The following is a 62,969-nucleotide window of genomic DNA, read 5'->3' on the forward strand; positions in this document are numbered from 1 at the left end:
GTAATCGATCGCTCCACCAGATGGACCCGAGGCAACGCCGATGTCGGAGGCAACCACTAAAGCATGTGCCAAAGCACTCCTCGCCAGCTGGGTCAGTCGATTCGGAGTGCCAGACGAAATCACGACAGACGGCGGACCAGTTTTTCCTGTCGGAGTTGTGGACTGCCCATGGCCCGCCTAATGGGGATGTCGCTACATGCCACCACCGCCTACAACCCAGCAGCTAACGGCATGGTGGAGAGAGAGTCCACCGTCGATTAAGGCTTCCCTGATGGCGCGCTGCACCGACGAAAATTGGAAGAGCCAACTACCGTGGGTCCTCCTCAGCCTCAGGACTGCCCCGCGGGTGCGCAACGGCGAGGCATCACCCGCGGAGAAGGTATACAGGGAGCCATTAACAGTCCCTGGCGAGTTCTATTCCCGACCAATGCCGACGGCGCTGACGTCTCCATCGCCAGGCTTCGGGAATCCGCCGGGAGGTTCATCGCCCTGCGTCAAAACCTTCTCCGACAGAACCAAACGTTCCTCCCGAAGGCCCTATCATTGTGCAAAGCACGTCTTCGTCAGGACGACGCCCGCCGCCCGCCTCTAACAAGACCCTACCGTGGTCCCTTCCGCGTCCTACGACGCACTGACAAGGCGTATCTCTTATCAATCAATGGTCGCGAGGACTGGGTCACAATCGATCATCTGAAACCAGCCTTCATCATGGACGAGGACTCGCAGACGCGGATTCCACAGGGCGCCTCAATCTTATTCCTCGGAAAGGAGCGACTCCTTCGATCGCCAAACCTCCCGGCCGTAGCCAGCGGCCGCCCTCGGAAGGAACGGTCGAACCCCCCGAGGATCACCTCAGGGGAGGCATCCCGTCCCCCGGAAACTCCCGAGGATCTACCAAACAGCAACTGATATCGCGCACCTGGGGGCGCCTCCGCCGCCCAGCTCGCTTCCGCGAGTGACAACCCGAAGAACAAAGAAGTCAGCCAACAATTATACCTAATTATTGTCTTTAGGGGGGGAGTATTTGTAAGGACAACGCTTATCCATAATTTTCTCTGTATATAATTCATCATTCCCGTTGTTCTTACTTCCCTCCCTGAGAGCGTTCAGCGGGCTTTCCACCAGTGTAATAAAGCTTGTATAACCATATTTTGTGTACTTTTATATTTTGTATTTTATGTCTCTCAAGAAAACAAATCGGGTCTCGCCGACCCACTTTTACTCTCTCGCGGGTCGGTAACCACATTTCCGTCCGTATGCTGTATATTATATTTCCCTTGACTGTAATAAAAATCAGTACACTTCTACCTGCCTCTTTGTCCACCTCTCACAACTGTTTGAACTGTATATTTATGCAAATGTGCCATTACTTTGACTTTTTTTGTGGAACCATTGTTGAAGGACTTGCATTTATGCAGTTTTGATTATTAAGTTTAAATTTTAGTCATCCTACTGTACCTTATCAATGTTCAAACCCCTGGTCAAATAACGATCTAACTATCGGTTTATATCTATTTATCTATCTTTCTACGAAGTGTAAGGATGTTAGTGTGTGTGTTGGGGGCGGGTTGTGGGGGGGGGGGGAGATTATTGATGGGTGGGAATGGTCACAAAGTAATGGATTAGGCTTGCGCAAGAAGAGGTCAGTCATAAGTGATAACCAACAGACAGGTCAAATTAATATAAACACTTTTACATATCCTTAAAGTTTTTATGAGACAGGTAAAATTAGTATTACAATTTTACATATTCTTAAATCGCTTATGTTCTTGTTTATGAATTTTAGGCACTACAGATGCAAGTAACAGGTCGAGTGAGAGGTCTCAAAGGGCAGAGAAACGTGGAATTAAGAGATCCATAGAGGAAATCTTGTCTGCGGCTGATGGAAGTGAATCAGGCACTGACAAATATGAAAACAGTGGTTGGTGCAGTATCTTTGCCAAAATATCAGTGTTCTTTAAAATTAGAAAGTTAAATAATGATATTAGGATAAATAAGAAAAAAGACAAGACTTGCAGAAGTGAAAGTAAAAAACACATGAAAGTGATAAGGTAGTATGTAGAACAAGCAAACATAACTATGTTAACCTTTGTATGTACATAATTTGTATATAAACTGTGTAAATAAACTTTACAGCAATGTAATGGTTATATATTTATTCCCCTTTCAAAAATATGCTTCAGACATGATAAATATGCTGTCAGTTAATCTTGGATATCCAAATCAATCAAGAGAGAGGGAGAGGGAGCAGGCAGGAGAGGGAGGGAGAGGGAGCAGGCAGGAGAGGGAGGGAGAGAGCACAGGCAGGTGAGATGTGGATCAGCTGACGTCACTGGGCAGAGAGAGCGTAAAACGGGCCTCTGTCCCTCAATCTTCTCGTTCGCACGTAAATGCCTGTGTAGAACACTGAAAAACAAAATTTCGACATCTGTCTTCACAGTCTTGTTCCAAGAATCATTTCCACTCAGATCCCATACTTTGATGATCAGCGAGGAGCCGATTTGCAGGAGATATGATAATTAATCTGTTTTGCTCGCAAATGCTATAACAGGTTTAGAATTACTTCTTTCCATCTTACGAAAAATTAGGATCATATTTTCAGTGATACGATGTTGATTATGAAGTAACTGTAACTTTTTGTTTTCTTTATATGTTTAGTCATGTTGTTTCTGTCACAAAAGAAACGATAAGTCTGTGAAGATCCGTGGAATGTAATGGGAGTTCAGTGTAGTGAGTCGATCTGTCTTGTGAACTGTTGATTAATAAGGGATTTGATGGTCTCAATCAAACTATCCTATGCGGAATTCACCAATGAATGACTGTACTCAAAAAAAAAAAAAAAAAAAAACTAATGAGGTGGTCAGCTGGTTGTTTGTGCCTCTTGGTTTGCAAAGTGATATTGTATTAAACTTACCCTTTCTAATGCATCCTTAAGATTATCCATTTCAACATCTGTTTATCCATTTATTTAGTTTGTCTCAGATGGATCTCAAAGAGAAGCAATTGCCTGATGATTGATGGGCGGACACCAGTTTGGAGGTGAAGGAGAAAACATGATGCAGCAGAGGAGAATGCGGTAGACCTGACTGCTATTTGAGTGGCCATTTTTTTTCTAACAGGACGTTCCTGTATAATCTTGGCGATACCGTCGAAGGGTCTAAGTTGATTTGAATATAGAATTTAGGCCAAGCACTGGGACCTATGAGGTCATTCAGCGCTGAAATGGAAATTGACAGTAAAAGGTTTGAAAGGTGTAACAGGAGGAAAACCTCAAAGCAGTTGCGCTATGAATCAAGTGTTAGGAGAGGGTGGAAAGTAAGATGGAAGAAAGAGAGTATGAAAGAAGGTACAGTAAAAGTAACGGAAGTGGTTGCAGCTAGGGGCCTAAGGAAGGCACTCTGCGAAGAACCTTAAGTAATGCCTACAGTGCACCGCATGAGGTCCACTGACGGCACTACCCACCTATGGGGTCGAAGGGTCAAGGATCAGACAGTTTTTGTTGTTGGATGAAATCGACTGTTGCGTGATTCGCACTGAATAAAAACAAACGAGGGAATCATCCGAGTCATATTCAACACTTTCATTACCTGTTCATTTTATTCCAGATGCTTGCACTCAGTTGACCTTTAACGCAGGTGTAAAAAAAAAAAAAAAAAAAAAAAAAAAAAAAAAAAAAAAAAAAAAAAAAAAAAAAAAAAAAAAAAAGGATGAATAACAAGCAAGTGACACTTTCATTTTCCTTACATCTTGAGCACTTAACAGAACTGCTGGATAATTAGGAGTGATGCTTGGGAGCTTCATTATCAAGGCAGGTGAAGCATCGCCTCTTCATCTCGCGAGTAGGCACACTTTCTGTGCGGGCTTCTACTCTCCTGTTTCATATATTTTTCATTCTTTCAAGTTTACGGCAACTCGCCATCAACGCTCTCAAAATGAATTTATTTGCATATATTTACATATGAAGAGCACGTTTCCCTATTGTTATCATTTTAAGAAACTCGACCCTCCATATTCAAAGACAGCGTTTTCTTCACTCATCCACTGTATCTAACCCCACCCTAGCCCATAAAAAAAAAAATAATCCACAGAGACATACACAAATACTCAGGACCCAACAGAATCCCCGCTTTACAAATAGATTTTGTATAATTGATTGAAGAAATATCTCTGCCTCTAATTGTGTCACCAAGATCGTCTTAGATGTCATATCTGTAGTTTCCCAGAGGCGGATAGGTGCCTTGCAACCGCGTTTTCAAACCTTGGATGTGTGTTTTAATTGAGTGAACCAGCCTGTTTGATAGATTATTATGAAAGTGTATTTTTAAAATTAAAACTGTTCTCTCTTCTTCAGTGAAGTGGCAGATCTGTACTGAGTCAACATGCCCTCTGAATTTTGACTGAATACTTTTAGGGATATTTTCTGCTACTAGCTGTTGTCAAATTTATTCTTTGTAGATGGATTGTTACTTGAGCTTTTTTTTTTTTTTAATGTAATCTAGAATAATTAGCTACGTTTCATTATGACGGTTGTACACTAAACTGTTCTTTCTGTCTGGTGATGGTGAATTAAGCCATGGCCCTACAATTTAAATTCAAAACAATTTGATGAAATCTGTTTAGTTATTTGATGTCTTTGGACAATAACTGTTTGACTTTGCGCGTCATGGTTCAAAATATGACCTGTGCATATATGTTGTACGGCACTTGTTTTTGGAAATAAATCCAAGGCAAAGTATCTCATTCCAGAGTTCGACAAACGAATAACATTTATTACCGTGTAATCTGTTGCAGCAAAGTTTTGTTTCCTAGCAAATATTTTGTGTTCTGCTTTCAGTATTTGAATGTTTCCTCAGCACCAACACTAGTGAGTCTTTAGAGGATTAAGTGTTTATAGTCTATAGGCTATATTCTTGAGATGATGTCCGGCAACTTTTACTGCATTAATTTGTGGACTGAGTGACAAGCCACAACCCAAGTACTACATCCTGAGATCACGGACCCTATCATCTGTCTGGACCCAATTTTCGTTTATACACACTTGATTAACACCCAGACTCCTTAACTTATTTTCCTTACCGACTATCATAAGCTCAGTTTTTTTTATTTTCGTTCAATTTCAACGGCTTCAAAGTCATCTATTGTTTAATATTCGATAGAACTTCATTTAATCTTCTATTTGTATCCTCAATATTTGTAACAATGAAATAGAATTGTTCGTCATCGGCATATAACTTACATTCTATTCCAAGATGCTTAAATTCTATTCCAAGATAATGTTGTATATTAGACAAACTAATTGTATAGATGTAGAGTAGAACATGGTCAAATACACTTCCCTGAGGAACTCCTCTTGTCAAAGGTTCATACGATGACATGTCATTTCCAATCTGTGGGTACACAGTACACAGTGCGACCTATCTTTCAAATAGTCCTTCAAAAGCTCAAGTGCATCATCTACAACTACGATGGATTGGAGATCATCTAAGACTAAGGGTTAGTCGTGTACAACTGTGTGACTGCGAAAAAGGTAGCGCTAAGATCCAACTGCATCAAAATAATACCACAATTATCTATATCCATAATTTCGAATAGGTCATTTACCACTGAGCATAATGTTGTCTCAGTGGACTCTATGCAGCTTGGCAATCAGGAAAAACACCTGCGGTATTTAGGTAAGCATGATTGATTGTTCAAGCTTAGCATATCCCATCATTTTTTATATAATAGATATAAACACAACCCCATTGGCAAGCGAAGAGCGAATAACTGTCATTATTAAAAGCAGCCCATTTTTTCTTTTGTCATCATCATTGCTGAGGTGGAAAGATAAATTATTGAATGACATGAAGGAACAGGGTCTAAGAGAATAAGATGTATAGGATAGAGGAAGATGGAAAATGCTGACTAGAAACAGCGACCCCATTTAGAAATGGGAAAAGCAGAAGTCAAAGAAGATTGCAGAGGGAGAATCATTTACTCCGAGAAACACTACTTAATGACCGAGTCTACTTTCTACCGGTGGGTACCTAACTCCCACTGTCTCCCAGACGTGGAACGACGAAAACCAAAACAATGTCCTCCTCGCGGATACTCCTGTTTAAATCGCCTACAACTTTGGCCCTGGGTTTGTTGTCAAGACATTCGAAGCTATCATATAATGTAAGTTTATAAATATTCTTTTAGAATTTGAGTGGACACAGTTTTGGAACGTTATTCAACGAATGCCCATTATCCTGCCATCATAGCTAACCCATTACTAGGTATGTGTTTCAAGGTATAGTAGCTTATGACGTAACTGGGTAAGGTCACGTCTGATAAGGTGAATCGTATATTTCTTCTGACGTTCTTTATGGTAGTTGGTGTATTTTTGACTGTTGGTGTTACTGGGAACCATAAAACTAGCTTCTCATTTTTGTGTTACCCTCCCCAACTGCGTATCTCCTTAGACAAACGAAAATAGTGAGAATAAGCCAGCCAAGACCTAGAGGCTTTGGGTTATGAAAAATAGAGGGATTTCTACAGAATATTTCCGCCGATACGACATCCACTAGGGATTGGGGCATCAAATGTATTTTGCCGTGTTTAGTAGGCTGGCCCCTGGTGGGGGGTTAATTACAGTCGTCCGAATAAATTATACTTAAAATTCTTGTTCAGGAGGTAAAACTGCATAGAAAAACTGCAACTGCTATATTCTAGTATGTAGTACCTGATAGGTTTTTAGCTTTACAAATGTTTCTTTAAATTCTTGTTGAGCAAGCAAATTAACATAGGGAAACTTCAATTGCCAAATTCTACTTCACTGCGGAACGCCAGCTTAGAATTACCATAAACCACATACCTACCTACTAGCTAGGTTGGTTTTTTGATATTAGGCTAAGCCTTTCACCTCTAGCTTACATCTACCTATAGGTAAAAAACCGTAGGGTCCAGATGGACCATGTACGATCAGCTTGGACAATCCCAAAAAAAAGTACATTATAACGCCTCCTGACATCGGAGATGGGCATCAGTCGCGACTTGTTGTTGGTGAGAAACGGAGCTAAAGACCTCTACTCTCCTTTTGAAGTAAGTATTTCTCCAAGTTAGAAATTAGGACAAATTTTAGATTTAAACACGAGGTAGTGAAAACGGTGTCAAACGTAGTGCAAATCTCACCAAAACGCGTTCAACTTTTTTACTTACAACTTGAAGTATTTAGAAGACTGACGCCATCTCGAGTTTACGGAGTCGCTTGTATCAATAAACTAACCATTTCCTGTGATAAATCCGCACACCACTTGTACCCACAGACGCTGGGGGGTGGGGCACTTTCATCACAATCGGAAAACTTTTCCTCACCAAGTAAACAACTGTTTTGTAGAAGACGATGACAGAGGTGCACTTCGATCATTTTTTAAGTAAATAGTAAAACATCAATATTACATATTTATGATGATTAATTTGAACATATTTGTTATTGAAAAAGTAACTCGATTCTGACTCAAATTTAAGTAATTTCTTTTTTGGAATTAGAAGTTCTTTTAAGTCCTGTATTATGACGTCAGAAACATCTTGACTTTCGTACCTATTGTAAATAATTGCTTTACTCAACTTTCTTGCAGAACAGTTTACCAGTTATTCATGCAGATTATCAGCTTTTCATGTAATTGGTATAATCGTAATGCGCATATATCTTTATTATTTACTTTTTGGATATATGAAGATGTTTTACTGCCGGATTATCGCCGTAGTGTGACGCAATCGTTTTCGGTCCCTGCGCCTCTGTTTTCGCACCATAAGAAATTATGGGGCCGAATTTGCAATGACCAGAAAGTCGTTAAAAGAGGAAAGTTAGCATTGAGGGCATATGTTATGATTGAGAAAAATATAAATTTATTCAATAGCTAGCTTGTAAAAAATACTTGATTACAAAAAACTTGATTGACAAGTAAGCAGCATACCTACTATGTTTCAGAGACAGTGCAAGCACGTTTTTGGGCAATACCTATTTCTGTAACGAACACTCGTATCAGAACGAGATTTTGCTATAGTGCATTACACCCAGTGTCGTAATTTATAAGGGTATCGTGAATCACTGATCGTAAAGAATAACGACACTTGTCCTTGTACCAAGAGACAAAAACTCCATTATGCAGAAATGGTACGAACACGCGTGTTTGTAAAACTCCACCCCCCACCCACCCTCACCCCCCCCCCCCTCCACCGCCACCCCTTTCCTTCGTTCCTACGCCATTCATTCTCTCTCTCTCTCTCTCTCTATGTTGCCATTCGGTATGTGTTGACCTCCAAACTGGGTATAAGACTACACACAAAACGTTGAAATTGGTGAAATTAGGCTATGTATTGGAAGTATATATATATAAATATTAAAGCAATTTTATCATTATTGCATTACTATGACAACTAGAATTCATGGAAACAGTTTATAATAATGAAACGGCGTATGTGTGAAGCCTCCACTAATGTGGCAACGATGATTTTGCCATTCTTAGCATGCAAACATTAAAGGTTACATTTATTTCTGGTATACGGTTAATAAAGAAATTCAAAATACTAATATGTAGACTGAAATCAATGAAAAGTGCTAGCAAAAACAAAAAAGCAAAAAAAAAAATATGTATATAATTCATTTATCCGTAATCGTTCCTCTATGGTTTTCGGCAGCCAGATGTACAAAACGTTAGAAACATTTGATTGTATCTACTTTAGAAATATCTGTAATTTTTTTGGGTAATTTAATTGGTTGCAAAAAGGGATAATATACATGAATTAAATTAAATTTTTTAAATAAAGTAAATTTGAACTAAATGACGAGTAAAGTAAACAATTTAGGGAATAAAACTTTGCAGTTTCGTCGTCTGCTGTTCGTAACTGTGTTTGTGCGCGTCGCTTAGGAACCAGGAACAGCAACTGGTTTAAAGTGCAATGTGGAGTGAACTGAGACCAAAATGTGTATAATAACAATCAAATAAGCACTGTGGAGTTTCAGTTGTGATGGCAGTAAGGATAAAAACCACCGATTACAAGGTAAGAATGAATTCAGTTCAAACCATGACCCCGGGAATAAAAAGTTTCATACTTTCAGTAATATAGGCAACAAAATGTTGTTTTATTGTGCTGATTACAACTGCAATCTTGAGTAAGATCAATAAACGTTACATACATATGCTAACATTGTTCAAATGATTGCTGGGAAAGATGATTTTCGTCACTGATCAAAACCTGTACGTACATCCCACGGTAGCCGCCATATTGGATTTCAAAACTGCCTTGAAAACATATTTTACAAAGAGCATCACATGCTTATTTTAGTTCGTATGGGGCTTTCATATATCACATTATGTTGACGAAACTTCAATCTTTTGAATGGTATGCTTGGAGTTGTAATTGTATTCTTGTTTCACCATTTAAATATCGAGTGAATAAGACCTGAAAACCGTGATAAGGGTTGGTAGTCGCTGGTCGTTTTTTTCCCCCTATTTTTTTGGTCATATCTTACCATATGTATATTTTTTTGGTGAGACCAGTGGTTTTTGTTTTCTCCTTCCCTCAATAGCCAACAAGGTTAATTTAAGTCCTAGTGGTGTGTTGGGTATTTGGAATGCAGAATACAAACAGAAATGGCTGGCGAATAAACTATGCCAAATGCTACCTCACATGCACCATGTTATAGTAGAGCTTTTGGTTCAGACACGACCCCAAAGTGAGGGAAATGGTGGGGGTGTTTTTGGGGGGACATGTATTTAACCAATCATGTTGCAGTATTAACCCTACATTGTGATAGGACCGAGTGAAGAATTTAGGAGGATTCATACACTAAGTTACATATGTTCCTTATCCTCATTTGTTTCATAATCGTGTGATATAATTTCAGTCTTTTATTTCTATTCCGTTTCTTAAAGTTTTTGCTTAATATGTGCATTGACCTGTTCTCATTTCATAATTTTGCCTTGCACATCTTGCAATATTACCCTACAATGAAGGCCAAGCACCTGAAAAATACCTAAGGGGTGTGAGGATAAGAAGCTTTTAGGACGTTTTGATACCTTTCTGTCAGTGACGTCAAAGTGAGGGTTGTTTTAGGGGTATTTCATACATGATTTATACATGATTAGTACATGTCGCTCCCTTCTTTTTCCATTATTTTCGCCTGCGCTGTCTATTTTCGTTGCACCATTTTACAACGCATTGCTCACCCATAACAATTTCTTTGTTTATATGTTACCTTATTGTTAGTTTCATAGGACATTTACATTCATATTATATTTGATTTTATGCATTTACAAACATTTCAGTTTGGTAAATTACCATCTGTATTTCCTGATGATCTTTTATTTACTCTTCTTATGATAACATTTATGTTAACTTTCCTTTAATAATGGCTCTGCTCAGGTAACTCTTCGTCCTAGGTTAGGTGGGTTAGGTTAGTATAATAACCTTTATTTTAGGTTCCTTTAAAGGGGGGGGGAGTCAATGGTAGGCAAAGCCCTCCCGGGCAGGTAACACATTCTACGGGGTTAGTTAAGGGCGGGTTTTATGTTGGTATGGTAACCTTTATATCAGGTTTCCTTTAGGGAGGGGGTCGGCCCCTGGCCAGGTAACATGGTCCACTTGGTTAGGTTAGTATGGTAACTTTTATTTAAGGTTTCCTTTAAGCGAGGTTCCACGGGGCTAAGCCCCCCGGCCAGATAACACATCATACTAGGTTAGGTTAGTATGACAATCTTTAAATTAGTTTCCTAAATATATAATGTTGATAATAATAATAATAACTTTTTACTGGTAATAATATTTTATCATTTATTTCCCGATAGAACATACGGTTTCTATCCATTTCATAATTTATTCTCAAATAGTATACATATCTATATGCCTGTACATATAATTGTATGTATTGTATAGATAATATGTAAAATAGGTGCCCATCCCATAACATTTGTCTACACCGGTATTTCCTTTAAAATACGATCTATTTAATTTCATAGAAATTCTCTTTCCAGTATTTCATTACCAGTTTAGTTGACTCATAAGTATGATTATCACAAATATAATAGTACACAAGAGAATATTTTTGATAGTTAATCTCTCTCTCTCTCTCTCTCTCTCTCTCTCTCTCTCTCTCTCTCTCTCTCTCTCTCTCTCTCTCTCTCTCTCTCTCTCTCTCTCTCTCTCTCTCTCTCTCTCTCTCTCTCTCTCTCTCGTAACCTAGGCACACAATTGCATTTTATCTTTTAGGGTGTAGAAGTGAGAAAATACATTTAAAATATGCATGAGGTTAGCATAAATAAAAAAATTCATTTGCATAACAAAACAAAATAGAACTAGTTGTATCAAGTCAGATGTCTACCTAGCCCTCTTCACCCATCCAACACTGCATCCCCACCCCTTCCCAGCTAGGGAAGCTGCTCCCCAGCTCCACCCACCTTCCTAAACAACTCTGCACAGCCTTAATGCACCTTCTCTCCCATGGCCCACAGGCATCCAGAACCCCTCCCACCCCACACCTGTGTGAGCGTAGCTGTGTTACCAACATTTCCCCGGAGCTGCTTGGCATTGCCAACCATTTGAGAGTGGTTTTATCAAGTTTTTTAAATAACCATTTATCATATATCTTTGGGACCTTGGTCACTGGTTTGGGTGCGTTGGATAATGTTGAGTTCCAAATAATGGCGATCCAGATAATTGAAGGATTACCAAATCTTTGTCTAGGCCACAATGCCAGATAACTTGAAATTGAACATTATCAGGGTCACAACACCAGAGAACTTGAAATTGATCAGAAAATAAGTGCATTTGGAATCTCTTGACAATATATATTTGTTCCGACACGAATACAAACCCTCGGTCCTTTAACAATAGGAAGTAGCTAGCGGCAGCTGGGGAACGGTCGTAAGCTTCAACAACAAGGGGAGAACGGTAGTTAACTGCTTGTCCAACAGTGCGATGCTTTGTTTATATTGTGTTTTCTACTTATGGTTTGTTTGACTTGAAAATGAAACTGTAAGTACACTGTTTTTTCATTTTCATTACTTAATTATTTGAGCCAATATGGAGCTATCGCCGTAGATGCTGCGGTTTTGTTCTTGCTCTTTTCATGAAATTGATACCCTTGAATTATGTCTCGGTGCCGAGGGCGGGCGCGCTCGCGCCGAGAGTCATGTATTTTGGGCGAAAGTGTGTAATTGAAAATGTAAGTACTCTTTTTCATTATATTTTTGCCCTGTGCCCCCGTTTTTTTTTTCGTTGGCCGAAGGAGCGTGAATGCGCTCGGCACGAGCCTCTTATTTAGTATGAATAGAATGCAATGAAAGTGGATTCGCAATTGCAGTATTCTTTTTCATTTTCATTTATTTAATTGCATCAATTTTAATTTGGATCAATTTCCGCTCTTACCCCCCGGAATTGATCCTTACGATTTATTTTCTGTGAAAGTGAAATCGCAAGTGCAGTATTCTGTTTCATTTTCATATATATTTTATGATAGCATCATATTATTATTGGATCAAGTTTCCGCTCTTTACCCGGGGTGGAATTGATCCTTCCCCTTTAAGTTCTATGAAGTGAATCGCAAGTGCAGTATTCTGTTCATTTTCATATTACTTTTCACTGTTGTGCGGGGGTAGGGAAGCGAAGGTCTGCCAGGAAGTCGTCGGAAAGCTCCCGCGACTCCCTTGGTATCCGATTCTTCGTCTTCCTTCCTGCCCCCCCAGCTCAGCTTCCTCGTTGTATTTTGTATTTGGGGTCTTCCTTCCTTGCGTTCGGGTGGGCATGTCTGCCCCCCCGTGCGTGAGCGAACCCCTCTTACTAATCTGTCTGTGCTACTGCAGGTGCTACATCCGTGGGAGACGACCTTGGACAGGTATGGACCACTGCGGCGGCAGGGCGTGCCTAGCATACACGGGCTGCTGCAGCGTCTAGCGAGGTCTGGGGCGGTGACCCATGGAGCGGTCTCCACTACTACCTCCATGGCCGCTTATGCTGCATCCCCCCGCCTGGTCTACACTCCCCCATGCTGTGTCGGTGACGCCGTCTGCCGCTACTAGGGCCGGTCGCCGCCGTACCGAGGGGGGGTATGCCGCCGCCGCCTGTGTTCTTCGTGTTGCCTGCCCCAAGCTTCCACTGTTCCACGCAGCTCGCCCCATTGGACTGGCCGCCAGTACCCAGGTTCCTGCTGGCTGCCGATGATTCTACAAGGCGATGGCTGGGCCTGCCGTACCTGCCGCTGACGTGGTTCCCGCTGGCTGGCTTGGCTTGGCCCTTCTGGGTCCTAACCGCTGCCACCTGCTGTTCCTGCCGCTCCTGAGCTAGTTGCTGTACCTGTCGCTCCTGGTTCCTGCGGCCTTGTCCATGCTGGTCCTGCCCACGGTGTTGTCTTCCAAGTCCCAGGTCCTTCCGGACAGGTGCAGTCGGGCCGTGTTGCTTCGGCAATAGCCCCGGCTCCGGCCTGGATGGAGGACCTGACGACTGCGTGAGCTGACAAGGAAGAAGAAGAGGAAGGTGTCATCTTCGTCTTCATCGTCTGCTGCTGCCTCTTCCCCTTCCGGACTTCTAAGGCCCATAAGCCGTAGAAGAAGAAGGTTACCTCCCCCCTAAGAAGTCTCCTTCGGGAACTTCTAAGGGCCCGTCCCACCCCGGTGGGACGGGGGTCCTTCTGTTGGTCCTCCTGCTCCTTCGGAGCGGGGCCCGTCTCCCCTTCCGTAAGGAAGAGATAGACGGGGACCAGAGGAGTACTGGTTAGCACTGGTACTTCCTCGCCTGGTGCTAGCGGCGATGCCGCTACGCCAGGTTCCGGCTCTGTCTCTCGTTCGTGAGAGATCCCGAGTGTACGCTCTCCCTCGTGAGACCGTGCAGCCAAAGTTTCGGCGCCAGAGTTCGCTCGGCGCCAAGACCGTGGCACAGAGCAGAAGGCTGGTGAGAGCCGCTCAGGTGAACTCTCGCCAGGCCAGCGGCCGCTCTCGCAGCGACAGCTGGTAAACCCGGGTTCCCCCCCTAAGAAGGCTCTTTCGGGAACTTCTAAGGGCTCGTTCCACTCCCGTGGGACGGGGGGGGTTCTTCTGCTGCCGGTCCTCCTGCTCTTTAGGGAACAGGGCCCGTCTCCCCTAACGCAAGGAAGAAGAAGACGGGGACCAGAGGCGTTACCGACTACCACCGGATACTTCCTCGCCTGGTGTTTGCGGCGCTGCCGCTACGCCAGGTTTCGGCTCGGTCACTCGTTCGTGAGAAGTTCCGAGTATACGTTCTCCCGCAGGAGAGCGTATAGCCAAAATTTTGGCGCCAGAGTTCGCTCGGCGCCGGGACCATGGCACGGAGCAGAAGCTGGTGAGAGCCGCTCATGTGACTCTCGCCAGGCCAGCGGCCGCTCTCGCAGCGACCAGCTGGTAACCCTGGTAGACGTGACTGTCTCTGACCAGCCACGGGCTGAGGCTGGGAAGAGGTTCCCCCTCCCGATCGTTGGTGCCAGCCTCGGCTGGTACCAGCGGTATGAAGTGCCGCGAGGACACGCACGGTGTCACCGCGTAGTGGTCTCTGCAGGTCTCCGAGGGACACGCACCGGTGTCACCGCGATAGTGTCTATGCAGGGACCGGGCGGATAGGAGGACCAGTAGCAGCTCCTCTGCACACGAGATCAGGGCCGCTGTTTTTTCGGTCTAGCCGTTTCCCTGGGAAACGGCTCGACTAGGCCTGCAAGTTGGCGATCGCCTGCAGCCCTCCAAGCCCGCCCTGGTTCTGGTTCTGCCAGCCGAGCGTAAGAGGAGCGTCATGTCTTCCTCTCCCATGCCATGCAACTTCCTCGGTTTGCACCAGGAAAGAGTGGAGGCACAGCGGGGTGATCGTGAGGGGCATGCCCCGCACGATCCCGTCACGACGCCGTAAGTACCAGGTACGATCTTCGGGGCTGACCAGGACGTATGCGCAAGTGGCAGGAGGAATCCAAGAGGAGTCTATCGCAGTTCCTCCTCCTTGTTCGAGGGGCTTGACGGTCCTACTCTGCAAGATGCTATGACTTCCGAGATCCAGAGGAACTTTGTCGAGGTTATGGCGCTGATTCGTCAGCGCAACGACCTCGGGGAAGGATCGCCGCTCCCACCAGCCAGAGGCCCACGTCTCGGCTCGAGTCGTTTTGGGGCCCGAGAGGGAACCCAAACCGACGGTGGGTCTGCCGCGATTGGAGCTTGCCGATTCTGTCTTGAACCAGAGTCTCTCGTCTCCGGATAAGAAGGCTCTCTCAGTTCTGGCCGGTCGAACAAGCTACTTCCACCTCCTATACTGCGACAGCGGCGTTTCTACGTGTCCTCGGACACCGTATTTAAATAAAACCCCTTCGGTCCTCCTGAGAGGTTTCGATCTCGATGAGGACTGGAATGAGTCGGAGGACGGTATCGGCTCTCTCCTGTCAGGTGGCGATCAGCCCCACCCAGACGACGTTCACAGTGGCGGCAGACCCTTACCTACAGTGCGAATTCGTAACCCTCCTTGGGAAAACTTTTTCTCCTGACGATACGTTTTCCCAGACTCTGAGAGGCCAGGCTGTTTCTACTCTTCTCCAACTGCTAGTTCCACTGGGAAGGCGAGCGAGTATCCAATTCCTTCCCCATTCCCTCTTTCCTTACAGCTACGAGGGAAATGGGAGGGATCCTACAGAGATTTCTCTGTAGGATCCCACGTTGGGGACTGCACTACCGGGGGGACCTTCGGGTCCTACCTGACGTAAGCCCCGGTCGTTGAGGAGGGATCCTGCCCCATCCTCGATTTCTACGGGAATCGAGAGGACCACCAGCCGATATCGTTTGACGAATTCGGTGGGGGTTTCGCAGAGTGCTTAGAATTCTACGGAATTTCTAGCGCATTCAGTGTGTTCGAGTTTTTTACGATCTCCAAACACTTAGGCGAGACCACGGTCCAAAGTGAGCGAGACGAGAATCCCGATAATTGTTACACGATAATGTCGGAACCTCGCCTATGCTCGAATTCCTGGAATTTCTAGCATTGGGAAGAAGACTGCTGCTGAAAGAAGATTATCTCGCAGTAGGCGACCAACCTGGAATAGAGAAGAACGGACGGGAACATCCAGTTTGGCTTGAACTATCGTCTTAGTTTATTCTGTTCACCATTGAAGCTTTCCTTCGAGGAAGACTTCTCCTTCACTCTCTTTGATAGAGATCGAAGGTGGTCGATCTCCAATCCTTATTTTGTTTTCTTGAAGGAAAAGAATTTAGGATGGAGATCGTTGTTCAGAATCCTACAAATATACTACGTATATTAACCTCGCGACATGATTCTGCTAAGCAGTTGAATTGTCCGAGGGGTAGGCGCATATCCTAGTTACTCTACGGATTGCGACTTAGATGAGGAGTATTCTAATTGAACTGCAACTCGGGGTTGCCTGCAACCTCCCAGGAGTTTCCAGTTTCAATTTTATATGCTTATGGTTTTGTCACGAACAACACCATTTCAGCTTTTGTATTTACTGAAATTCGTTTCGCCTAAATATAATTGCTCGAGCATATCTTTTATGCTCGGTGGTTCTAGCCGAACGCATTCCTTCGTGGAAAGGATTACTTGGCAACTCAGGATGATGAATCAGCGACAGCTACTGCGTATTGAATTGCCTGAGGCAACTCGGGTACCAGCTGCCGCTTCGAGATGCATGGTTGGTTAAGTCTTTCTCCCCTGCTTTGATTGAATACCAACCGTATCTCTGCCCAACAATCATGACTTAAGTCTCTGATTAACGGGGATTCTCGCATACATGAATGACCATCTACTGCTGTGACGCTCTAATTCATCGCCTTCAGTATTGCGAGAATTTACAACAGAGATATCTCTTCGACTTTCATCTTTCTGTTTACCACACGGTAACAGAATTCTGTAATAGTCTCTTGCTGCATCGCACTGCGATAATGCGAATGATTTTTGCGGAATCTGAGTTTGTCCTCAAAATATCTCTTATTCGGAGGTGTGCAATTGTTCATTGTTCACCCCGGATTAGCAGATGTATTGAAAGACTCGCCTACTCCCACACCTGCCAGCTCTACTTCCAAACGTTCAGCCCATGAGAAGCAGTTCTTCAGGCGGCTCTCCCCTGTGGTTTTCATTACTGAAGAACGCCCCGCTTTCATTGCAACTATGACTTCTCACCGGACAGCAATGAAATAGCGGTTAGCGTTTTCAGTCATTTGTAAGCACAGGTTCAGATCTTGAGATTCCTTCTCTCGATTCAGTTGGAAGACGTAGGTTGCATTCATTGCCTACCTTCGTCTTCAACGTCACATAGTGTTGTTTCTCCTTAGCTGAGATTCAACTACTATGAGAGTGTCTTGCCTTCAGGGACCTAGGTCTCTAGACGGCAATTGACTTTCGCCTTTTGAGCATATGCCTTAAGAGAATCATCACCTCGCCGTCCGGCATTGGTGACAAACAATTAAATTATTTGTTTGGTCTCTCGGCATAACCCTTTTAAAAGGCGAAGGTCACGTGACTTACTCGGATGCTTGGACAACTTGCCTCACTTCCGAAACTGAACCAGTCAGTCGGCAGCTGTCAGAGCGCCCGAGTCAGTTACGAACTACGCTGTGGACTTAGTTCGGTTGTTACGGAGCAATCATTACTTCGTCTTAATAGCTTGTCACAGTACCCATACCATCGACACCCACCATGGAGTGTCGGTGTCCTATCCACTACCGAGAACTTCGCTGCATGGGGGGTGGGGATAGGAGGATGCCGAGACTCTTCATGGCAAACGGACAGACCAGTATGGGTACTGGACATCACCGAGAAGTCGAGGAAGAGCGATAGGTCATGCGACTATTCCCTTCTTTTCCTCTGATGGAACTGCATGACTTTTCCTGCGAAGTCAAGCATCCAGGGGATGGGGATCCGTGACGCTCGATTTCGTACCGAACTTCGTAGCAAAGACTCAGAACCCTTCGGTCCCTGACGATCGGTTCGAGTCGTTCACAATCCCCTCCCTAATGGACTTCACCGCCTTCGATGCGAAGGAGATGCTGCTTTGTCCGCAAGAACTTCTCCGTGGCGCAGGTACTGAAGGCAGGGATCTGGTCCAACCAGACCACATGCACCTCCTTCTATCTTCGGGATATTGCCCAAAGGTCCTTGGATCTTTTTCCTTGGGACCCGTGGTGGCTGCTCAACATGTTGTGTAGCGAACCCAGACCCTCGCAGGCTGAACAGCATCGAGTCCTGGTGTGACTGTAAGAATGGATGAGTGAATGAGAGTGTGACTGGCTCCTCTTCCCATCTTTTTCTTCCCCTCTACCTGTGGGTAGAGGGACACGGTCGTCACCCTGCTGGATAAGGACGAGAGGCAGGTGAGCTACTCAACAGAGCCCCATCCTATCCCTTTCACTAGGGATAGGAGCATATATCCACCACTTCCTCCAACAAGGGGGAGGAAGTGGATGCCAGCTTGAGACAAACCCATACTTTATGTTGCCTCTTGCAAACAGGAACAAGTTCTTGCTTGCTGGTATGAAGAGATACGCTTGCCTCTCTCTTAGTACTTGGCCCAGAGGTCTGACCATTGATCCTGCGGTGCACACCCCGATCAATTGGACAGAGGCTTGGACCCCTCCCTCGCTCTTACGACCAGGGAGGCTTTCCAAGGTTGGACGAACACCAGTCTGTTCACCAAAAAGACTCAGATTCCTCCCACCAAGAAGTGAGTCTTCCTATTGTTAAAGGACGAGGGTTTATATTTGTGTCGGAACAAATGGCAATTTGTCGAAAATTGCATTTTTCCTAACTATACAAACCTGAGGTCCTTTACATATAGTCCCACCTCATGCCACCCCTCACTCTGCATTTTTTTGCATGGGCCTAAAGCAAAAGTGATTCTTCACTTCTCAGGCGCGCACTGTCGGACAAGCAGTAACAACCGTTCTCCCCCTTGTTCGAAGCTTACGACCGTTCCAGCTGCCGCTAGCTACTTCCTATTGTTAAAAAGACCTCCTCAGGTTTGTATAGTTAGGAAAAATGCAATTTTCGACAAATTGCCATCTTTACAGGCTAAAGGTAATACAAAATTACATAGATAACAGAGGTATAGGGGGAGTATTCATGCAGTGTAGGTGGAGACAAAAATTACAGAGCTTCGTACACCAATCAGTCAATGTCATATCTTTGTCCCTAGATTTTCTTTGAGGGAAAAATACGACAGAGGGTAGTCATTTGTTAACACTAGATAATTCTTTCTTGCAAAGAAATTTTCTCATCCATTACTACTTGTTTTTGAAACCTTGTAAGGTATTGCTTCTATACATTACTTGACAACTTATATTGAAAAGAGAACCTGGTACTGTAGGTAAGTAATAGTTTACATCAATTTTTGGATTGTCATTTGATTGTATGTTTTCATCAATGGAACATGACTGATAAGGTAATTATTGTCTTTAAACTTGATAGCGGTCCTGTATCTTGATTAATTTCTTTCCTTTTCCATTCAAGGTTTCACCATTATGTAAGCAGTCCCTTTGTAGAAATGCAAGTACTCTGCATGACAAAAAGAAGAAAAAGGTTGCTGAAGGTCCTTCTCTAGAGGATTTTATATCAGGAGAGGTAAATATATTTTGAAATTATTTTTCTCCAATGCTAAATTGCCATCTAAAGAAATAATGGTGGAATTAGTTGTTGAAACTTTAATTTGTTCATGAAGCTTACCTGTCAGATATATATATATAGCTGTATTCTCCGAAGTCCGACAGAATTTCAAAACTTACGACACACGTAGTGGGAGTCAGGTGGTTAGTACCCATTCCTGCCGCTGGGAGGCAGGTATCAGGAACCATTCCCATTTTCTATTCAGATTTTCTCTGTTGCCGGTACTGTAAAATTCTGTTTTCAGTACCTCCGTCTTAGGATTTTGAAATCTTCTCGGCTACTTAAGTATCCTGAATGACTTTTGGTTTTTGAATTTGGATCTGTGGCTAGGCACACGTTATTTGTGGACTGTTTTAGATATTGGCTTGATTTTTCCTTAAACTAAGATGTCTGGGTCTAGTTCGGCTAGCGCCAGAGTATGTTGTAAGGATGAATGTAAGGTGAGGCTACCGAAAGCTTCGGTAGACCCCCACAGTATGCAAGAATTGTAGGGGACATTTGTGTATGTTTGATGATCATTGTAAGGAGTGTGAAAGTCTGTCTGATTCGGGTTGGAAGGCGTATGAATCCTATGTGCGCAAGTTAAAGCGTGATAGGATCAGGAGGTCTTCCTCCAGAAGTATGTCAGACAGTAGACGTCAGGGCAGTAATGTTTCTCCTGCTAACCCTCCAGTAGCATTTGCAACTCCTAACCCTGTAGTGTCGCCTTCGGGCCCTGAAATGGTGTCTGTGGAGGGTAATGCCCTTTCTGTGATTCTTGATTCGTTGTGTAAATCTTGGAATCTAAAGTGCTTGCCTTGGAAGGTAAAAGTGCATCATAGTGCCCCTAGTGTTGTGGAGGGGGCGTCAGATCGGCCCTATAACGCCTCTAGGCCTGGACCTCTGCCGGACTCCCAGGATACAGGGAGAGGGCATGTCGAAAGCCGAAGGAGGGTTACGGCGAACCCCCACCGATCTGGCGTCCCTTCGGCAGTAACTGTTGACGCTTCCCAGGCTGCCAAGGAGCGTGCTCGTGCGCGTCTCCTTAAGGAGTGCTTCTCGTCCTCCGAGGCGTCCTCCCCGCGCAAGGGGTGGAGTTCTCGGTCGGACTCTCGCCCGTTGAAGAGGAGCTTTAGAGAGCGGGACGCTTTACGTCCTTTCGCATCTGCTGATCTGCGGTCCTCCCCGGATAGTTTCGCTGCCTTCCCGCCGCAGAAGAGGACCAGGGCCCATATTTATCAAAGCTCGCAAATCCAGAAGAGTACTCTTAAATCATTAAAACACTCTTAAAGTTATGAAAATTCTTAAGAGAATTTTTAACGAAGCCTCTGACGCGCTATGAGTACTCATATCTCAGGCCGAGATTTAAGAGTAGTGGAAAGGTCCTCCTAAGTACTTAGGAGTTTCTCATAGCGGTAGTCACAGACTGTAAACATGGCAGACGAACAAGAACACCGCGTTCGCCGCCCGAGAATTTTCGTCCAAAACTGGATATATTCGATGTGTATGACGACAGTGAGTTTAAAAAAAGATATAGAGTTGATCAAAGTGGCCTCATGTATGTGGACTGACTTGATCAGAGAGGCGATTGCCAACCGCACAGAGAGGTTTTCTGCGGTTTCCTAACATATCAGTCTCTCTCTCTCTCTCAAAATTAATGGATTGATTAATTTGATCACATATATTGGCACAGGATTAGACACGAAAGGGTCAAGAATGGAATGAAAATGAAAATCCTTAGAGCTTTTTTTGGTTAGTGGCGAGAGAGGAGCACTAGGCCTATGGTACTAGTGCTTCACATCTTTCATGTCTCATTTATTTGTGTGTATATATATATATATATATATATATATATATATATATATATATATATATATATATATATATATATATATATAATCTCTATCTCTATATATCTATCTCTATATATCTATCTCTATCTATCCATATCTATCTATCTCTATCTATCTATTCTATTTCTATCTATCTATCTACCATCTATCTATCTCTCTTTATCTCTCTCTATCTATCTATCTCTATCTATCTTTCTCTCCATCTATCTCTATTTCTATATCTATCTCTATCTCTATATCTATCTATCTCTATCTCTATATCTTTTATCTATCTCTATCTATCTATCTATCTCTATCTCTCTACTCTATCTATCTATCTATCTATCTATCTATCTCTATCCATCTATCTATCTATCTATCTCCCTCTATCTATTCTCTATCTCTGTATCTATCTATCTATCTCTATCTATCTATCTATCTATCTATCTATCTATAACTATCTCTCTATCTCTATCCATATATTATCATCTCTATCTTATCTTTCTATCTATCTCATCTATCTATCTATCTCATCTCTATATCTCTATCTCTTATCTCTATATCTATCTTCTATCTATCTTATCTATCTCTCTATCTATCTATCGATCATCTATCTTCTCTCTATCTCTATCTATCTATCTCTATCTGTTATATCTATCTCTATCTCTATCTATCTCTATCTATTATCTCTCTCTACTCTATCTATCTATCTCTATCTATCTATCTTTTATCTCTATCTATTATCTATCTATCTCTACTTTTGAATTCAACAATAATATACAGATCAGAAGGTTAATATCATAATTAATGAATATATTAAATTTTAAAAATTCCTTTTTCTATTAAAATAATGGCGAAAATCGTATATTCATGGATCGTAGCACTATATTTTCCGCGTTAGCGAGATCTTCGCTTAAAAGTTTCTCCTAAACATGCCGTTTTTCATAGCTAAGAGATTCTCTCAGAGTGTTTGATAACTATGAGTGATTGAGTGACTTAAGAGAGAATATTTATGAGATGTCATAGTAGCTATGATAAATACCGGCCCAGGACGTCATCGGGATGATGACGCCTTCGAGCGCCTCAGTCGCTCCAGGGATCATACTGTGGCGGTTCCTGTGAGAAGGAAGAAGGCGTCCCCTCTCTCCTCGTCTTCTCACAGGATCAGCCCTTCTCCTGAGAGGGAGTCTCTCCTACGAGGAAGATCATCCGCTCTATGCAGCAACAGCTTGCTTGTTGCTGTCCAAGAGAGAGGCAGAACCTCGTCGTTGGAGGAAGGATGACAGACTGCCGATTAAGAGGACCGGACAGTCTCCTTCGCCTTCTTCTCGCTCGTCTCTTTTGCCTGTTTCGTCACCCTCTAGCTTTTCGGAAGGTACATGATTGGATGGAGTCAAGGAAAGCTCAAGGGAAGACCTCTTTTGCCCTACAGCCGTCAAGACTTAGTGGCAAGGCAGGTATGTGGTACGAGACACGAGAGGACGTCGGACTGAGAGTTCCCTCTTCTGCTCAGGGGGACTTCGCCAGCCTGGTGGATGCATCGAGGAGGTCGCTTCTCTCATTCGCGAAAGTGACATGGACACCTTCGGAATTAGACCACCATCTAAAGGGCCTCTTTCGTACTTTAGAAGTGTTTAACTTCTTGGACTGGTGCTTAGGGAGGGTACTGGATACCCAATCGCGTAGTCCGGACTCGATTAGCCTGGGGGAGCTGTCCAGCGTCATGGCGTGTATGGACAAGGCCGTCAGGGATGGTTCGGAGGAGCTGGCTTCGCACTTTTGCACAGGGCTCTTGAAAAAGAGAGCGCTGTTCTGTAACTTTACGGCGAAGTCGGTTTCTCCCTCGCAGAGGGCGGAATTGTTGTTTGCCCCTCTTTCGAGCCATCTCTTTCCCCAGGCTATGATCAAAGGTCTTGCCGTCAGCTTGCAAGAGAAAGTGACTCAGGACCTGCTTGCTCAATCTTCTCGATGTCCTGCAGTCCCTTCAACGTCTTCAGGAGTCCAAGCTTCAAAGAAGCAGAAGCCCTTTCGAGGCGGATCTTCCTCGAGACTGTCTCCTCGTGGAAGAGGTCTTCCCAGAGGCAGAGCCCCCTCGAAGCTCAGGGGCAAGAAATGAGAACGCAGTCCTTCAGTCACCGGTAGGAGCCAGGCTTCGTTTATTTGCAGAAGCCTGGAGAGAGAGATGCGGATAGCTGGTTGCTCAACATCATCGAGAAAGGTTACAAGATCCCTTTCCTGAAGCTGCCCCCGCTGTGCACGACACCCAGGGATCTGTCGCCCTCTTACCATTGGGAGAAGCAAAGATTCTTTACGATCTGCTCGAGCAGATGCTCGAAAAGAGAGCGGTAGAACAGGTCTTGGACCTAGAATCTCCTGGCTTTTACAACAGGTTGTTCCTGGTGCCGAAGCAGTCGGGAGGCTGGCGACCGGTGTTAGACGTAAGCAGTCTGAACCTCTTTGTGGAGAAACAGAGGTTCAAGATGGAGACGCCTCAGTCAGTTCTTGGGGCCTTAAGACCGGGCGATTGGATGGTGTCATTAGATCTTCAGGACGCCTATTTTCACGTCCCGATCCATCCCCAGTCGATGAAGTACCTGCGGTTTGTCCTGAAAGGGAAGGTATTCCAATTCAGGGCTCTTTGCTTCAGGTTGAGCACGGCCCCGAGTGGTCTTCACCTTTTTAATGAAAAACGTGCGAGTGGCTTCATCTGTCAAACGTCAGGATCTCTTTACCTAGACGACTGGCTCATTCGAGCCTCTTCGGAAGCCCGGTGTCTGGAGGACCTGCACACTACTTTGACGTTAGCGAAGTCCCTGGGACTTCTGGTGAATTTCGAAAAGTCACATCTGACCCCAACGCAGTCCATCGTGTATCTGGGGATTCAGATGGATTCAGTGGCTTTTCGAGCTTTTCCGTCCCAGAGACGTCAGCAGCAAGGCTTAAGCAAAGTGTCAGCCTTTCTAGGGAAAGAATCATGCTTGGTGAGGGAATGAATGAGTCTGCTGGCAACCATTTCCTCGCTGAGAAGTTTGTTCCCTGGGGAGACTGCACCTCAGACCTCTTCAGTTTTTTCCTGACGGACAACTGGAAAGACAAGGACAATCTAGATATGATCTTGAAGATCTCGGAATAGGTAAAAGGTCACCTAAGTTGGTGGCTCGATCCTGTGAAGCTGTCGGAGGGATTTTTCCCTCAAGCTGCACCAAGCCCCGACCTAGTGTTGTTCTCCGACGCGTCTACACGGGGTGGGGAGCAACACTAGGGGGGGAAGAAGTGTCAGGCACATAAACTCAAAGAGCTGGCAGCCATCCATTTAGCGCTCCAGTTCTTCCAAGACAAAGTCTCTCGTCGGATAGTGCAAATCAACTCGGACAACACCACAGCTCTGGCCTACATCAAGAAGCAGGGAGGAACACACTCTCGGTCCCTGTTCACTCTAGCGAAGGAGATCTTGTTGTGGGCGAAAGCACGGATCCGTCACGATCCTTACGAGGTTCGTCACAGGCGTCAAGAACGTCCATGCAGACCTCCTCACTCGGGCAACGGTCAACTGCTGCCAACTGAATGGACCCTCACCAAGAGGTATGCCAGGAGCTGTGGAGTTTATGGGGACGTCCTCTCGTGGACATCTTCGCGACGTCGAGGACGAAGAGACTTCCACTTTACTGCTCCCCGGTTCTGGATCCAGGAGCAGTGGCGATAGACTCTGGGACTGGGACAGGGCTGGACCTTTACGCCTTTCCCCCATTCAAGATCCTAAAGGAAGTTTTAAGAAAGTTTGCAGCTTCAGAAGGGACGAGGATGACGCTGGTCGCTCCTTTCTGGCCTGCGAAAGACTGGTTCACAGAGGTCATGTCCTTCGTAGTAGACTTCCCGAGGACGCTTCCGTCAAGGATAGATCTACTCAGACAGCCCCACTTCGAGAGGTACCACAAAAACCTCCCCGCTCTGAGTCTGACTGCGTTCAGACTATCCAAAAGCTGGCCAGAGCGAGAGGTTTTTCAAGACCTGTGGCAAGAGCTATTGCCAATGCAAGGAGAGCTTCCTCTCTTGCAGTGTACCAATCGAAGTGGGCTGCTTTCAGGAGTTGGTGCAAGAAGAAGGGCATTTCCTACACCATGACCTCTGTGAACCAGATCGCTGACTTCCTCCTTTACCTGAGGAAGGACTTGAAGCTGGCAGTCCCGACGATCAAAGGCTACAGAAGTGTGCTGTCTGTAGTCTTTCGACACAGAGGCCTGGACTTGGCAAACGACAAAGACCTTCACGATCTCTTAAGATCATTCGAGACCACGAAGGTACCTCAACCTAAGTTGCCGTCATGGAACTTGGACGTGGTTCTAAAGTTCCTCATGTCCAGCCGTTTCGAACCGCTTCACGCTGCGTCACTAAGAGACGTGACTAGCTGCGTCACTAAGAGACGTGACTAGAAAGACTGTTTTCCTAACTGCTCTGGCGACGGCGAAGAGAGTTAGCGAAATTCAAGCTATGAGTAAGCACGTTGGTTTTAAGGAGCATAATGCCGTTTGTTCTTTGAGACCCGACGTTTCTGGCAAAGAACGAGAATCCGTTCAACCCTTGGCCCAAGACTTGAAATTAAGGGTATGGCTGAAATCATTGGTCGGGAGCCAGAGAGAGTCCTGTGCCCTGTCAGGGCTCTCAAATTCTACTTGCGGAGAACGAAGGAATGTAGAGGTCCTTCTGGTAACTTGTGGTGTTCGGTCAAGAGACCAGACCTGCCAATGTCTAAGAATGCTCTGGCATTCTTCTTGAGGGACACCATCAAGGAAGCGCATTCATCTTGTAGTGACAGTGACATGAAGCTGTTTAAAGTGAACGCTCACGAAGTGAGGGCTATCTCTACCTTGGTAGCCTTCCAAAAGAACATGGCACTCAGTGACATTTTGAGTGCCACCTTTTGGCGAAGCAACTCGTTGTTTGCTTCACACTACCTGCGGGAGGTGAAGACGACATATGAGAACTGCTATTCGCTAGGGCCATACGTTCCCGCAGACACTATTTTGGGGGCAGGAAGTAGCACTCATCCTTTCCTATAGAGAATGGTTAGGTGAGCTTTTAATTATTGTATTGTTTATGGTTGTAGGGTCGACCGCCTAAGGCGGACTTCCCTTCCTTTAGCCTAGATATGTGGGATTTAACTTTTGATAGGCTAGGTCAGGTGGTACTTTTTGCTTCGTTGCCCTCATAGTATGGTCAAATGGTCTAGTCGCATTGTGGTCACACCCCCGTTGACAGATCATCTAGAACTCACCGCTACATAGGTCACTACCTTGCTAGAGACTCTAGTAAAGCAGAAACAGACTTGGGTGACAGTAATCACAAAGTCAGCTATGCTAACAGGTAAGGAACCAAGAGGTCAATCATCTGCATGTATATGTTTCCTAAAATCCTATTCTGTCTCTCCCCACCCCCAAAGGTGGGATTCAGCTATATATATATATCTGACAGGTAAGCTTCATGAACAAAATTATATTGTTATGATACAATGAAGTTTGTTCATACTTACCTGGCAGATATATATAATCAAAGTGCCCACCCACCTCCCCTCAGGAGACAGTGGGAATAGAAAATCTGAATAGAAAATGGGAATGGTTCCTGATACCCGCCTCCCAGCGGCGGGAATGGGTACTAACCACCTGACTCCCACTACGTGTGTCGTAAGTTTTGAAATTCTGTCGGACTTCGGAGAATACATCTATATATATATATCTGCCAGGTAAGTATGAACAAACTTCATTGTATCATAACAATATCATATCTAACTGTAGCAAGAATGTAATCTTGTGTTTCTGAATGCAGTCGACCCCAGCTATTTGTTCACGGAAAATTCGCCTATTTGCAGTATTTTTCACTGAGAAATATTCACAAATTATTGAATTTTCATATTTTTGTCACTAAATGCACTTTTTGTGATAAAACTTAAAAAAAAACAGAAATAAGCAAAAACATTTTTTTTTTTTTTACATGAACGTTTCCTGTCAGACATACTTAGCTTATGTCTCTGACGTCCCGACAGAATTCAAAACTCGCGGCACGCGACAGGTAGGTCAGGTGATCTACCTTACCCGCCGCTGGGTGGCGGGTGTAAGAACCAAATGCCCCTTTCTTGTCTGTGTCGACTACACTTGTTGTCCGGTACCTCTTAACAGTTGGATTCTTTTCTCGTTTTTGCCCTGGATTGTTTCTACGGACTTGTTTTGGTGAAGTACCTGCATCTTTTTGGCCTGGCATTCGCGATTTGTGGACCGTTATTTGACTATTCTTTGGATTGTTTTTCTTTGGATTCATGATGTCTGATGTTGATACAAGAAGAAAAAACTGCTATGTTCAGAGTTTGTTGTATGATGAGTGTAAGGTGAGGCTACCGAAAGCTGCGGTAGACCCTCACACAGTATGTATGAAGTGTAGAGGAATGAATGCACCTTTAATAAACCCTTGTATTGAATGGAATGAGGATGAATGGAAGTCTTTGTCTTCCTACTGAGGAAGCTTGAAAAAGGATAAGTTAGGAAAGCTTCTTCTAGGAGCAGTAGTAGATCTCGTATTAGCGAGTTGGATGTACTAGATAATCCCATTCTAGACGTAGCTCCTTTGCCAGTTTCAGCTCCTGCTCCCTGCATCGAAGCCGAAGATGCGCCTTCGAAAGTGGCCTCCATGAAGCCACCATTCGCAGCATGGAGATGAAAATTAAACATTTAGAAGGTAAGAGTGATTCTAATAGTGATTTGTGCAGTGATCCCAGTGCAGTGGAGGGTGCGTCTGATCGGCTCCCTAATGCTTCCAGGCCTAGACCTCTTCCAGACTCCCGTCCCAGTGAGGAGGAAAGTCGAAAGCCGCAGGAAGGTTAGGAGAACCCCCACCGGTCAGGCGTCCCCTCGGTAGCTCCTGTTTGCTCGTTCCCAGGCTACCTTGGATCGCGCCAAGAGAGAAGTCTTGCGCCAGTGCTTCTCGTCTTCGCCTTCGCCCTCTCCTAAACGAGGATGAGCACTTCGGAAGCCTCGCGCCCTTCGAAGAGAGCCTGGCACGCTCCCTGCGCCCTTCCCTCCAGCCCTGAAGTTTTTCGGAAGAGCCTGAGGTGGAAGTCGGAAGAAAGAAACGGAAGAGATCCCTTGAGTATCGTTCTCCGAGCACAGATCGAGCTTCATCACCTGTTTCAAGATTTTTGTGAATTCTCCAGCAAGGGTTTTTTGGGCTAGTCTTCAGGTGCAGATTTCGGCTCTGGCTGGCTCTCTTTGTGTGTCTTCTCGTCGTAGGAAGGACATCTCGCTTCCTGTAAAGAAGTCCAGGCTCCCCTCTCCCAACTCTCGCTATTCGACGGAAGGCGGCCCGCTCTCCTGGGCGTTCGGAGTCTCGCAGGAGACTTTCTACATCAGACAAGATAACCCCGTCTGCTTCCAAGCGCCAGTCGCCTGTTAGGCATGATGTTTTAGTTTCTCCTTCGGACAAGGATCAGGCGTCTCATAGGCGATCTTCGCCCTACAGAACGACGCTCTTCTCGAGACAGGATTGCTCCCCCTTGACAGGCACCAAGAGCCTAGTAGGCGCTACTCTCGCCTCGTAGCCGCTCCTCGTCTCGCCTCCACTCTCCTGTTGACAAGCGCCCTAAATCGGACAGGCGCTCTTAGCTTGGCAGGCGCCAAGAGCCTGTTAGGCGCGTTTCTCCTGGCAGGCGCTCTTCACCTGAGTATCGCTCTCCTTGAGTCAGGCGCTGGGATCCTGGCAGACGCTTCTCCCCTAGTAGGCGCTCGTCGCCAGAGAGCCTCTCTCCTCGGGTCAGGCGCCAAGAGCCTGGTAGCCGCTTCTCTCATGGCAGGCGCTGTTCGCCAGGTAGCCGCTCTCCTTTGGACAGGCGCCAAGAGCCTGATAGAAGTTTTTCTTCAAACAGGCGCTCTGCACCTGAGCCGCCTTGCCCGTTAGGCGGCCAAGAAACTGGAAAACGCCCTCCTCAGGACAAGAAGGATTTTTCGAGTAGGCAACGTTCCAGAAGTTTTGTCTCCAAGAGGCAGACGGCAAACTTCTTCAAGAGACTTTTCCAAGGATAGCCGCGCCTCTAAGGATCATGATGGTTCTTCAGCCGAGAAGAACAGGATCCCTCGGAAGAAGAAGGACCAAAGATTCCTCTGTTTCCTCGTATAAGAGGTTAACAGATTTGCTCCTTCAAGAGTTCGGAGATATCCTTTCTCCTGTGGCTCCTCCTTCGCCTCTCTCTTTATTCTCCACATCGAAGACTTCGAAGGTTTCATCTTGTGTAAGGATGAAGCCTACAATTTCCACGAAAAAGGCACTTAGAGGTTTTTGGGGAATGGCTCCTTGCCAAGGAAGAGAAAGGGAAGATTGTGTTTTCTTTCCTCCGTCTAAAGCTGACTGGCAGATTAGGTTTCTGGTACGAATCGGGGGAACCCTTGGGCCTCGCTCTCTCTTCGTCTGGGACTCGGACTTCTCTTCACTGGTGGATTCCGCTCGTCGATCCGCCCCCTCCTGTCTGCCAAGACTACGTGGGGGATGAACGAACTTGACCACCTGCTGAAGAATGGGAATGTTCCGAGTCCTGGAAGTTTTAACTTCCTTAATTGGTCTTTAGGAGTTCTGGCTAGAAGACTCAGACCCCGATTCCCTGTCTCCTGAGGATCTTAACAGCGTCCTCACTTGCATGGATAAAGCATGTCGAGAGACGGCTCGAGTGAAGTCTCTTCACTTTTTTGGAGCTGGAGTGATAAAGAAGAGGTCAGTATACTGTTCGTTTCTGACTAAGGCAGTTTCTCATGCACAAAGAGCCTCCCTTCTTTATGCTCAACTCTCCACCTCTCTTTTTTCCAAGAAGATTATACAGGATGTCTCGAGTGCCCTCTCAGCCAAGGCTACTCAGGACATGTTAGCCCAGTCGGCCAGGAAACCTCGTTCTGTTTTCCAACCCAAGACCAAGAAAGAGACTCCACTGAGGCAGGAGCCCTTTCGAGAAGGACCCCCTGCCAGAGTTTCTTCAACAGAGGAACTAGACCTTTTAAGAGAGGTAAAACCTTCTCTAGGTCAGTCAGAGGGAAGAAATAGCGCTCAAGGACTCCAGACATCAGTGGGTGCCAGACTACTGAAATTTGCCGACGTCTGGGCCCACAAAGGGGCAGACAATTGGTCCCTATCAAGTTGTCAGCAAAGGATACCTCATTCCCTTCTCATCAAGGCCACCATTGACGACGACTCCGAGGGAGTTGGTGGCCAGGTACAAGGACCCCATCATGAATCAAGCCCTTTCTCTAGCAGTAGATCTGATGCTAGAGAAGGAGGCTATAGAACTAGTGAAAGATCCCCGCTCTGCTGGGTTTTTACAACAGACTGTTCCTAGTTCCGAAGAACTCAGGAGGATGGAGACCGGTTTTGGATGTAAGCGCCCTGAACGTCTTTGTGGAAAAGAGGAAGTTCGCCATGGAGACGACTTCCTCAGTGTTAGCGGCTCTTCGTCCAGGGACTGAAATGGTGTCACTAGATCTTCAGGACGCTTACTTTCATGTGCCGATCCATCCTTCTTCAGGAAGTTTCGAGATTCATGATGGGAGGAAAGATCTTCCAATTCAAGGCCTTGTGCTTCGGCCTGTCGACTGCACCCCAAGTGTTCACGGGGTTAATGAAAAACGTGGCGCAGTGGCTACATTTGGAGGGAGTGAGGGTTGTCACTCTACCTCAACGACTGGCTAATCAGAGCAGAACTCACAAGAAGATGTCTGGAGGACTACAAAAGACCCTTACATTGGCAAGTTCTCTGGGGATTCTAGTGAACTTCCAGAAGTCTCAATTAATCCCCAGTCAAGAGCGGATCTATCTGGGGATTTGGATAGTTTTCTCTGGCTTTTCGAGCTTTTCCGTCGCCAGAGAGGATAGCGTTGCCACGAGAAACTAACGACCTTCCAGAGAAAGATGCATGCACAGCGAGGGAGTGGATGAGTCTGCTGGGGACACTCTCCTCGCTGGAGCAATTAGTTTCTCTAGAAGGTTGCATCTTTAGGCCTCTACAGTTCTTCCTTTACCAGAACTGGAGGTGTCTCTCCCTAGATCTGGGAGTTCTCCTTCAAGATCTCAAGGGGAATCAAGAGGGACCTTCGGTGTGGACCAACCCACTCTGATTTGTGGAAGGAATGTCTCTGCACATGCCGAACCCCAACCATGTGTTGTTTTCCGACGCGTCGGAAGCAGGTTGGGGAGCGACGCTCGGGACAAGAGAAGTGTCAGGCACCTGGAAGGGGGAACAGGTGTCCTGGCACATCAACAAGAAAGAGTTGATGGCAGTTTGGATGGCATTAAAAGCCTTCGAGCCCCACGTCCGAAATGCTATAGTTCAGGTCAATTCGGACAACACCACAGCCTTGGCGTACATAAAAAAAACAGGGGGGACGCACTCCTTCTCCCTGTACGAAACAGCAAGGGACCTTCTGCTGTGGTCTCAAGCAAGGAAGATCAGTCTCCTCACCAGATTCGTACAGGGAGAAAGGAACGTCAGGGCCGATCTCTTGAGCAGGAAGAATCAACTCCTGCCTTCAGAGTGGACCCTCCACTCAGAGGTATGCCAAGACCTGTGGAGAAGATGGGGCAGACCTCACATCGACCTCTTTGCACAGCAAGGAACGCAAGGATAGAACTTTACTGCTCCCCGATCTCATACCCGGGGCAGGGCGTAACAGTGGATGCGTTTCTCCTAGACTGGACAGGACTAGATGTCTAGCCTTTCCCCCCTTCAAGGTACTGGGACAAACCCTCAAGAAATTTGCGATCTCGGAGATGACAAGAATGACGCTAGTACTCCGTTCTGGCCCGCCCAAGATTGGTTCACAGAGGTACTGGAATGGTTGGTGGACTTTCCAAGAGCACTTCACAAAGAGTAGATTTGCTCAGACAACCCCACTTCGACAGGTATCACAAAAACCTCCCTGCTCTCAATCTGACTGGCTTTTGACTGTCAAAAGTCTTGTCAGAGCGAAGGGGTTTTCGACAAAGGCTGCTAAGGCTATCGCCTCAGCTAGAAGGCCTTCGACCCTTAAAGTCTACCAGTCGAAGTGGGATGTCTTTTGCCGGTGGTGCAGAAACCAAGAAGTTTTCCTTTTCCAGTACCTCTGTGACTCAGATCGCAGACTTCCTAGTTTTCCTTAGAGAAAATGCAGTTTGGTAGTCTCTACCATCAAGGGCTATCGGAGCATGCTGCTGCAGTGTTCAGACATAGGAACTTAGATCTTTCGGATAACAAAGATCTGCATGATCTATTAAGATCTTTTGAACTTCCAAGAAACTTCAACCGAAGTTCCAAGTTGGAATCTGGACGTGGTTCTTCGTTTCCTAAGGTCCTCGAGTTCGAGCCACCCCAGTTAGCCTCCACAAAGATCTTACGAGAAGGCTCTGTTTCTCATGGCTTTGGCATCTGCTAAAAGGGTTAGTGAGCTTCATGCCCTAGAAGGAAGGGTAGGTTTCAAAGGAGATTCCGTGATTTGTTCCTTCCTTCCTTCGTTTTTAGCAAAGAATGAGAACCCCTCAAATCCGTGGCCAAGGAGCTTTGAGGTTCGTGGATTATCTGCCCTAGTAGGGGAAGAACCGAAAGGACTCTTTGCCCTGTTAGGAGTTTAAAATACTACCTTCAGAAGAAGAAAACCTTAGGGGCATTGAGGACAGACTATGGTCTCTGTAAAGGACCCAGTAGACCATTGTCTAAAAATGCGCTGTCTTTCTTCATTAGAAGTCTAGTGAAAGAAGCACATAGATCTTGTAATGAAGAACATTTCAAGCTCCTAAAAGTCAAGGCTCACGAGGTGAGAGCCATTGCCACTTCCTTGGCCTTTAATAAGAATATGTCTTCAGAATTTGATGAAAACTACATTCTGGAGATGTAATTCAGTATTCACCAACCACTACCTTAAAGACGTCAGGATTACGTATGACGAATGCTTCGCATTAGGCCCGTACGTATCGGCGGATTCGGTGCTGGGGCAGGGAGCTGGAACATGTCCTTTGTAGTTTTTCCCTTGTTTTTGGTATTGTGTTCATATGGTTGTGAAAAATGATGCAGGTAGGCATTTTTTTGTATTCGTAGTACTAATAACTTTAGTTTGGTTTAGGTGATCGGATTTGGTTTGAAGCTCCCTGCGTTGGTAGTGGACAGGTTCTGTCATAGAAGAGGGCGAACCCCCGTTGACATGATCCGACTTGGATTCTACTAAGTAAGCGGATACCAAATCCCTTAGTAGACCCAAAGAGTCTTTTCAGCTGTAAGTCACGCCCTCGCTGTAGCTCTTATGGCTATGCAGACTAATAGCAGTACCTATGAAGTCTTCAGCCTAAACAGGTAAGAACCAAGGTTATTTATACCCTACAACAGGTGTTGTTTTACCTTTTCTTTGTTATTTTCTGTCTCTTACCCTCCACCAAGGGTGTCAATCAGCTAAGTATATGTCTGACAGGAAAGTTCATGTACAAAAATGATATTGTTATTTTACAATAAAGTTTTGTACATACTTACCTGGCAGGAGACGGAGTAAGTAGAAAAAATCTGACAAGAAAGGGGCATTGGTTCTTACAACCCGCCACCCAGCGGCGGGTAAGGTAGATCACCTGACCTACCTGTCGCGTTTGCCGCGAGTTTTGAATTCTGTCGTGACGTCAGAGACGTAAGCTAAGTATATGTCTGCCAGGTAAGTATGTACAAAACTTTATTGTAAAATAACAATATCATTTTTTTAAGTTTTATTTTATAACTATCAAAATCGGTAGTTCTAAGTATTTGCAGATTTAGCTATTCGTGGGAGGAGCTGGTACCCATCCCCTGCGAATACTGAGGGTCTACTGTATATATTCTTACCTACTGTAGTCATAATTATATAATATTCTGAGAATGGAAAGTTTTTGTTGTTAATTATAGAATTTAAGTAAACTTAATAATTTTTCCATCAGGTCACCAAGGACATGACATGGTCAGACTACCAGGGTAAATTAAAGCGTGAAGCAGGTGAAAAGGGACGACTCAGATTACCTCCATGGCTCAAAAGAGAGATTCCCTTAGGCAAAAATTACAGTAAGGTTAGCAAATTTAATTTTGTTGTGAGAAGCACTTAAGTATTTAGTGGGAGTATGATACAGTGTTCAAAGCAGTAGGCAGTTGGTTATATTCTGTGATTTGCTTTATTATTCGTTTTAGTAGGAATGTGATTTTTTTTTTTATTGTAGGTTACAAAGGTTTTGGTACCAGGACCCTCATTTATGAAGGTGAAAGTTATGCCAATTCAGAATTCTTTCATAAAAGGACAAAGTAGTTCTCTTTTTAGAATATATTGCATCCAGATATAAAAATGTATGTACATTGTCATGTTTACAGTTGCGCCGTGAATTATTTCTGTTATTGTGCACTGCAGTATCCAAAGCAATGTGCTTGTATTATATTTAAATATGCCATTTAACTAAAGCTGGGATACTGTTGCTTCTTTGTGACAAGCACCTGTTTGGAATATTCAAATGATGGCCTGCTTTCTAGCTAACTGCATCCTCAAGAAGAGTGACGCCATATTGAGAGGTTTATCAGATACACTGTTATCCTTAGACTTTGAGGGCTTTTGGACATTTGACATTAGAGATCATAGCCTCTTCCCTACCCAGCTGGTTAGGGAAATTACTGACAATATAGATGCCACCGTTACCAAACCCTTCTCATTTGCACCAGTCTCTAAATAGTAGGAACCATAGAGACTGATGTCCCTTGCAACCTCCTATGTCAAGATAGGCAATTGCATAGGTCTCTTGTTATCATAGCCATGATACGTCAAGATAGGAAATTGCATAGGTCTCTTGTTGTCATGGCCATGATACCTTATATTATTATGCCTTCCCAACTTATGACACATTTAATACTACCTTCTGTCCTGAGAGACAGTCTCTTCCATTTCATCTGTGACCAGTATGGAACTCAATTTGGTGTTTTTGCCATCAGTTAAGCAGATTGTATTTTTCAGTGTCGCTAGATTGTTTTCGTGCCGGTTCCTTTATATCTTATCTCCTGTAGACAACCAATTATGTACCATGATCTTTTTCCCAGTATCTGTCCATCTTCCATTCTGTTTCTTGTCATTGTTCTTATTATAATCATTGTTGCTCCTCTTGCTTTGTTCCTGCTTTCTGCAGGGGTTTTTTGTACCCCATGCCTACTGAAGGCTGCTGGTAACATGGCCCGCAGTCTTCTGTCCTTACTGAAGAACTTTTCCCTCTCAAATTTATTTAGGTTTGTGGTGTCCTTGTTCAGTGATAAATAGTGTATGTTTCAGGTATTGCCCATATTTTGGAACAAAAGTCAGCTTCATATGTCACAAGTGCTTTTTGAATAATCCTAGCTTCCTTTTGAAGCAGCAGCACCATAGATTATATTGTAATTAGTAATTAAACAACTCATAGTGGTAGTGAGTCTTGACAAAAGATAAATTTTTATTGCCTTGAAGCAGAGGCTTCCAAGACCTTGGTATGTATTAACAATTTTTATTTTAAATTGTCTTCTATTTCAGTTAAAGGAGGATCTTCGAGGTCTTAATCTCCATACAGTTTGTGAAGAAGCCCGATGCCCTAATATTGGAGAGTGTTGGGGTGGCAATGACGACAATGTTGCTACTGCTACAATCATGGTTTGTAAAAAATTTTTGTGGAAATATATTTCCTTTAGTGGGATTCACAAATACCTTGACTGAGGTGGTATGAACAGTTTAAGAATCAAATTAGTAGGCTGTCAGTATTGATAAATTTTGTAGTACACAGATACAAACTAATATTTCTTACTATTGCTAACACACTGAGGATCACTTACTATGTTTGATTTATATTTTTTCTTTTAAGTAGATCATAAATAAACCAAAGGAAGGAAGTAAAAGTAATGTTTTTTAGTGTTAGTGGAACTTAGGTTTAGAAAATGTTGATGTTAAAGTCTTCTCATATAAGCAGGAACCCATGCTTGCTTAGTTAAGAACAAAAAATTTTAATGTCTCCATTCAAGTGCATCCCATTATGATCTTGCAAGACAAATTTTTATTTCTAATGGGAGTTGACTTAGTAGGCCTTGTCATTACCAGAGGAAATAGTATATCTTTATTTGATGCAACTATGAAAATTATTGGATGAATGTGCAGGTTATTTGAATTAATTGTATGGATGGAAATAAACAAAATACAAAACTTGAGGAGTGGGGGAGAAGCTACTCTAGCAGCAAGATGTATTCGGTCCAATATGGTGGAATTAAATACAGTCTCTTGGTGAAAATTCATTAATTCAGGAAAGTTTAAGGGTAACAGGAAATGTGTTACTGTCTGATAGGGAGAGAGGCAGTGAAATAAAATAAGTTTGGTGCAAATTAAGGAACCACAGACCTGCTGCCATCACAGCTACAAATGTTTCAGACCAATATGGGATATTCCTGGTGTAAGCAATTGGAACATCACCTAAACTTGCCGCTCTGACAGAGACTTTTGAAAGGCACTTGATGTTTCCAAGGTACATGTATGAAATACAGTTCCTTCAACTTTTGAATGTCTATTGGTAAAAAATCTGAATACTTGTGCTGAAATTAACAATTTGTTCCATAGTTTCGTGATTGGTTTCTGCAAGAGCCCAGGTGCATGTCCTGAATTTTGTATGATAGGTATTTACCATTTAGACATGGTCCACAGATGTTTGCATGAATGCTGGACTCGGCTGAGATAAATGAGGGTGCTCCTTTAAGTCATTCAGGTTTTTTTTAGGAAGTAACTTAGCAAGGTTTAACTGGGCCATGTCACCACCAAGTACATACATGCTGTGATAAACCACGATAGAAGTAAGTGTCGAAGGGGGTGGCAATAAACTGACACTGACAATGTCTTTTCTGTACATTTCTTAAGAAATCCCATTGTGTATATTAGATCACATTTTTATCACATACTAATCACTAAGAGAATGCTTGTGCAGTGATTATTAAGATTTTAATCTGAATATTATACTCAAAAAGTTAATTTTACACTAACAATTAATTTTCTGTGTTATACATATAGTATTTAACTCATTGTGTACTGCCAAGTGTAGCTTCTTAATGAGCTAGGTATTCTCTGCATTGCAGGCTTCAGATGCACCGGTTTATGAGCTCAAGTTCATATAAAGGTTGATTTAGAGGAGTATATTTTTTTAAACAAGGGAAAAGCAAACTCTAATTACTGTAGTTGTATTTTGAACTGTCCAAGCATGTTGGGTAACTATGTATACAAATAATTTTTCTATGCTTTCCCCTATGGTGTCATTTTAAGATATAAGTTTTAGTGTGCCTACATTATATAAGGTATATTTAAGTAGTTTTGGTTTTTGCTAATGACAAATCAACTCAACAGCTGATGGGAGACACTTGCACTCGAGGATGTCGTTTCTGCTCTGTGAAAACCTCCCGAGCACCACCACCTCTTGATCCTGATGAGCCTGTTAATACTGCTACAGCCATTGCTAGATGGGGTGTTACATACATTGTTCTTACCTCAGTTGATCGTGATGGTAAAATTGTTGCGCTGTACATTAAATTATTTTATATGGGATGAATCTTAATGTTAATTACTTTTACTTTTTTCTTAGGAGAGCAAAACTTCATGTTTTTGTTTGTCTCACCAGATATACCTGATGGAGGGGCAGCACATTTTGCAGAAACGGTCCAAGAGCTAAAGAAACAGTTAGTAAATTTTTGTATACAAAAATAGTAGTGAATTTCATTTTCAGTTGAAAGCCTAATTTTATATCATCTCGCTAATCAGTCCCTTTCATGCAGGTTGATTTGGTCCAAATTATTGGCTTGTCCCAACTTCCTAAATAGATAAAGGATAAATCTTGTCAAATGTCATACACACTTCCTCCTCTATCTTTTCGATGTAATGAAAAGTTCCCCAGTCATAGAGCTGAATAAATCTTTGGTGTTTTAGCTATAAAACAATCTTACAAATACTGCTTAAGGGATCATAATTACCAATGCTAAAAAAGTTATTCCTATGGTTTTTAATACATGGATTATCATACATTGTGTACCCTTTGTATAGAATAGTTCAGCCATATCATATACCAACATAGAGACCCATCAGTAGCCCACTAATCCTTTAACACCACTTTCCTGTTCATCTCTTTGACACTCCTAATGATAAATACTACTTATTCCATGCACCATTGCTTTTATTTTTCCGATTACTATTTATTTCTGCTTTGATTTTTTTTATTTTATTTCATTGTCACTTCTTTTACATATGGAAATTTCTTCTGTAAAACCTTGTGCTAAAATTCATTCATCTTGCTGTAAAGGAAAAAACCCATTTTTAAATATTTTAGCCCCAAAACTATTACATACAAAATTAATTGTAACTAATATTTTGTGTGATTTTTTTTTTCTTCAGGCTTCCGTCAATCTTGGTAGAATGCTTAGTTCCAGACTTTGGAGGTAGAACATCTTCTGTAACAACTATTGCATCTTCAGGTTTAGATGTTTTTGCTCACAACATTGAAACAGTTGAAAAGTTAACACCATTTGTGAGAGATCCTAGAGCAAAATACAGGTAAGGTATTATTTCTCTTATGTGATTTAGTATATTCTATAAAAGAAAATCATGGTCGTGTTTGATACATTTTTTATACGGAACTAAGTTAAATTTTACTAAATTTATTCACATGCAGTCTTATCGGCTTAATTACTATACTAAAGGATCGTTTTACTTTATTTTTTACAGGCAGTCACTAAAAGTTTTAGCAGATGCAAAGACGGCTGTCCCAGATCTCATTACAAAGTCCTCAATTATGCTGGGTCTGGGAGAGACAGATGAACAGGTTATGCAAACCATGAAAGGTAATTATTGATGTATATTTAATGTATTTGATGGCACGTAAGGTTCATGGTTATTAGGTGCACCCCCATTTCAGTTGGGCTTGTCTGGGAAAACTAGTTCGTTAGTGTACAGGTTTGTAGACCCATATTCAAAATTCAAAAAACTGAATTTTTTTTTTTTTTTAGAGGGTAGAGCATCAGTTTAGAGGTTTGCTTGGCATACCAACTGCTTAGTTCCAACAATGCAAATGGGTATGTTTATGTTCTCAAAATCATCATCTGATTGAGTTTTACTGACATCATCATTTGCCTCTGTTGCCATATGATAATTGTTGAAACAAATTTGGATACATTTTTTTTTCTAAATTATGAAAGCAGTGTAAAAAAATGCTTTGTTACCTTTAGTATTATGCATGTAGTAAATTTTAGATTAATTAAAATGGTTATTTTACTAGTATTAGATTTTTTTACCTGCTCAAAAATATTATATAGCTTGCTTGTTATTAGTTCTCCAGCTGCAGCTACAGTGTGCAGGTTAAATTTAGTGTGTACTCTTAATTGTATGAAGGAGAAAAGGGATTTTGACGAAAGAAAAATCTATTTCTGGGCAAGGGCCCGTGTCGCCCAGTGAAATGTCCTTTTAGCACACATTTCTAAGGTAAATATTACTAACATTACCAGAGAAAAAACTAAAATGGAATGTCAGAGTATTCTGACTCGCTCACCTTATATCAAAAGGTGTCGGTATGGTTTCTGGGGCGAGTGAAACCACTACCACGGGTCTCTTACCATTTAGATCCATCCTTCTACAAAATCCCCCTACTAGAGAGGGCTGACACACGGCCTACACCAGCAACTACTACTACTAGCGCTCCCGACGCCATCACGAGCGCCTCTAGCGGTCATCCTTGGAGTTAGGTTGTCAAGATTGGGCCCAAGGGTGGGTGTAAAGAAGGGTGGGATTTCACTGGGCGACACGGGCCCTTGCCCAGAAATAGATTTTTCCTTCGTCAAAATCCCTTTTCTGGGCTCAGCATGTGTTGCTTCGTGAAATAGTACCACAGAAATGGCCACAAGCTTGAAAGAGGATATAACATGAGTAAGGGAAGAATGAAAAATAATTGATATTAAAGTAGTACTATAATCTAGAAACTTATGACTACAAAGATTATAATACATACTTAAAATTAATTATGTCAACTTATAATAACCTTAAAACTATACAATATAATAGGTTATTTACAGGTGTGAGTAATCCTAGCAAAAAATAAGGAAAACATCACAATAAGTGCCCTTTTTGGCAGCTAAGGCTAAAAAAGGGAGGAGTACCTGGTGGCAGGATTACAGAAAGGATGTCAGTGAGGCAGGTAGAAAGGAGATCTGGATCTATTACTAAACTACTTAGGCAGTGTCAGGAGAAACTGTTTCTCCTGCTGCCACTGCTGGAAATTTAAAGAGCTTCTAAGGATTTAAGGTAGTGACGTCTGAATACTGTCGGCGATTTCCAGCCTGTATACTTTTTCAGATCATCAAAATTCATATGTTGAAAATAGTTGATCGAGGTAGCTACTGCCCTAATGTCATGGACCTTGGGGAATGAATTTGGGTTGGCTTGTTTAATAAAGTACAGGAGCTGTTACTTAATACCTTTTAAAGAAATAGTGCCACCTTTTTCCCTCATAAATAAAGGGCCAGAGGAAGTCATGGTTGTCCTGGACAGATATGCTCGTAAGGCCGTAACTGGACATAAAGAGGGGTCTTGAGGAAGAGGGAGGATCTTCCAAGGGGCCCATCTCATTGAAGGGTCCTCATTTTTGGCCAAATATTGATGGGAGAAATTCTGTATGACCCGAGTCTCTAGAGAGAGCCGACAGTTCAGATACTCTGGCTCCTGAGGCTAGACTTAAAAGAAACTATGTTTTCCTTAGGAGGGGTAAGTAACCGCATGAGTTGTTATCAGTATCTGAGGCCAGTTTGAGAACATCATTTAAGAACCATTACACTGAGCTAGGTCTCTCTGTTGGTCTGAGCCTAGCACAAGCTCTAGGAATAGAAGAAAAATAGGAGTCTGTTAGATCTATTTTAAAACCATACTGGAATATTTTCTTTAGAGCAGACTTAGTGGCAGGAATAGTACTGGCCGCTAAACCTTTTTCAAATAAAGACCTGAAGAAGGAAATAGCCAGGTTGGTAGTCATGGTTTGAGATTCGGTTCCCCTCAGAAATTTGGCTAGTTTCTTAACGGCCGAGTCATACTGACGAAGGGTCAATTCTCTTTTATCCGATTCTAGGAATAGGATGTTTTGAGGATCGATATCTGCATCCCTTTTAGCCGCGAACTTCATGAAGTCCATAAAGTTAGGGTTTTGAGAATTCCTGAGGAAGTGAACACAGTCTTCATTTGCACTACTTGGGATAGTTTGGGATTGGGAATCCGTTGAGGGCGGAGACCCAATTCCAATAGGAGTGGAAACCAGTTGCTCTTGGGCCAATAGGGGGCTACTAGGGCAACTTGTCCCTTGAAAGTCCTGAGTTTGTTCAAAACTTTCAGAAGAAGATTCACTGGAGGAAAGAAGTATACTTTCTTCCACTGATTCCAATCTATGGCCATGGTGTCTGTGGCATAAGCCAGAGGGTCCAGGTTGGGAGCCACATAGCAGGGAAGCTTGTGGTTCGACTCTGAGGCGAAAAGGTCCACCTGGAGTCCTGGAACTTTCTGGCAGATCCACAGGAACGAACGCCTGTCCAGAGACCATTCCGACTCTAGAGGGACTGAGCGAGACAAGGGGTCTGCTATCACGTTCTTTACTCCCGCTAGGTGAGTGGAGGACAGGTGCCATTTGTACTTGGCTGCCAGAGAAAATATGGCTATCATGACATGGTTCACATGGCTTGATTTGGAGCCGCCTCTGTTGATGCAGTGTACTACTACTGCGCTGTCCAATACCAGCTTGATGTAAGATCCCTTGGCTGGCAGAAGTCTCTTCAGAGTGAGGAATACCGCCATAGCTTCCAACACATTGATGTGGAGCTGACGGAATTGAGGGGACCAAGTCCCCTGTACTTTTTTGTACTGAGAGTATCCTCCCCAGCCGCTTTGTGAAGCATCCGTGTGGATGACTAAAGCCGGAGGGGGGAACTGGAGAGGAATTGATTTTGATAAATTCTTGACCTCCACCCAGGGGCGGAGTCGTTTGCGAAGTATTGCCGGGATGGCTGACAATTTGTCCCGGGACTTGTTGTTTGCTCTCGAACGCCAAACGCGGTTTATGTCCTTTAGTTTTGCCTTCAGTAGAACATCTGTTACTGAGGCAAATTGAAGAGAGCCTAGGATTCTTTCCTGGCCTCTCCTTGATGTCTGTTTGCATTTGAGAAATTGTTTGGTTGCTTTGGCTATTTCTTTCCTCTTGGACGCCGGAATTGATAGAGTGTGGGAGTTCAGATCCCACTGAATGCTGAGCCACTGAAAGCGAGAGTCCGGTGTTAGCCTGGACTTGGTCTTGTTTATCTGGAACCATAGATGTTCCAGAAATTGTATTACCTTGACCGTTGCTCTGTGGCATTCTTCGATACTCGTTGCCCAAACGAGCCAATCGTCCAGATACGCAACTACCATTATCCCCTGAGACCTTAGTTGTTGAACTACTGTCTCTGCCACCTTCGTGAATATCCTGGGGGCCACGTTCAACCCGAAGGGCATTACTTTGAAGGAGAATGCTTTACTCCCTACCCTGAAACCTAGGTACGGGCGGAAGTGTCTTGCCACTGGGATATGATAGTATGCGTCTGTAAGATCGCAACGAGTGAATAAGTTTAGACGGGAAAAGTCTAAGATTATTCTTCATTTGGTTGAGCCTTTCTTTGGCACGCTGAACAAGCGACCTTGAAACTTTAAATGCTTGACTTTTGACACTACTCCTTTCTGAAGGAGTTATTGGGCATAATCCATCAATTCCGATGTCGGTTGTTGATAGAAGGTCTTGGATGGAGGGGGACCTTTGGTCCAGCTCCACCCTAGTCCTTTGGACACAATGCTTTGTGCCCAATTGCTGAACCCCCATCTGTGACGATAAAGGAACAGCCTCCCTCCTACCTGAGGGTTCTCACTGACTTGGGGCAGGTCGTGACCCGCGTCGTCCTCGTAGGTGTTTCCCCCGGCTGGTTGCTCTTCTGCCACCTCTTTGGCGAAATGCACCCCTAGCCCTGCTGCCTCTCCCGAACCTGTTAAAGGGTTGGAAAGCTTGGCCTTCAAACACTGGGTTGAAGGCCGAGGAGACCGCAAAGGAGGTGGAAGCTTGGCCCTGAGGAGTTAAAAGTAGGAACTGCTGTTGAGTCTGGGCCTTTGAAGTGGAGGGCTGTGCCACCTGTGAGACTGGCACTGCCTGCACTACCTGCTGTTGTTGGGCAGCCTGGAAAGGCTGGAATTTCCTCTGCTTTTTAGGCTTTCTAGCTGAGGAAGTTGGGTCTGGCTTCCTTTTGCTTGAAAGGCCCCAACGAACCTTAAGACTCTGGTTGAGTCTTGTTGCTTCGTGTTGAACAGAGTTAACTATCGACTCTGGGAAAAGGTCAGCCCCCCAGATCGAAGCCGCCAGCAACTTGTTAGGTTCGTGGCGGATGGTAGCTTCCTGCAGGACGTGTTTTTTACAATTACGTCTTGCCACCACGAAGTCGTACAAGTCACATTGTACCGTATGGAGATGTGACTTGGCTATCAGCTTAAACAGAGGTTCGTTACCATATGTCGTGGCCGAAACCTCTGTCATAACCAGGGTATTGAGAGACCTCCCTAACCTGGTTCTAGCATCAAACTCTGCTTGTATGAGATTGTCTGGGAGCCTGGGGAGCCTTTCACTAAATTGTGTTATAGCACAATCTGGCTTCAGCTTTCCTACCTTAAAGGTGGCTGGAAGATCTGACCAAAGGTCATCGGTACCTGGGAGGAGGAGAGATGTGGGCTCCATTTCCTGGAGCTGAGGCATCGGTTCGTCCCTCATCATGGCCTGAAGAGTTAACTCCGCCACCTTTGTGGTGAACGGAATAGGGGTCTCTCCGTCCACCACAAAAATGGTAAAAGCACTCTTGAAGGCTTGCATCTTGGTGTTGATGCACTCCCATTCCTCTAGGCTCCTCAGCCAATCTCGTTGAGCTTGATCCCGACCGAAGATTACGGTCTCTTTGGGGATCTTATCCTCCCTCCTCATCGCTGCCTCCGTAAGGCGGGCGTAACCAATGAAGGGGGGTTGCAAATCAGCTGGGTGGAACTCGAAGTCCTCAAGTCTTCGAGTACCACAGTCCCCCAACGTTAGCATCCCGTCCTTAAAGGGGGCATAGGACGAGATCCTCCAAGGATTGCTCGCTGTATAAGGAGGGAGGGTGTTGTAGTTCGGCATGGCTTGAGCCGCCATGCCGGGCTGTGGGAGAACTGCCGACGGGTTCTCTTGGAGACCTGCAATCAGGTTCTCCTGGTTGGCCAGCCTTTCCGAAATGTTTCGGATCGACTGGCCTGACTCCTCGAAGGAAGTTGAGATGTGAAACAGCATCTCTTGAAACTTGTCTTGGACTAAGTTTCCAACAAAGCTTCCCATTTGCTGCATGATATTTGCAGTGAAGGCGTCTGTATCAAAGGGACTAGGTTCCTTGATTCCGCCGGGAGTCTTAAGGTGAGTCCCCGTGTAGGTCGAAGGCTCAGGGTTAGATGGGAGCTGAGTTTTGTCCCTCGAGGACTTGCCTCTGGACCCTTTAGAGTGAGAGGATGTTGATTTCGGCTTCTCTGCTCCGGGATGGTGAGCCGGAGACTTAAGAGAAGTAGAAGGCGCTGACTTCTTAGGCAGCGTCTTCTCAAGGGTCTTGGGTTCTCACTTTCCCTTAACTTTAGGGATAGCTTGGGTGGACTTCGGTCTGACCGAAAGTTCACTCTCTGAAAATCCTTGAAAGGAAGAGGAAGAAGGGATAGAAGTCGATCCAGAAGGACCTGAGGGAAGCCCTTGAGCCCGTAACAAACCTGCCTCATCTAACATACTTTCTGCTTCACCTACCACCATGGGCTCTCGGTCCAGATTGAGAGTCGCCACATCGTCAATAATTTCAGAGTTCCCCGGGTCTGCCAAGGCTTGGGCCACCTGATGTTGGATGGTGGGGATGTACGGGGCCGCCGCTGCCGAGTCAACGTAGGAGGTTGTCTTCCTGCCGGGGAAGATCAGGGCAGCCATCTTCTTGTCGAGGATGTAGGGCTGCCCCTTGGTAACGTTCCTCCCGAATCCACCAACCCAGGCTTTCAAGGTGGTTGACGCGGCGTCCCTGATGGCTTGAACAGCCTGTAAGAGAAGGTTAGTATAAACACTAAGCTAGGGAACTAAAAATTATATGCTTATATAAAGATATATCACTTATTAGGACTGTATACATATAGGCCAAATTATATAGCATTCGTTCTCCGGAGTATACTTACACCGGAGGTAAACTGATCTACAAGATCATAGCAGATTGTGCAACTCTCGTGGTGCCAGACCGCTATGTCCCCGTAGCGGATAGCGCAGACAGCATGGGTCCGGCAGACCTCGTGCCCACAGGGGTCCTGTAGGACGGCATTGCATCCAGATTCCTGGCAATGGGTGGCCTGTAAGTGAACAGATAACATGAGTATCGACACTGAGTAACTGGATCAAGTCCAGAAAGTGATATATTGTAACACCGGAGGATACCGGAGTGAATAACATTGGGGTTAGCCTCTTCTTGCTCTCCTGGTAAGTGGTGGGTGTCCAATAGAGCTGGTATACTAGTTTCAGTACAATTCCGGTGTTGCCGGAATAAGGAGTTTCACCAAACTAGTTACCTGCCTATACGCCGGAGCGAGGAGTACGAGGACAGCAGGGAGGAGCATGAGGAGGCTAATAAAGACTAGTCGGAGGAGCGTAGCTCCGCCGTAACAAAAAACTCGCAGGCAGGCGGAGAACCCGGGTGGTGAGCGGGAGGTCCGCCGGCTTAGCGAAACAGAACAACAAATAATAACAAACAATAAGACGTAAAATAAGGCAATATAAAAGCGGTGCATGTGGCAGAGCTTCTCTCAGTCACCATCCCTAATGACTGGCGGAGCCCGCCGTCGGAGTGGTGGGGAAGGGTGGTGACTCGGGGTGAGAGAGAGAGCTGAATGGGACCCAAGGAGGTCCGAGCGCGGCCAAGCCGGGTGGCCAGCCGAGCCCGAACGCACAAAAGACCCCCCCTGGAACCGAGGGGTGAGAGCGGTATGAGCTGAGTCAGCCTCAGAAGTACCCCTGCTAACACCTATATCCCTCCTTGTGGAGGGGGAAGAAGGGAGGGAGCTCGGATGGTTGCCATGGGCAACGTGAGCGAGCGGTATTCTCCCCCCCCCCTAGGGGGGAGAGAGGAAGCATGGGGACAGTAGCCGGGTGGCTCATGGCGATCGCCTGGCTCGCCGTGAACGTGGCAGGGCCACGCAGTAAGACAGGCCAGGCGGTCTGAGGTAGCCTAGGCTAACTCTAACCGTCTCGAGCATGCATATAAAGCCTAAAATAACACTGGGAGAGAAGATAAATAAACAGATAGAGAGAAAGCAACGTCCTGGAGAAGCTAGGCTAACCGATACGTAGATACGGAGGGCGGCGGCCAGGGTGGCAGGACTAAAAGAAAGGACAGATGTCCTATGTATGCCTAACAGACCTAAACAAAGGAACATGCATGCATGAACACTGAGCTAAGGGTAATGTAGGCTATAAGCTCAATCGAACTAGAATCCCCGTGAGTAAGTAAAGCACGAATAAAGCACAGAATAAATCTTGCACAACACATAAAATGTGAATATATACTGCTAAGTTCAGGCTACCACGGTATGGGGGACCGAAGAAGCATGAAATAATGAAACACATGGAGCGAGCCCCTGGGACGACTCTGTAGCCATGCCGTGGAGGGCGCCGTTAAAAACCTAAATAAAAACGATTAAACGGACCCTGGCTGGCTAAAATTAAGTGAAACACTTTAGCAGTACTTAACTTAGCTGCGGCGATGGCTTGAAGTTCCATGGTGAGTGGATAATCCAAAAAAGCGAGCACAAAATCACAGCAAGAAAAAACACGTGCGTGCAAGATGGTGCTAACGGAAAGGATAACCGCTAGAGGCGCTCGTGATGGCGTCGGGAGCGCTAGTAGTAGTAGTTGCTGGTGTAGGCCATGTGTCGGCCCTCTCTAGTAGGGGGATTTTGTAGAAGGATGGATCTAAATGGTAAGAGACCCGTGGTAGAGGTTTCACTCGCCCCAGAAACCATACTGACACCTTTTGATATAAGGTGAGCGAGTCAGAATACTCTGACATTCCATTTTAGTTTTTTCTCTGGTAATGTTAGTAATATTTACCTTAGAAATGTGTGCTAAAAGGACATTTCACGAGGCGACACGGGCTGAGCCCAGAAATACTAGTTACAGAAACTAGTATCGGCAAACCGCATTTGGTTGTTTGTCAGTACTTGCTATTGCTTGTGCCAGTTTTTGCATGAAATAGTAAATGTTTGGTATTTGTAAGAAATTGTAGTGACTAGCCATAAGTTTGGTAAGCTTGGTTGAACATATGATTTGCTTTGAGCCTAATGAATGTTTGATATTAGGCTTATTGATTAGTCGATTAGTCCAAAGCAAACTTAAATGTAATATGCATTTTCAATGGAATCTGCTGAAAGTGATTGTTTTGAGCCATATTTAGGTATGATGAAGATCAGCCAAGATAAAATGATGAATTTGCTAGTAGTTTATGATAATTCCTGTAATGTTACTGGTAATAATGATATTATTATTATAATATTTGAATAAATATTGCTATGGAGATGGGCTAGGTAGTACTGACTATCTGGGGGGAAAATAGCCTTAGAAGAGGCCTTACCACCACATACTATAAGACCTATAGGCTGATTAATCCAGCTCATCTGTTTGAAGGATTTTTTAAAAATTTCACTGAATTATGCACTTGCTTATGAATTTTCATAATTTTGTGGTGTTTAGATCTGGTAAGTGGTCTCCAGTGTGTACTGATAGTGGTTAATATTATTTGGGTGTTTTAGTATTGTTATTGTGCTCTAGTATCTACTGACAGGTAATAGCAAAGTCCACGGCTCCATGCAGCTAAGCCCTGCCCACTGCATGCCATTCTCCAAAGGAAAATGACATCACACTAATAGAATAGATATGAGACTGTTCGGTCATTTTGAGCCCATATGAGGACACCATAGATATTAGTTCCCGGAGTTGTGAAGTGTACAATTGATATCTCCAATAAAAAGTATATTAAGTTATATAATATTAGCCGGCTAAGACCTGGTGGTGGGCAACTGTAGGCCAGCAGTTTTTAACCGTATTATGTATCATTATTATTAAGAGCATATGTATTTGGAATCTTTGTGAAAATTTCTGTCAGAAGAATTTTTTTTTCTATAACTAATATTAAACAAGTTAGCATGGCCAGATATTCAGCTGGGTATTTGGATCAAAACGGCACTGGGTAAAAACCATCCCTCAATATCATCATTACAGTGGACCCCCACCCCCCTTATTTGAGGGGGATAGGCCCCGTAGGGGGGTAGTGCCGTCAATGCACTTATTAGGTGCAATGTAGGCATACTTAAGGTTCTTTGCAGCTTCCCTTCGCCCCCTAGCTGCACCTCCTTTCATTCCTTTTACTGCACCTCCTTTCATATCCTCTTTCTTCCATCTTAGTTTCCACTCTTTCCTAATCCTAACAATTGATTCGCAGAGCAACTGCGAGGCTTTCCTCCATTACATCTTTCAAACCTTTTCACTGTCAATTCCCGTTACAGTACTGAATGGCCTTAGTTGCCCCAGTGCTTGGCATTATGCCTAAAATCTCTAAAATCAAATCAAGGGGGATGGGTACCAGAAGCCCAGTGAATAACTAAAATCCATGAATACTTAAAATCCCTCTAAAAATGTTTATATATAGTCAGAACAAAAAAAAAGTAAAAAAAAAAAACATTAAAAGTGCATTTAGTCAAATAGATTACTATATGAAAATAAAGTAATTTGTGAATATTTCTTGGTGTAAAATACCATATGTAGGCAAATTTTCCATGAATAATGGGTATAGTATACTGTTCATAAAAATCCACAAATAGCGAGTCAGCGAATCATGATTCCGTGAATAAAGGGGGTTGATTGTATTTTTCATCGCAGAAGGAAAGTAAGAGCATACTGGCAGTCCTTGTTATCAGTGGGCGTTCCGTTCCAACAGCTTAATAAGCAAAAATCGGCATATTTGGTGCTTATGGTGCTGATCATAGTATGGGCTGAGGTAGCTTAGGTAGATTGGTAATGAGGCTGGCAGAAAGAAAATGAGGAAAAATTATAGCCACTGCAAATTGTTCATGCTGTAGCAGGGGACACTGGTCTGCCCACTGCTACTGTCGGGTATTTAAGAGCCTCCAAGGACTTAAGGTAATGGCGTTTAAAAACTGAGGGTGACTTCCAACCAGTGTACTTTTTAAGATCATCAAAACACATATATTTGAAATGGTTAATAGTTGTCGCAATAGCTCGGATGTCATGCACCTTCGGAAATGATCCTGGATTAGCTTTCTTTATAAAATACAAAATTTGTTGCCTTATGCCCTTTAGAGAAATGGTCCCCCCAGCTTCCCTAATGAAAAGCGGACCTTTCGAATGGCCAGATGTCCTAGAAAGGAAATCCTTCTGTGTTTGCACAGGGCACAATGATGGATCCTTCGGAAGTGGGACAATTTTCCATGGCGACCACCTATCTAAAGGGTCCTCATTCTTGGCGAGAAATGTCTGATCTGGTGAAAGCAACACGTCCCCCGAAGGTAAAAATTCTATATGACCTGGGTCTCTCTAGATAAAGCTGACAACTCTGAAACCCTAGCAAGCCAGACTTAACAAAAATAGTGTCTTACGCAATAAGGATTGATAATCACACGCCAAGTTGTCTGTATCCGAAGCGAGCTTAAGTACATCGTTAAGAAACCATGACACCGTCGACGGTCTCTGTACAGGCTGAAGACGTGCACAAGCCCTCGGAATAGACGTGAAGTAAGACTCGGTTAAATTGATACCAAATTCGATCTGGAAAATCTTTTTCAAGGCTGATTTCGTAGTTGTAATTGTGCTAGCCGCCAAACCTTGTTCAAATAAACTCCTGAAGAAGGTGATAGCTACATTAACTGACATATTTTGGATATTGGACGTATTGAGGAAAGCTGCCAATTTCTTAACTGCTGAATCATATTGGCAGAGTGTTGATTCCCTTTTGTCTGACTCCAAGAACGAAATGTTTTCTGGGTCTATGTCCTCACCCCTCCGTCCTGCAAACTTCATGAAATCCATAAAGTTAGGGTTTTGTGAAGACCTGAGGAATCGAACACAGTCTTCGTTTGTACTTGTTGTGACAAGCTCAAGTTCGGAAGAGAGCGAGGAGTGCCACTTGACCCTTGAATGACGTCAACTTGTTCAGAACCTTCAGGAGAAGGTTCACTGGAGGAAATAAGTAAATTTTCTTCCATTGGTTCCAATCTATGGTCAGAGCATCTGTAGCGTAGGCCAGAGGGTCCAGGTTGGGGGCTACGTAACATGGGAGTTTGTGGTTCGCCTCGGTAGCAAATAGATCCACTTCCAGACCCGGTACTATGCTGCAAACCTTCTTGAATGACTTCCAGTCCAGTGACCATTCTGATTCCAGTGGGACTGAGCGAGAAAGTGCGTCCGCTACTATGTTCTGAACTCCTGCCAGGTGAGTAGCTGACAGATGCCAGGTGTTCTTGGCCTCTAGAGAGAAGATTGCTATCATTACGTGGTTCACATGGCTTGATTTTGAACCGCCTCTGTTTATGCAGTTCACTACTACTGCACTGTCGAGACCAACCTGATATGAGTCCCCTTTGACGGGCAAAGTTTCCTCAACGTAAGAAACACAGCCATAGCCTCCAGAACGTTGATGTGGAGCTTCTGGAACTGAGTCGACCACGTCCCCTGAACCTTCTCGTACTGCGAGTATCCCCCCCAACCCGTCAGAGACGCATCCGTGTGCACCACTAAGAATAAGAATGGAGGAGGAAATTGCAGCGGAATTGTCTTCGCCAAGTTTGATGCCTTCGACCAAGGCCGAAGACGTTTCTTCAGGATGGCTGGCAACAGAGCAAGCCTGTCCCAGAACCTTGCATTGGCCTTCGAACGCCAGACTCGATTGATATCCTTGAGTTTGGCCTTCAGCAGGACGTCTGTCACGGAAGCAAACTGGAGAGAGCCTAAGATCCTCTCCTGGCTTCTCCTGGACGTCTTTTTGGATTTCAAGAATTGCCTTGTCGCCTTTGCAATCTCCTTTCTCTTTGCCGATGGAATGGAAAGAGTATGCGAATCCAAGTCCCATTGGATACCTAGCCACTGGAACCTTGACTCTTGAGACAGGCGGGACTTGCCTCTGTTGATTTTGAACCCTAGGTGTTCTAGGAAAGTCATGACCTTTTTTGTGGCTTTCGTACACTTGTCCTTGTCCATCTCTCACACTAGCCAATCGTCCAGATACGCTACTACTATTATACCCTGAGACCTTAGCTCCTGCACCACCGACTCTGCTAGCTTCGTAAAAATCCTCGGGGCTATATTGAGCCCAAAGGGCATTCCTTTGTAGGAGAAGGCTTCCTTCCCTAATTTGAAGCCTAGAAACGGACGGAAGTGCCGAGCTATCGGGACATGATAGTAGGCGTCTGTAAGATCTATAGAGGTGGTGACGGCCCCACGGGGAAGTAAGGTTCGCACCTGAGAGATGGTCAGCATTTTGAACTTGTCGCAACGAATGTACAAGTTTAAGCGGGAAAAGTCTAAGATCACCCTTCTCTTGTCGGTGCCTTTTTTCGGAACGCTGAACAAGCGTCCCTGGAACTTCAGTTTCCTGGTTCTCAACACTGCTCCCTTTTGGAGAAGCTCCTGGGAGTAGTCTACCAACTCCTGTGTTGGTTCTTGATAGAAGGTGTTGGGTGGAGGAGGACCTTCGATCCAACTCCAGCCTAGGCCCCTGGATACTATGCTTTTTGCCCAATTGCTAAACCCCCAACGATGACAAAAGTGGTACAGCCTGCCTCCTACCTGAGAGTCCTCATTGAGAGGATGAGGGTCTTGTCCCTCTTCCTGTTCTTGAACCTCTAGCTTGGCCGGAGGCTCTGGTTCCGCCACGTTGGCGAAAGGAACCCCTTGCTCTGCCACCCCTCCCAAACCTGTTAAAAGGCTGAAATGCCCGAGACTCAAAGGTTGGGTTAAAGGCAGGCGACATTGCGTACAGTGTTGGAGCTTGTTGGGTAGGAGACGGGGCCAACAGAACCAATTGATGCTGAGGCTGTGCCTTGGAGGTCGAAGGCTGTGGTACTTGCTGTACTGGTACAGCCTGGACTAAAGCTTGTTGTTGAGCTGGTTGGAAAGGTTGGAATCTCCTTTGTTTCTTCCTTGGCCTCGAACCTGATGCTTTGGTTCAGGCGTGCTGCCTCATGCTGAACCTCGTTAACCACCGAGGGCGGGAATAGATCTGCGCCCCAAATTGAGGAAGCCAGAAGCTTGTTCGGTTCATGCCTAATCGTAGCTTCGGATGGGACATGCTTCCTGCAATTTCACGGAGCGACACAGCTGAGCCCAGAAATAGATTTTTCCTACGTCAAAATCCCTTAATGGCACCTCTTTTAGGTATGTGTTGGTGCCATAACTCTATTATCGGTAGTGGTATTCAGCGCTGGACAAGCACCATAAAACCAGATCACCTATAACTTAAGTCCACCAATAACTGGGTACTGCTTGTACTCTATGTCTAAGAGATACAGGTAGAAAACCATATGCGATAAGAAATTGGAGTGTAGGCCTATGCCCTGTCATTGCCTCAAAACATAATTGATGTGTAGGCCTATGCCCTGTCATTGCCTCAAAGTATAAAAGAATTTGATGTGCCGGCCTATGCCCTGCCATTGCCTCAAAATATAAGAATTTGATATGTAGGCCTAATTTCACGATATTAGCATTTTACGTGCTGGATTATGATGAATTAATCCCCTGATATTGGTATTGGCTGCTTAAGCCTATGCTTCAATTCAATTAATGTGATCCAATAGAACTTTTCATAAGGATTCCAAATAGGTATTATGATTTTATTTTGGGGATAATATAACATTTCCTTTCGTTAATCAGCAGAACGTATTTTAGTTTGGTTAAACAACCATTACTAAATTATAGAAGATGGAAAAGAACCATAGGTTGACCAGCTTTTTGAAACCGTTACCAACCAATCGAAGGAATGGTCATGACGTAAGCAGTGCAAAAAGCAGTGGGCTTTGCTAAAAAGTATGTCTTCCTGGGATGCAATTGTAAGGTTGTGTTTTGTAAATATTTTTTTATGGTTTAAATTTGATAATGATAAATTATATACCGTATATTTCTGTATAGTTTTAAGAAAACCTTTAAATCCTAAAATTCACCCCTAAAAATTGGCCTCAGCTTATACTACCATTCTAAAAATCAAACCTTGAATTTTAAGTTATGTTTATCGGTGGCTGGCCTTGGCCTCGGTGTGGGAACACTGACATACATGAAGAGATTCACATTATGATAAACTGATAATAAAGGCAATAAAACCATTTTTACCTTAAAGTAGACCCCCGCTAGTCGCAGACTCGCCTTTTTGTGGATTTTCCTATCGACAATATATACCCATCATTCACCTATTTTTCACTAAGAAATATTCACAAATTAATGTATTTTCATATAATTTTTGTGACTAAATGCACTTTTTGAGATAAAACTATAAAAAATACTCGGTTATAAGCATTTTTTAGTTTTTTTGTGTTTTAACTATCAAAATAGACTGTTCCAAGCATTTATAGTGGGGTTTTAAGTATTCGCAGATTTTAGCTATTTGTGAGGGGGGCCTGGTACCCATTCCCCCACAAATAAGGGCGTCTACTGTGCATATTATTGGCATACTCAAGAAATAATTCCATATCATGAAATCTACTTTTATCTATGCAAGTTCAGCTGAAGATATGTAAATATCAAGTTATGGTTGGGCTCACAGCAAGCGTTATCTTTTGGTAACCTTTCAGAAATTATTATTTTGGAGAAGTAACACAATTTCGGTTTACATATGTATCGTTAGTAATGCTATACTCGTTGCGTAAACATGTACACCCTTAAACAATCAAATGAGAAACAGCTGTTTTGCTATAAACAACCGAATCTGGTAAAAACTGCTGTTTTGCTTGCATTTTAACCATCGTACGTTAGTTGTTAATTACCGTATTCGTTACAAGTGACATTAAATAGAATAGAACTTATATATTTGTACAATACAGAACTTAAATAGTACCTGTATTTGCTATGGAGAAAAGAACAGCCAGGAAGTATATGTACTTTTAAATTTAAGCTGCAAGTTGTAGCTGAAGCTGAGAAAACAAATGTTCAAGCTTCTAATGACCATATATTATCGTATGTCACCAACATGGATGAAAGTCCCCTAAATTTCATTGTGCCATCAAACTCGATCATAAAACTGGAGAGAAAAGAATGTATTTCAATCAAAGCTACTGGGCATGAAAGAACTTTTTTAAAGTGTATGGCAGATGGGACAAAACTTGCCTCAGTGGTTATCTTGAAACAGAAATTGATGCCTAAACAAAACTTCTCGAATTATATCGTTGTCCATGTTCTCAAAAATCTAAATGCAAAGGGCACATGATCTCTGCTTTTATTTTACAGTACAATAGTAACGTGAGAATATTGTAGTACACACAATATTATTGGATACATAGAAGTAAAGCATAACTTTTTTTTTTAAAGATCCATAAAAATTATGCATAATCGTTATGTTTATTTTATAATGTAACATTACATACGCTAATTTTATATCTCGTGTATGATGCGATCCCCATAAATTAACTTTAAAATTAGGTCTTCAAAAGTTGCATGATACGTTGGCCCCGCCTATTTGCAGTTCTGCATTTGTGGACTCATCCATTCATGGATTTTTCTGTGGAACTTAGTATATGTATACACATTATTTGCAGAAAATTTGCCTATTCACAGTATTTTTCACAGTGAAATACATATTCACTATGTAATTACTTTTTCATATTTTCATGACTAATGCATTTTTTGTGTTAAATGATTAAAAAACTCGGGTATAAGTATTTTTAGAGAGGTTTTTTGATGTTTGAACTATAAAAATAGGCAGGTATTAGTGATTTTAGAAGCGTGTCAAGTATTCTCAGATTTTAGTTATTCCTGGGGGTTTGTGTTACACATCCCTTGCCTTGTGAATACCAGGGGGTCAATTGTATACGGTAACCAAAAGCTAACCTATACACAGATGGTTTTGTAATTTACCAGTAGTCTTATATGTACTACAGATATGAGATAAATTAATGAAAATTTTTCATAATTTTTTTTTTCTTATCTAAAGGTCACCTTATATACAGAACATATTAGTATATTGCTAACAACTTCACTACAAATTCAACATACTTTGTAGGTATAGATAGCATAACATGGAAGCAATACTAATTGCAAAATGTAACAAGCTAAAATAAATGTATCCCCCCACTAAAGCATTTGAACAATAAAGGAGATTGCTTGCAAAATGTTAATTATAATGGATACAGTAACCCTGTAATTATGTTAGAACAAATCGGCAAACTGTAACTGTCACCAGCCTATGTAACCTAGGAATAACTACTAAGGTTAGTGAAAACTGAATGATTGAGCTAACCAGCTTGCTTGCTTCATGATCATTAAAATAGTTTAAACCATGAAAATGTTAAAACCTTGGTACTAGTAGCCTTCATCACATTAAGTGGGGCTGATCAGGTAATTTGTGTGGTCGTTGTTAACTGTTTTACCAAAGTTGCTGACAACCTCCTCCTCTTAGTTGCCAGTGGAGGTTAGTTGCTGACTTCCTCCTTATGTTACTTTCTTATTTTACCAATGCAATTATTTCAAGAAATATAATGATATGACAGTTGGCCAAGCAAAATGGGCAGTAGTGTGAGTCATCATTTTGAGCAGAGCTCTCCATACTCCTTATTTTTATAGTCATGGATATTGTATTTATTAGGGAAAAATTTTGCATTTTACACTGTTTTATAAACTCCATATTTTTCAAATTTGCAACATTGTATCATTCAATATTAAAATACTTGATTTTTTTTTTGCTGAAATAATGAATTTCTTTCTCAGATTTGCGAAGTGCTGGAGTTGATTGTTTAACTTTAGGACAGTACATGCAGCCCACAAAGAGACATCTAAAAGTTGTTGAGTATGTTACACCAGCTAAGTATAATTCTTGGGAAGAAGTTGGTAAGAGCCTAGGATTTCTGTATACTGCAAGTGGACCATTAGTTAGATCCTCATACAGGGCTGGAGAATTTTTCCTCAAAAATCATCTTCTTTCTAAGAGAACAGAAGCAAATGCTGATAAAGATTTACCCTGTGCAGACTCATGAACGTATTCTAATATTGGCTCCACCACAGTATACAAGAAAATATGACAATTATATTTTGTTTTCAGTTTTTTAGATTATATTTTTTTTCAATTTTTTAATGTACCATAGAAATTTAGATGTACAGTTCAATATACGTATGTACATACTATATTGTGAACATAATAAATTTTCATTCATAAATTAGTTTAGGTCATTTAGCATTTAATCCTAAGAACAGGATCACTACTTGACTCATTTCCCTTTAGAAATTGTCCATCTTGTCCAGAACAGATTTGAATCTTACTGGCATTCTACTTTATTTTTGTTGCTCGTTTTTTTGGTTTTGGCTATAATACAAACAGAAGTACTGACTAATATATCCTTGCCTGTAATTATATGTCATGTTTATTATAAATTACAATGTATAGCTCAGCTAGGTTGTTGTTAATTTTATATATTTATTTTAATGATTATTGTTTGTACATATATTAAGCTACAAGGTTTCTTTGAACTGGTCGTAGTCTTAATTTTTCAAGCTTAAATATAGTAAGCTGGCTGACCTCAGGCTTTCTCTCCCTTATCTTCCTATTCAGAGCTAGCAACAGTTTATCAATAAATTAGAAAATATGCTGAATGCATCATTCTCAGATGACTATAACTATTGTATTTAATTCCTGGTTGTCACTTGTGTTGCATGTACATCTAAGCTAGACTGGGGTTTCAGAGACTAGCCTTGATACTGATACCATGCAGTTAACACAGTGAAGAATGCTTTGTTGTGTCTACAACACAATGAAAGGCCTCGTTGTATCTTCTAATATCCTGCTGAAACTTGTGGTAATGTCAGAGATCCACGGTGCTTGTAAGATTGCCTGTGTGGGCTTGCCTCCTTTTTGTGCATTCCATTAGAACTTCCTCTTTTATCACAGAGTGAACTCAGAACCTCACTTCTTGTCATTTATGAGGATAACACTTAAGGAATTCAGGATTAGAGTGTACTATTATCGACTACTAAACTGAATTATAAGACATCAGCAACCACACTAAACAAATATGTGATGCCTATACGTAATTTTCTTCCTTTAAGGGGGCCGGCCGGAACCCTTATATATGGGGATATAGGGCGAAAAATGCAGTCATGAAAAAATTCATGGAGCTTCATATGGCAATTGAGAATACGTATATGGAATATTTCGTCAAAATTCCTCTTACTTTCGTAGTTACAGGGTAATTAGTTAACGCAACTCAATAAGCCTAAAACATTGATCCGTACAAGAAAATGCAATATTTCTTCTGTTATTGTAAATTTTGATAATTATTGTCAAAGAGATTGGGAGAAATGACATCTGTAGACATTCCCCGAGTCAAGAAGGGAGACTTCAGTCAGCAACCAAGTTCAACTATGATTCAGTGCGAGCACAAACCTCAAGTAGTCTACACGTTCGAGTTTCACCTCTGACATTCGCTTGCTTTTACGTATGATTATCTATAATTTGGCAAGAATTTCATCATGCCAATGAGGAAAAGACAAGGAAAACATCTCGCTAACATAAAGACGAAGAAAAATCGCTCTAAGTATTATTACAGAATATCATAATATATGCGTAGTTAGTGAAGAGAGAGGGGAGGGTTATGTAGTAACGCCCCCGTCTTGCCTGACAGCACACGTCACACTGTGCCCAAGGCTACGATCTTTGAGCAAAGAGATCTTCATTTATGATAAATAACATAGTTTTGGTTTTTTAATACCCAAAATGGAATGTGAAATTCATAATAATCATGATTTATTAAATTGTCTTTATAAAAAGAGAGTAAACCTTCGAGTTTCACCTCTGACATTCTCTTGCATTTACGTTTGTTTATCTTTGTTTCGGCAAGAATTTCATCATGCCAAAGAGGAAAATAGAAGGAAAACATCTTGCTAACATACAGAAAGAAGAAAATTCGCTGTAATAAGCCGAGTTAGTGAAGGAGAGAGAGAGTTGCATAGGAAGGAGTGCCCCATCTTGCCTCTCGCAGTGCCCCAGGCTACGATATATAAGCAAAGGGATCATCATTTATGATTAAATTATGATAAATAAAATAGTTTTTGGTTTATTAATACACAAAAAAGAAATATACATTCATAATAATCATTATTTATTACCATTGTCTTTATAGAAATACGAAGGAAAACTTTGAACGCCCATATCTCAAAACTATACTTATTGACCTTCAAAATCTATCTTCTCACTTAGTTTTAAAGCTATAACATTGGAATTTGGTATATAACTCAAAAAGACATTATAGAACAATCAAATCAAGCCTTTTTTTCCAATTTTTGTTTCGTCTTTTTTTTTTTTTATAAATTTTTCTCCTGATTTATAGGGTTATTTTATTACCATATTGAAAATTTCATATCTAGCAAAAAAATTACTTTTAGAAAAAAAACTCCTCATTCGATTGGAGGTCTACATCAGGTCTATATATGGTAGTAATCCTAGGTCTTAATATTAAATATCAAGGGAGGAGATAGAATTTAAAAAATGGTTATTTTCGGGATAAATCGCCCTGGCGTCACAAAACCGAAGGTCAGAGGTGAAAATCATATGCGGTTTGGAGATATTCCAAGTCACCTTATTAAGTGGTATGAATATCAAAGTCCTGTCCTTAAGAAATGGCATTAGCCAGCCGGCCCCCTTAAAGACATGTTTGTTGGCATTCTCTTGCTCCTAGAGCAGCCTGTAATGAGATTGCTTGATTATTCTGACAACTGTAGCAAAATATCCAAAAAAATCACAGATATAAAGCATAAAACGGATGCTGTGTATGAAATCAGTTACATTTCAGGCACTGGACTGTGTGATTGAATGACTACATGTTTCCAAGATTGATCAACTGCTTTTTGCCTTAGGTGATGTTAACAAGATCCTAGGTAATGTTTTCTGCAAGTTTTCCAGTCATTTAAGAGATTTTTGAAACCCCTCTCCTTGACCAAAGGCAATGTTTTTCGTTTTCCAAGAGTATTTTTTTTTCTCTCTCCAGGTGAGCAGAAATTATGCAAGTTGGTGCCTGTTCTTGTTTATTAATGGTGTGCAACAATTACAGCCACTCTTCTTCCTTCATGTGTTCTCTTAAGGTGGTTGAGAAGTTGACCTCTTTATAAGCATTGTAACCATGAATTTCAAGTCAGTGACCTGAATGGGCTTTTTCCATATGAATAGATTTCATCCTCTGAATAATAATAATGATAATAGTCTAGACACTTGCTTCTTGACAGCCAAGACAACAACTGCTGTTGCATAATTCCTGGAATACATTGTGGTGGCTTTGATTGAACTTGGCTTCAATTCTCTTTAGGTTCACCATTACTTACTATTATAGAATGAAAATACAGCAGAAATGGAAAGATGAAAGGCTCATTTCACAACCTAGATAAAACACCAGATATACTAGTCTAAAAACTTTTTACCAATTACGAAATAGTGTAGAAGTATTTACTGTAATTTTCCATACCAGTGTTGTTTACCATGCCATAGCTTCCGTCTGATTGCTTGTTGTGTATATCTTAGTTTACCAGCTCTCCTAGGGCCAGATTGAGTCCAGTTGGATGTCGGTAGTGATCCCAGCATGATGACTCGTTCTTGCACTGCCATTAAAAAAAGCAGGTACTCAGAGGACTCCTCAACTCCTGTAGGTTACTCATTTGTTGAGGGCTTTCCTCATCATCTCACAGGTAGTATAAGATGATAGGGGTGATACTGATGAAACGGTATATTAACATGTAACGTTTTACCAACAAGCCCATTCATTTTGAGTGTCTTCCTTCCTTCCCCCCACACTCATTCCATTCATTTTGAGTCTTCTTTCCTTCCCCCACACTCATTCCATTCATTTTGAGTGTCTTCTCTCCCTCCCCCACACTCATTCTGGGTTTCTGGTGGATATGATAAATGAAAGGTAGAAGAGGCATCATAGGAGAATTGGGTGCTCAGTGAGGGTACTTGAATCATGAGTACAGATTGGTTCACCTATTTTTCGTTGCATAAAGGAAAGGCAAAATATGATTGCTTGTATTTAAAACTTTTGTTTATATTACATTTGTACAAAATATCTGTTCTCTTATTGTAAGTTGAAGAATCTAAACCAGTGGTCTGGGTGATCTACTATCATTGGTAATAACTTTTATGGAAGGAGTGTTACAAATGAAAATAAAATTGTCAGAAAAGTGCATTTGTTCCTACACGATATACAAACCCTTTGTCCTTTACATAAGGAATTACTTTCGGCGTAGCAGGAATCATGGCTGTTAAAATCTTGAACAAGGTGGTTAGGCAGTAACTACCATGTGGCAGGCGGGTAGGCCAGCCTGCTCGGATAAACACTCCACTTTACCTTCGGCCGTCTTCCGATGAAGACGTGAGCTCTTGCTGACTGGCCACTGATCATTTTCCTGGTGGGATCTTTCTTTTATATTTAAAAAAAAATTATATACTGTTCGATATTAAATTCAATCAATTCAATTAATATGCAAACCCACTTTTTGTGATAGCCTTATAACCACCTTTCCACTTTGTGTTAAGGGTCGGCGGCAAAGGTATGTCAACATCTTTATTATTTACATACGTACTTTCGCCCTTTAATGTGAGGACGAGATATGTATTTAATGTGAGGACGAGACATGTATTTAACGTGAGTGATATTGATCCTCGAGTGTGTGTAAAGAGACATGTACTCATCCAAAATTTACACTTATGCTTTGGGAATTAACGAGGGGAACTTCAGAGGTTTATCCTTTGTTTTGTTTTTTCTGGTAATTTCTCTTTTCCTTCATCCTTTCACTGGCTATTGGACGAAGGTAGAAGAGGGGGCGTGTGGTGTTGGTGTTTGAGGGATCTCCTCTCACTTCGGAGGGTGGTGCCCTTGGATGCAAGAGGAGTATCCTTATAACTTTAAATCATATTTTCTTTATTTTACAGACTAACAGTGGTGATTGTGTTTACAGCAGTATTGGTTGGATAGCTTTTCTTATTGGTTATCCTAACCTTGGAATTGTACCTATTACTCATAACATGTTGATATACTGATCCTCAAGTGTGTGTGTACCAATCCCCTGCTGGTAAACATATTCATTTACCACTACTAATCTGGAGTTACGTCACTGGATGAAGCTTTCGCTGCCTGCCCGGTGATGATTAACTATTCCTGATGGAAGTCTTGCAGAATTTGGAGAAATCGAAGAGGAAGAGAGTTCGTCAACTGTCGTCATCCTCCTCTTCGAGATCATCATAATTTCATTGGTCTCCACCCCTTTGACTCCTAAGGCTCCTTGCCGTAGAAGGAGAAGATAGTCTCCCCCCTTAAAGAGGTCTCGCCCCCTAAAGAGGTCTCGTCACGGGACTTCTAAGGGTCTGTCACCTCAAACTGAAGAGGCGGTTGGGTCTTCACGCTGTCCCCAGGGCCTAGCGTGTTGGGAGCCATAAAAGTGCAAACTTCAGTTTGCACTTCTGCTACTAGTCCTAGAGGTTCTGCCACGAAGACTAGTTCGCGAGTCCCTGAGAGCATGCAATCTTCGGATTTGCGTGCATCCAGAGTCGTTGACGCTGAGTCTGCTCACCGTCATGACTCGAGCACGGGGTGGAAGAAATGAGCTAGTCGCTCAGGTGACTTGCCCCTTGCTGGTGATCGTTCTTGCAGCAATTGCTTAGTTCCCAGGGTTGACGTGGCGCTTGCTGTTTCGGCAGCCACCGAGAACTTTCTGCCGTCCTGAGGAAGTTGGCGAAGAAAAGGAAGGTGCCGTCGTCGTCTTCTGCCGCCTTCTCCACTTCTCCTTCTAAGGCTCCCCCCCCCCCCCCAACAAGAAGTCTCCCACAGACTTCTGAGGGTTTGTCTCGTCGTCCCAGTGAGACAGCGGACCTTCTGCTGGTCCTCCCTTCGGGAACGGGGCCAGTCTCTCCTTCCCCAGGGAAGAGAAAGACGGGGACCGTAGAGGTACCAGCCACTGCTGGTACCTCTGCTCCTGGCTCTAGAGGTTCCACCTCTGGACCAGGAAGACGGGAGCGGGCCCCGCTCCCAAAGGAGCAGGAGGACCAGCAGAAGGGGGACCCACCCCCCCGGGCCCTTAGAAGTTCCCGAAGGAGACTTCTTAGGGGGGAAGGCAGCCTTCTTCTTCTTCGGCTTATGGGCCTTAGAAGTCGAAGGGGAAGAGGCAGCAGCAGACGATGAAGACGAAGAT

General features: G+C 43.3%; 1 protein-coding gene across 1 annotated transcript; it reads left to right on the forward strand.

Moving 5' to 3' along the window:
- Window positions 1-6,006: 6,006 nt before the first annotated feature.
- On the forward strand, window positions 6,007-57,314 carry LOC135215461 (lipoyl synthase, mitochondrial-like). Its single transcript, XM_064250186.1, has 9 exons — window positions 6,007-6,159; window positions 19,465-19,575; window positions 34,374-34,499; window positions 35,969-36,085; window positions 37,811-37,967; window positions 38,082-38,139; window positions 38,849-39,007; window positions 39,179-39,294; window positions 56,511-57,314. The coding sequence occupies exons 1-9, from the start codon at window positions 6,073-6,075 to the stop codon at window positions 56,774-56,776; spliced, it is 1,197 nt and encodes a 398-aa protein (XP_064106256.1). The 5' UTR covers window positions 6,007-6,072; the 3' UTR covers window positions 56,777-57,314.
- Window positions 57,315-62,969: the final 5,655 nt, after the last annotated feature.

This window comes from Macrobrachium nipponense, chromosome 5 (genome assembly GCF_015104395.2).
Source record: "Macrobrachium nipponense isolate FS-2020 chromosome 5, ASM1510439v2, whole genome shotgun sequence".
NCBI lineage: Eukaryota > Metazoa > Arthropoda > Malacostraca > Decapoda > Palaemonidae > Macrobrachium > Macrobrachium nipponense.

Coding starts and splice junctions, on each gene's coding strand:
- LOC135215461 (XM_064250186.1), top strand. CDS start 6,073: ATGTCCTCCTCGCGGATACTCCTGTTTAAATCGCCTACAACTTTGGCC. Junction 36,086..37,810: donor TTGCTACTGCTACAATCATG/GTTTGTAAAAAA, acceptor TCAACTCAACAG/CTGATGGGAGACACTTGCAC. Junction 39,008..39,178: donor GATCCTAGAGCAAAATACAG/GTAAGGTATTAT, acceptor TATTTTTTACAG/GCAGTCACTAAAAGTTTTAG.